Genomic DNA, 72,089 nt, shown 5'->3' with positions numbered 1-72,089 from the left:
CTGCCCTCTTATTTGATACTTGTCTTGGAGTTCAAAGTTGAATTTCCCTGACAAAAACAATTCAATATTTTAGCTATGTTCCTAAGTTCCAGTCAAAACTTGAGTAGCACATCACTGCAAACTTATGAGAGTCCAAAGGTCTGTAGATTGCTTCTGGAATTATTATTGTAAAACTGCGACTAGTGCATTTCACTTCCTATTTTTTCTCTGTGTAGTTCTAGTTTGCACTTGTGCAGCACGCATATAGAAAGTATGGGATTTGTCTGAGGTTTTCCATGACATCTGGACTTATTGTTCTGAATATTTTAGCTAAACCCCAACTTGCACGACTCCAAGGACGTTCCACGATATGATATCGCTTCCTGTAGTCGAAGTCATCCCGAGTTAAGCCCACAACAACAGTGACATATAAAAAAGGTCGCCTGAAGTTCCTTTTTTTCATTTGAAAATATCGGGAAAAGAATAAATGGTAGTGTAGACGATGGTGTGCGTGCTGGTTTTCCCTGTCAGCAATCCATGTATCCTCGGAGTGGGTCAACGCTGCACGGAAGTTTCCGGGCCCGTGGCAAGCTCCCATGCAGTCATTCCCTTCGTCTCTCACGGTGTGAAGCTATGCATAGACGCTGTCAGTTAGGCAAGCGACTGTGCGTGCGCAAGACAAAAGTACCCCTGCATCATGTGCTTGGCTTCCTGCTGCGCTACAGGAAACAGGAAATTGTCCTTGAGCCCACTTAAAGCTGTGCTGAGGGCAGAATGGTAGCTGAGTTTGTCCTATCATCAAGTGAGGGGAATTGAAAGTCTTCCCTGTCACACTTTCAATCTTCTGTTCTTTACTTTACAAATCTAGCTACATGAAAGCAAGCCAAAGTGAACATTGTTGACTTCATCTGTTTATTATGTTGTTGTTTTAGCTTTACCCGGGGCAGCACGGCAATTAAATGTTGCTTTCTCTTACTTTTTAATCTGTCAAATGTATCCCGTTTATTGGACAAACATGTTCATTTGTCAGCGAGAAGCTGATCACAGAATTGTGAGGCAATCCATCACAAAGTTCTGCTCAGCCATTGTGTTTTCCGAAGCAATGGAAAGTATACAAACTATTGATGTTGCACTTCCCCAGGAAGACGAAACATTGTTGATGTTGTCCTTCTCAAAAAGGAAGGCAAAATATCTACAGTGGGGCAAAAAAGTATTTAGTCAACCACCAATTGTGCAAGTTCTCCTGCTTGAAAAGATTAGAGAGGCCTGTAATTGTCAACATAGGTAAACCTCAACCATGAGAGACAGAATGTGGGAAGAAAAAAAAAACAGAAAATCACATTGTTTGATTTTTAAAGAATTTATTTCCAAATTAGAGTGGAAAATAAGTATTTGGTCACCTACAAACAAGCAAGATATCTGACTGTCAAAGAGGTCTAACTTCTTCTAACGTGGTCTAACGAGGCTCCACTCGTTACCTGTATTAATGGCACCTGTTTTAACTCATTATCGGTATAAAAGACACCAGTCCACAATCTCAGTCAGTCACACTCCAAACTCCCATATGGCCAAGACCAAAGAGCTGTCGAAGAACACCAGAGACAAAATTGTAGACCTGCACCAGGCTGGGAAGACTGAATCTACAATAGGTAAAACGCTTGGTGTAAAGAAATCAACTGTGGGAGCAATTATTAGAAAATGGAAGACATACAAGACCACTGATAATCTCCCTCGATCTGGGATTCCATGCAAGATCTCACCCCGTGGCGTCAAAATGATAACAAGAACGGTGAGCAAAAATCCCAAAACCACACGGGGGGACCGAGTGAATGACCTACGAAGAGCTGGGACCACAGTAACAAAGGCTACTATCAGTAACACAATGCGCCGCCAGGGACTCAAATCCTGCACTGCCAGATGTGTCCCCCTGCTGAAGAAAGTACATGTCCAGGCCCGTCTGCAGTTCGCTAGAGAGCATTTGGATGATCCAGAAGAGGACTGGGAGAATGTGTTATGGTCAGATGTTACCAAAATAGAACTTTTTGGTAGAAACACAGGTTCTCGTGTTTGGAGGAGAAAGAATACTGAATTGCATCCGAAGAACACCATACCCACTGTGAAGCATGGGGGTGGAAACATCATGGATTGGGGCTGTTTTTCTGCAAAGGGACCTGGACGACTGATCTGTGTAAAGGAAAGAATGAATGGGGGCATGTATCGAGAGATTTTGAGTGAAAATCTCCTTCCATCAGCAAGGGCATTGAAGATGAGACGTGGCTGGGTCTTTCAGCATGACAGTGATACCAAACACACAGCCAGGGCAACAAAGAAGTGGCTTCGTAAGAAGCATTTCAAGGTCCTTGAGTGGCCTAGCCAGTCTCCAGATATCAACCCCATAGTAAATCTGTGGAGGGAGTTGAAAGTCCGTGTTGCCCAATGACAGCCCCAAAACATTACTGCTCTAGAGATCTGCATGATGGAATGAGCCAAAATACCAGCAACAGTGTGTGAAAAGCTTGTGAAGAGTTACAGAAAATGTTTGGTCTCCATTATTGCCAACAAAGGGTACATAACAAAGTGGTATTGATCAAATACTTATTTTCCACCATGATTTGCAAATAAATTCTTTAAAAATCAAACAATGTGATTTTCTATTTTTTTCCACATTCTGTCTCTCATGGTTGAGGTTTACCCATGTTGACAATTACAGACCTCTCTAGTAATTTTAAGTGGGAGAACTTGCACAATACCAATGCCCTTGCTGATGAAAGGAGATTTTCACTCAAAATCTCTCGATACATGGCCCCATTCATTCTTTCCTTTACACAGATCAGTCGTCCTGGTCCCTTTGCAGAAAAACAGTCCCAAGGCATGATGTTTCCACCCCCATGCTTCACAGTGGGTATGGTGCAATTCAGTATTCTTTTTCCTCCGAACAAGAGAACCAGTGTTTCTACCAAAAAGTTCTATTTTGGTTTTATCTGACCATAACACATTCTCCCAGTCCTCTTCTGGATCATCCAAATGCTCTCTAGTGAACCGCAGATGGGCCTGGATGTGTACTTTCTTAGCAGGGGGACACATCTGGCAGTGCAGGATTTGAGTCCCTGGCGGCGCATTGTGTTACTGATAGTAGTCTCTGTTACTGTGGTCCCAGCACTCTGTAGGTCATTCACTAGGTCCCCCCGTGTGGTTCTGGGATTTTTGCTCCCCGTTCTTGTTATCATTTTGACGCCACGGGGTGAGAAGGGAGTTGAAAGTCCGTGTTGCCCAATGACATCCCCAAAACATCGCTGCTCTAGAGGAGATCTGCATGGTGGAATGGGCCAAAATACCAGCAACAGTGTGTGAAAAGCTTGTGAAGAGTTACAGAAAACGTTTGGCCTCCTTTATTGTTAACAAAGGGTACATAACAAAGTATTGAGATGAACTTTATGTACTGACCAAATACTTATTTTCTTTAAAAATCAAACAATATGATTTTCTGGGTTATTTTTCCACATTCTGTCTCTTATGGTTGAGGTTTACCCATGTTGATAATTAAAGGCCTCTCTAATATTTTCAAGTGGGAGAACTTGCACAAAGAGTGGTTGACTAAATACTTATTTGCCCCACTGTATGTCATGTTAATCGATCGATACCACATACCTCGGAATCGTTATTTGGAGCCCAAAAATGGTATCAGTGCAACACTGCTTGCAACGAATGATATAATTTCGTTGACATTAAAGGCAAAAGATGTCCAATTAATTTTAAATTGGGAGAGATTGGAAGCTAATTTCCTCCAAATCAAAAAATGACTTGGACGTCATTAGCCGTCAATGGCACTGAAGTCAAAATGCATTGGAAGTCTATTAACTGTGGTTCCTTTGAAAACAAAAGTTTCCATTTCCATTACATTAAATTTATCTTTTCTACCATATAACCTGTTGTCAGGGAAGCTTCTTGTCGTGAACTGAAAAAGAATAGCGACACACGAATGTGCACACACACTCAGACATACTAAGTGCAGGAGACAAGTGCACAACCTGGAGAGTAAGATGCGGTGCACCTGTCTTTTCGATTCTGCTCATCCCGCCATGATGCTTTGATCCATTGCCTCTTACTGCCAGTCGGCGACCCCCCTGTGGAACAGCGGCAGTGGCGACCTCGCATTTCGGAGGCCATGTCGCATTTTTGCTTCACTATAGATGTGAACTATGACATTTTCCCGCTTTGGCGTTGACCTCATGTGGCATGGATTTTAATTGTGGGGATGTTTTGGAGAGCAAAGCTCCTCAAGTATAAAATGTGTTTTTTGTCTGTTTGTTTTTTGCACGTCGCACAATCCACATGCTTTGAGCAATTCACACCATTCTGACTTCCAAATGTTCTAGCAATTCACATGAAGCAGTGTTGTTTTAGTCTTAGTCTTGGACTTTTGGACGAAAATACTTATTAGTCTTAGTCATATTTGAGCAGTGTTGTCAGTAACGCGTTAGTTAGTAACGCATTACTGTAATCTGATTACTTTTTTCCGTAATGAGTAATCTAATGCGTTCATTTTTCTTCACCAGTAATCTGATTAAAGTTAGTTTCCTTAGTGTCTCTGCGTTACTATTTTTTCATTGCCTCAAAACGTATGTAGAATGAAGAATATTGTAGTCATGTACGAAGAGCATTTTGAATAGAAAATGCTAAAATAAAAGGTTCCCGGTACGTGTTTCTATGACAACCTCTTAGCTATTTCCTGTTTTGGTCTCGCATCAAGTGTTGTGGGACTGAGGCGGATGGACATTCGCGCCGAGTGGTGAAACGTTGCGAGGGAATGTTGATCTGTGGATATCCATGAATGAAGGTGAGTATTTTTCCTTCATTCTGGAGGGTATCAGCAAAACGTTGGACCCCCTATTTGTGCGCCCGTTTCGTAGCTTTGCCGTAGCAACAACGGGCAGTCGTCGCTCCAAATTGGCAAGCTTTGTGTACATGATATGCGTGTTGCACATTTATGCCGTGAGGTGATGTGTTCGTTTAGCATCTGTGGGATGTCTTGTAAGTCCGATTGAGTGTAAAGTGCTTAGTTGCCGCCACGTTTTGTGGCCAAATTGACCGCGTGTGTGTTGAGAGGAGTACTTCCGGGTTGTTAATGTGCACGGCTGCACACGCATCCGCGCCCGCCACCACCTTTGTGTTTATTGCACTGTACAATCCACTTGTATGTTGTTGATCATTGTGCCATCAGTTTGCATTGTTTTACGTTGGCACTGATATGCTGTTAACCATAACCCGAAATTCAGAAGTTTTGACATTAGGCTTAATCTTAGAGTTAGCGGGGTTTAATTGGTCAGTGGAGTTGATTTCAACAAATTCCAAGCAGTTTGGCAGATATTTGTTAGTTTCAGGGCTCCGGAGTGGCTAAGCTAGCGCGAAATTCTGATATTCCCCTTTAAATTCAATCATCGGAAAGTCAATTACATGTGATGACATTTTTCTGTTGTCATTCTTAAATTGAGGCGGCAAAGGGAGAAAAATGGGTAAAAAGTAACTGATAGATTACTTTTAAAGTAACTTCGTTACTTTGATAATGAAGTAATCAGTAAAGTAACTAGATTGTTTTTTTGAGGTGTAATCAGTAATCAGTAAGTAAATTACTTTTTCAAGTAATCTGTGACAACACTGTATTTGAGTTATTTCAAAATGTGTTCTTCGTCTAGTTTTAATCTACGAAAACCAGAAAAATTTTGTCTAGTTTTTTTCTCAAAATGTTTTCATCTAACATAAATCACTATATATGTGAGTCTACAAGGACATCAACATCTTCATGATGATAATACACACTCAGCAAGAGAAAATAGCACATTAATTGCAATTAAACTCGCTGGACGCCAGGAACTGCATGTAAAAAAGTTTTCCAAGAGTTTAAGAAGACGCTCACCGAGTCACCGTGCTAAATGCTAATGCTAACAGGAATACTATGCTAACGCTACAAGTTAGTTTCGTGTGTGATGATCACTCAGCACAGACCTTTAAAGGCTAAAGCAAAATGGCATAGCCAAGAGAAGAAAACAAAACTTACCAAGCAGCACCTGACGCATGTGTTTCACAAAAGGAGCCCACGCTTAAGCCCGTGTGTGGGGCGGTTGGAGGCTCAGCATCACATGAGTGACACCACCAAACACTGCTAAAATATGTACTAACTACACATACGATAATAAAATATCACACATTGTAAACTTATGAAGGCAACTATGGCAAATTTTTGTCTCCTTCTCATATCGTCAGACAACAACTGGCATCCATCTCGTCATGTTGTAATCTCCGAAGACACATTTTTAGCTCGTCATCAATTTGTTTGTTGAAGAAAATTTTTGTTATCGTCATCGTTGACGAAAACAGCACTGATGTGACGCAGGCTGTCTACCGATTTTATCCCTATTGTTCACAATTGCGCCCCAAAAAATGTGTTTCCAAGATTAAAAAAAAACTTTTCAAAATACTACTTGTTGTACAGTTTTTGTCCAATTTACCTAATTCACACATAAAAACAAAACAGAAAAAATTAAATAAAAACCCAGTTATCAATAAAGTTATCAGTCGGTTATGGGCAAAAGCATACGATTCTGCTGAAATAATATTCCCCAAAAATTCCACTTAAATTCATTTTTATTAACTTCTAGTGATTTTCATCCAACATGGACCTGCAAAAAAAAAATCTCTATTCGGCATCATTATTTTTGAAAAAAAATAACAATTCTCGAATTGCCCCAAAATCAAGGTAAAGTGACCCAAAATGTACTTGAAGTCACCCTGGTATGCTTGAAAATTCCCTGAAAATGATCCAAAATCAATAGAAAGTGATCCAAAATCAACACAAAATGACCTGGAAATGCCTCAAAATCAACAGGAAGTGACCATTGAACGGGAAATGACCCAGAAATATCCTAAAATTAATAGAAAATGTCTCAAGATGTCCAGATTTTGACCTATAATTATCCTAAAATCAACAACAAAGTGACCCAAAATTAACTTGCTGCCTCTCATTGAAAATGACATCCGATTCATTTAAACTTCGACTGGCTGTGAATGTTCATCTTTCAGTACCATTAACGGCATTAGATGTCCAATCCATATTAATCAGTGCCATCAATGGCAGCCAATGAGTTGTAAAATGTCCCAAATTTAATACAGTGACTAAAATTCTACAGGAAATGACCCATGGGAGCACAAAGCATCCCCAGGCAACTTCTCCAGAAATTCATTTTCTAGCTTGAAAGTAAAACCATATTTGTTTTAGATGTCTTTCTTTTAAACTGCATTTAATCCCAGGTGTTTTTTTGTTATTTCTGAAAATACATTCCAGAGTTTGGAAGTAGAGTGCACCAGCTTTAGTTATCATTGAATTAATTCCACTCAGCTCCCAAACTGTCTTCTTCTCCGCGAGATATGTTAAATATCCATTTTACGCCCCAGTAGATTTGTCATTGACTCAACCCTCAGGTGGAGAGTATAAAGAGAAAAGGAATCACAACTTTTGTATTTTCTTCAATAGTGTGTGCTGGAGGAGCACAAGACCCTGTAGTTCACAAATCCAATAATAGCAATCGGCAGAGAACAAACCGGCAGTAAATAAACAAATGAGTCAGTTGTTTGAGTTATCTACCATGAAGGCAGAAACTCAAATATGTGACATTTAACTACAAGATGATGATTATGATTTCTTCATAATTATAATATGGTTGCATCAATATTCCCCTAGTGTTGTTCCATAGCAACCAATACAAAAAGAAATGTTACGATTGTCCTATTTTTTTCACGATTGGCTTCCATTCACCTCAGGGTGTAAACTGCCTCCTACTCAAAGCTGGGATAGGCTCTGGCACCCCTGCAACCTTTGTGAGAATAGAACTCAGAATGAATGAATTATTAATAAGAGTACAGTGGTATGAAAAAGTACCTGAACCTTTTGGAATTTCTCACATTTCTGCATAAAATCACCATCAAATGTGATCTGATCTTTTTCAAAATCACACAGATGAAAAAACAGTGTCTGCTTTAACTAAAACCACTCAAACATTTATCGGTTTTCATGTTTTAATGAGGATAGCGTTCAAACAATGACAGAAGGGGGTGAAAATAAGTAAGTGAACCATCACATATAATATTTTGTGCCCCCCTCCCTTTGGCAGCAATAACTTCAACCAGATGTTTCCTGTAGCTGCAGATAATTCTGACACATCGATCAGGACTAATCTTGGCCCATTCTTTTCTACAAAACTGCTGTAGTTCAGTCAGATTCCTGTGATGTGTGGCATTAATCGCTGTCTTTAGGTCATGCCACAGCATCTCAATGGGGTTCAAGTCTGGACTTTGACTTGGCCACTCCAGACCGTGTATTTTATTCTTCTGAAACCATTCTGAAGTTTTGGATCATTGTTTCGTTGCAGCATCCATCCTCTTTTTACCTTCTACTGTCTGACAGACGGCCTCAGGTTTTCCTGCAAAACTTTTGAATTCATTCTTCCATTAGAGATTGCAAGCTCTCCAGGCCCTAAAGCAGCAAAACAGCACCAAATCATGATGCTAACCTCCAACATGCTTCACAGTGAGATGAGGTGTTGATGTTGGTGAGCTGTTCAATTTTCCCTCCACACATGACGTTGTGTGGTACTCACAAACAATTCAACTTTGTTTTCATCAGACCACAAAATAGTTTGCCAAAACGTCTGTGGAGTGTCCAAGTGCCTTTTTGAGGAATTAAACGAGCAACAATGTTTTTGTTAGACATCAGTGGCTTCGGTGGAGTCCTCCCATGAACACCATTCTTGGCCATAGAGTAGTTAGATATAGTTGATGATGGTATAGTTGATGTGTGCGCAGAGATATTGGACTGTGCCAGTGATTTCTGTAAGTCTTTAGCAGACACGCTAGGGTTCTTTTTTTACCTCTCTGAGTATTCTGCGCTGAACTCTTGCCATCATCTTTGGTGGACGGTCACTCCTTGGGAGAGAAGCAACAGTGCCAAACTCTCTCCATTTGTAGACTTCTCGGACTGTCGATTGATGAACATCCAGACTTTTAGAGATGTTTTTCTATCTTTCCCAGCTTTATGCAAATCAACAATCCTTGATCGCAGATCTTCAGACAGCTCTTTTGACCGAGCCATGATGCACATGAAGACATTTCTTACCAGGTGTGTGTTTTATAGTGGGCAGGACAGCTTTAAACCGCTCATCAGTGATTGGGCACACACCTGACTCAAAAATGTTTGGTAAAAATTGTTTTCAATTGCTCTATAAGTCTCTTTAGGCAGAGGGTTCACTTAGTTATTTTTCCACCATCTGTCATTGTTTGCATGCTGTCCTCATTAAAATATGAAAACCTATAAATGTTTGGGTGGTTTTAGTTAAAGAACACACTGTATTTTCATCTGTGTGATTTTGACAAAGATCAGATCACGTTTGATGGTACTTTTATGCAGAAATGTGAGAAATTCCAAAAGGTTTAGATATTTTTAAATTCCACAGTAGTACTGACACTATATTTTTGTGCTGAAGCTTAAAAAAAAAAAAAAAAAAAAAAGAAATACAAAGTTTATTAAGAGAAACATAATTAGTTTGACTTCTATTCAGGAAAGTTCAAAATCGATATTTTTTCTTCATTAAAAAAAAGAACAGCAGCAACACTTTTGTTTTCCGAAAATGCAGCATTAATAGTTTGTCTTTAAAGTGCAGTGTCAATATTTTTGTACGTTTGTGCAGAATCAGTAGTTTTTTGTGCAGCATTGAAAGTGCATTATTGAAAGTTTGGAAAACTTTCAACTCTCAAGATTTCTTCTTTTTAGATAATAAAGGCTGTAGATATCAGTAAAAGTAGTGGTATAAACATTGAAAAAAAATACTTTCAATCCCAACCGTTTCAATATGAAGTCCCAAAGTCCTTAGATGAAAAAGTAGCAAGTTAGACAATGTTAGCTGAGCCGTACTATCCGGAGTCTCATTGTATATACTCGTTTGATTTAATACCTTCCTCACTGGGCACAAATTGGATTCGGGCTGCCTAAATGGATGGTTGAGCGATTAATGACAATGCGGCCTCACAATATATTGAAGCTCATTTCAGTGTGAAATTCTACGTGTCACTCGTAGGCGCTCCACAAGTTGCGTCGAGTGCTCCAGCGAGCATCTCTGGCTTTTCGCTCCCCATCACGTCAGAAATAAGAGCCCCGAGTTGTGCAGACAGTCGCTCCGGGATTGAATTGCTTAAGCTCAGAAATAACATTGAAATTCCAGTTCAGCGATCATGAAGATTGCTGCTCCCCAAACAAACCCCGAGCAAAGGGGGAAAAATCAGAAGAACTTGTTCTTGGCAGGAAACTAAACAGATAAGTCGAGTACTGTGAGCTTCAGCTGAGTCTTGTGGAGTTTTTGTATTTTTTAGTGCACTGTTTACCCACCTTTATTCTTACCGGGATGTTAAATGTATCCAATATTTGACAATGTTTGGAGGCTCACGCAAGTATTGGTGGATACTAGGGTTGTTCCGATCATGTTTTTTTTGCTCCCGAGTTTGAGTATCTGCCGATCCCGATATTTCCCGATCCGATTGCTTTTTTTGCTCCCGATTCAGTTCCAATCATTCCCGATAATTTTTCCCGATCATATACATTTTGGCAATGCATTAAGAAAAAAATGAATAAAACTCGGACGAATATATACATTCAACATACAGTACAAAAGTACTGTATTTGTTTATTATGACAATAAATCCTCAAGATGGCATTTACATTAATAACATTCTTTCTGTGAGAGGGATCCACGGATAGAAAGAATTGTAATTCTTAAAGGATAAATGTGACTTTGTATATTGTGACTAAATATTGCCATCTAGTGTATTTGTTGAGTTTTCAGTAAATGATACTGTAGCCATTTAACTTCTGCCCAAATGCATGATAGGAAGTGCAACCATGACTGTGCGTCGTGGTACCAATTGATATATCTTCTCTGCGTTGGGAAATACCATAGGGTGTTAAGAAAAAGATCAACTACTACCTTTCTTCCCCACATTGCTTCCCACGATATTTCTAATCGTTGGGAGAGGGACTGTAAGGCATTAGCCATTTAAAAAAAGGCTCCAAAGGCTGCCAAAAGTCACTCTACTCCAGGGGTCGCGTTAACCGAATATTTTCCGTCGTTGACCGTTTTTTTTTTAAAAAACGGTGACGGAAAAAACTGAAGTCCATCCGTCATTTTGACAGGTTGCAATTCACACCCCAGACCACAGGGTGGCGAGTGAGCATATTAATTAGCTATTGTCTCTCTTGATGCATGACGTCGTTGGCCTTACTCTGAAAAATGTCAAGGCAACTGAGTGTCCGAAGTTTCTTCAAAAAGCCCCAAAACGACGATGGTGTTGATAAGAGGTGAAAAAACAGGGACTGCACAAGCGGGCACGCAATTCAAGTCCATGCGCACCAGGAGGAAGGTGTGAAACTACGTTCAAGCCACAGCAGGTGAACTGTTGATTTCATTGTTCCATATGCTACATATGGTAGGCTACCTACCTACTGGGGTCACAGTCAGCTGTTTTTGTCACTGTGGAGAAAAAGTTACATATTCATCTGCTTGATGTGTGATGGCACGGTGTGGATTCTCTGTTAAGCTTGTTCGGACAGAATATTAATTTAAAATGAATGAAAACTAAATACTGTTGAATATGTTAAAGCGGTATGCAATGTTAAGAGTCTTGTTAGCTCGAATTGCTGTGTCCAGCAGCTGTAGCTCTGCTGCTCTCTGTGAACTCTCTATTCGAGCCGGTGTTGTGCCGAAATATAGCCGCCCCGCGTGAAATGTACCCCCTGACGGGAACGCTTATTTATAACACTTTAGTGAGGTGAAAACATCAAATGTTTTCGTGAACGCATTACAGTAATGGATTTACGACTGTTACATCAGTTTTAAATAAATAAATTAGACAAAATACTAGTACTTTATTTTAGTAACAAATCGTGGACTGGGCCAAATAACCATCTTTGAACAGAAATGTATTAGTCTACAGGTTTTCACGACCATATCTCAATGACAATCACACAGGTATGACATTTATTAGTTCAAGCAGAGTAAAATAATACATATATTCACGCTACAAAAAAATCGTTTTCATGGCAATTGATTGGTAAGAAAAAGCTGTACGAGTGACGTGTGGGCGCTCAATAATAAAATAAATAAGCAAATAAATCAAATAAACGCTCAATAAAGCGTTATAAATAAGCGTTCCCGTCAGGGGGGACATTTCACGCGGAGCGGCTATTTTTCGGCACAACACCGGAATGCGCGCGGCTCTTAAGTGTCTCTGTCACGTGACTGTGTCGTAGCCGCTAACGCGCTCGGCCAAATGGACACACAAGTACGGAAGGTGAATTATGCCAAACAAAGGGTCAACACAATGTCATTATCATCATTTTAAAAATTTAAGTGACGGGTAAAAATAAATTATGACCGGATTTTTATGACCCTGTCAGTCAAAATGACAGACAACGAAAAAGTCTAGCGCAACCTCTGCTCTACTCATTTTACGCTGCCATTTAGCTCTGTATACTGTATGGGTAAAACAGCGCCATTATAGATTGAATGCGACAATGCGCGAGTGGGTCGTGCAGCGCATGTGTTAATTGCGTTAAATATTGTAACGTGATGAATTAATATTATGCGATAAATTTGATAACTCTACCTTAAGCTTAAACTAAAGACTGGAAGAGTGTAACACATTATGTCTGTAACGTTAAATACAATTAGAAAACGATTTAATTAAAAGGCATGTCCGATATTTTTTTGCCGATTCCGATACTTTGAAAATGATGTGATCGGCATCCCCATTGATCGGGACATCTCTAGTGGATACATAAAGGAATGGACAGGATGTGCCATGATAGTGGTTTTACTATTCTTAACTCATTCACTCCCAGCTATTTTCACCGGAGCTAGTCCTTCGCTCCCGGCCATTTTACTGGATTTTGACTGATTTTGCAAGGCCTACAGAAAATTCGGTTCTATCCTTAACTCTTTCCTTGCTCTTAAAGATTTGATCTATTTTCTTTTGCATTGCCCTTTTTTAATTTTTTTTTTTTTTTTTTCTGGTTTGGCCATACGCGTTTCCGTGCGGGACACTGGAGGGTGCGGGGGACACAAGCGGCGAGCCTGCGGAGCGGGCTCTGCCGGCGAGCAACACGGTCACAACTACGCTGTACTGGTTGAATCGGGTTGGGGTGGGTCTTACCAAATGCGCTACTGCCCTCCAGTGGCCAGTTTTGTTGCTTTAAAATGGGTTTTGAGCTTTGTGCATTCTATCTAAGATACATGGGAACCTGTTGATGCCGTTTGTGGAAAAAAAAACGCAAAAGACGTATAAATACGTTTTTGGGACACTGAAGCAATTAAAAATTGAACGTATTTATACGTTTTTGGGAGCAAATGAGTTAACTACTTTTGCCACAACTGGACGATCAAGAAAACAGCTTTTGACGGATATAAATGTCAAAAAATGAGTTTGTTACTTGTAAACGTCCAGGGACTACCTGTATATTCAACCCTGAATAGGCATGTATCCATCACAAATTTCAGAATAAAATGGCTTACAAACCCTGGCTGAGCATATATGGAAATAGTCTTATAGCAGGGAGAAGCAAAAAAAAAAAAAAAAAAAAAAAACAGCAGATAGTAAAGCTAACCGAACGACGACGAGGATGAGGGATTTAAACTCACAAGGCCAACGACATGCTCCGAGATAAATCTCCCTTATTGTAATATTACAATAGAGCTGTTGGGGAGAGTTCAGGAGAAAGGTGGCGGTGTGTCTGCAGGAGGGATTTCACTGAGATCAGCTCAATCCCCAAAGTGCCTGTAAATCTGATGACTCCCTCTAAAAGTTAAATCAGTCCACGTTGGTGGGAGACGACCTGATGGGACAACAGGGATGGATGTAAAATCGACTCTGCGGGACAATAAAAGTAGTTTCTGAAAGTTTGGAGACAAGAATGACAAGGTACTGATCTCTCCCAAGATACGTTTACCATCGGATTGACCTCTACCACCTCGTTCTTATAAGAATGCAGATTTACATTGTCTACTTGCTGCAACCATATTAAACGGCACGGCCAAAAAATCCAAACCAAAACAAATACAACCCCCTGCAAAAAATATGGAATCACCAGTCTCGGACGAGCGCTCACTCAGACATTTTATCATGTAGAACAAACTCTGATAAAAAGCTTGCAGAAATAATGAATTAGTTCAAAAGTGCAACTTTTTAGCATTCAGAAATACTAAAAGAAATGAATAAAAAACATAGTGGTGGTCAGTAAATGTTACTTTTATTGAGCAAGTGCAGGGAAATATATATGGAATCACTCCATTCTGAGGAAATAAATATGGAATCATGAGAAACAAAGAAATAACAATCAAAACACATCTCTAGTGTTTAGTAGCACCACCTCTAGCTTTTATGACAGCTTGCAGTCTCTAATGCTGCATTCCAGAGAAGTGGGAAGTCGGATTTACCCCACACGGATGGTACCAGTTCCGACCTCAAAGCGTTCCAAGCGAATGTCAACCGCAAAGATGGCTGATCGCGAAAAGTTGTTTTTTATTATGTTTATCAAAAGGCATCTTGACCTACAGCAAACAAAGGAATATCCTATTTAACATTTTGTACAAATCATCGAATGACTTCATGCAAACAGCAGCATATCTTCACGCAAAGTAAGTAAAAATCCTATTGTGTTACGTGAAGTTGTGTTCAATGACTAAATTTATTTAATTATAAATAGATACAGATTAATATATTTTTATAATCGTGTAAATTATGTTTTACCATTCACGGTCTGTTGTGTTTCCATGGGCATCGACATTTTGTCCAGTGACGTCAGATTGAAAAAACTTGGAAGTCGGGGTAGATGTTTTTTCTCCGACTTCGCGACTTGGACCTCCCTGTTCGAGTGGCGTTCCAATGATATTTTCCTTGTCGGAGGTCGGAAAACTCCGACTTCCCACTTCTCTGGAATGCAGCATTAGAATTGGACTTGATGAGTATCCTTCATCAATTTGGTGCCACCTCTCTTTGATTGCAGTTGCCAGATCATCCTTGCTGTGGATCATTTTTTTCAATTTCCACCACAGGTTTTCAATAGGGTTGAGATCTGGGCTATTTGCAGGCCATGACATTGACTGGATGAGTCTTTCTCCAAGGAATGCTTTAAAAGTTTTAGCTCTGTGGCATGATGCATTGTCATCTTTGAAAATGACAAACATATTTTCAATTGTAGGGATAAGAAAGCATTCTAAAATGAATATGTAAACTTGTGCATTTATTGAAGATTTAACCACAGCTATCTCCCCAGTGTCTTTGCCTGACATGCAGCCCCATATCATCAAGGACTGAGGGAATTTTGATGTTTTCTTCAGGCAGTCATGTTTGTATATCTCACTGGAACAGCACTAAACAAAAGTTCCAGCATCATCACCTTGTCAAGAGTCAAGAATCTGCATTGGGCAAGGTGTCAAGAGTCAAGAATCTGCATTGCACAAGGTGATGATGCTGGAACTTTTGTTTGGTGCTGTTCCAGTGAGATTTACAAAGATGACTGCCTGAAGAAAACACCAAAATTCCCTCAGTCCTTGGCACTGGGGAGATGGCTGTGGTTAAATCTTCAATAAATGCACAAGTTTACATTGAAATTTTAGAAACCTTTTGTTATCCCTTCAATTGAAAATATGTTTGTCATTTTCAAAGATGACAATGCATCATGCCACAGAGCTAAAACTGTGGTAACACTTTACAGTAAGGTTCCCTTAATTAACATTAGTTTACGCATTTTTGGACAATAACTTATTTTTAAGTAACATTACAATAATTAATATAATTGTTTATCTAACATTTATTAATATATTAATTAACATGAGTTAATGCATTGGTTAATGCATTAGTTAATGGATAACCAGACAGTAACTAATGGTTTGGTTAAATTAAAAAAATATATATATAGGCCTATATAGGTTTAGGGTTTTGGGTTTAGGGTTTATTAACTTAGCATTTATAATTTCTTAGTTAAGGGACACATGTGCTACACTTTACAATAAGGGTCCAAAAAACATTCAGTAATGGTTAATTAAGGTTAAGTAATACTCATGAGGTATGTTCACGTGAAATAATACCATACTTAAAGTTACGTTAGCAGCACCCAAGGACTCACAGAGCAATGTTTCTCATTTTAAAACAACATAATCACTTACTGGTACCATTATACATTAATATTTATTAATGCACTAATGTATATGTGAATTAATGTTAAGTAATGTATTATATATATTATATATTATAACCTAACCTTAAGTATGGTATTATTCCATGTGAACGTACCTCATAAGTATTACTTAACCTTAATTAACCATTACTGAATGTTTTTTGGACCCTTATTGTAAAGTGCAGCACACGACGTATCCCTTAACTAAGAAATTATTAATGCTTAAGTTCCCCCCTCTTAACCTTTATTAACCATTACTGAATGCTTTTTGGACCCTCATTGTAAAGTGTAGCACATGTGTCCCTTAACTAAGAAATTTTAAATGCTTAAGTTCCCCTCCCTTAACCTTTATTAGCCATTACTGAATGCTTTTTGGACCCTTATTGTAAAGTGAAGCACATGTGTCCCTTAACTAAGAAATTGTAAATGCTTGTGTTAACAAACCGTAACCCTAAACCCTTACCCTATATAGGCCTATATATATTTTTAATTTTACCAAACTATTAGTTACTGTCTGGTTATGCATTAACTAATGCATTAACTAATGCGTTAACTCATGTTAATTTATATATTCATAAATGTTAGACAAGCAATTATATTAATTCTTGTAATCCTATTTAAAGATTAGTTATTGCCTTAAAATGCATTAACTAATGCATTAACTCATGTTAATTAATATATTATTAAATGTTGGATAAGGGATTAAATGAATTATTGTAATGTTACTTAAGCATGAGTTATTGTCTAAAAATGCATTAACTAATGGTAATTAAGGGACCCTTATTGTAAAGTGTTACCAAAACTGTTAAAGCATTCCTTGGAGAAAGACTCATCCAGGCAATGTCATGGCCTGTAAATAGCCCAGATCTCAACCCTATTGAAAACCTGCGGTGGAAATTGAAAAAAAAATGGTCCACAGCAAGGCTCCGACCTGCTTGGATGATCTAGCAACTGCAATCAAAGAGAGTTGGAACCAAATTGATGAAGGATACTCATCAAGTCCATGCCTCAGAGACTGCAAGCTGTCATAAAATCCAGAGGTGGTGCTACTAAATACGAGAGATGTGTTGTGATTGTTATTTCGTTGTATGTTTCTCATGATTCCATATTCTTTTTTCCTCAGAATGGAGTGATCCCATATATATTTTCCTGCACTTTCTCTATGAAGGTAACATTTACTGACTTTTTTATTCATTTCTTTTAGTGTTTCTGAATGCTAAAGAGTAGGGTTGTTCCGATCATGTGTTTTTGCTCCCGATCCGATCGTTTTAGTTTGAGTATCTGCTGATCCCGATATTTCCCGATCCGATTGGGTTTTTTAGCTCCCGATTCAATTCCAATCATTCCCGATAATTTTTCCCGATCATATACATTTTGGCAATGCATTAAGAAAAAAAATGAATAAAACTCGGACGAATATATACATTCAACATACAGTACATAAGTACTGTATTTGTTTATTATAACAATAAATCCTCAAGATGGCATTTACATTATTAACATTCTTTCTGTGAGAGGGATCCACGGATAGAAAGACTTGTGACTTTGTATATTGTGACTAAATATTGCCATCTTGTGTATTTGTTGAGCTTTCAGTAAATGATACTGCAGCCATTCAACCCAAATGCATGATGGGAAGTGGAACCATGTCTGTGCGTAGTGCTACCAGTTGATATATCTTCTCTGCGATGGGAAATAACAGAAGGTGTTAAGAAAAAGATCAATTGCTACCTTGCTTCCCCACATTGTTTCCCATGATATTTCTAATCGTAGAGAGAGGGATTGTGAGGCTTAGCCTATTAAAAAAAGGCTCCAAAGGCTGCCAAAATTCACTCTACTCATTTTACGCTGCCTTTTATCTCTCTATATAGGTAAGACGGCGCCATTACAGATTGAGCGCGACAATGTGTGAGTGGGTCGCGCAACGCATACATTAATTGCGTTAAATATTTAAACGTGATACATTTTTTTAAAAATTAATTACCACCGTTATCGGGATAAATTTGATAACCCTACCTTAAGCCTAAACTAAAGACTCTGGATGAGTGTAACATATTATGTCTGTAACGTTAAATACAATTAGAAAACGATTTAATTAAAACATATATATACATATATTAAGAGTTGCACTTTTGAACTTATTCATTATTTTTTCAAGCTTTTTATTCGAGTTTGTTCTACATGATAAAATGTCTGAATAAGTGCTCATCCGAGACTGATGATTCCATACTTTTTGCTAGGGGTTGTATAATATCATCTGTCAAGGGTACAAGGTTTTTGTAGATAGGTATTTTCCTTAATGTTTTTCTCCACCATCTGGAAGGGCGGGGGTGGTCTTCTCGAAATTTTCTCTCAAGGTCCAGTTCAACATGTTTGATCCCCACAATACGAGTGCGTATAAAACTTCAGCCGACGGATTCGGGAAAATTCATTCTCTGCGGGCCCCTGTACCCGAACAATACCCCTCTAAGCTCTGATACTTTGTGCTCCTTCAAAGACTCAGAAAGTGGGGCTGCTTTATGACTCCCAAACGAAGTCGGCGGTCGCTTTTTTTTTTTTTTTTCCATTTCCTTTGGCCTCGATGGAACCCCCCCACCCCTCCCAGGAAAGAACAACAGGAACTCTGCAGGCAGAGAAATAAATAAATAAACGAAACACCTGGAAAAGTTTCCCTCACATCCTCTCGCGGTGCGGAGCAGACTAAGTGAATGTGCAGCGTCTTATCATCCTCTGCCACTGCACAGATTAGTGCAATGGGGAAAAAAAGGTGGCGGAGGAATGGAAGGAGGGCGAGGGGGAAAAAAGAAGAAAAGCTGCTCTCTGCTATGAGAACAGACAGTCGCATTAGCTTCCTAATAAGAAGAGACAGAGCAATACTGAGCCCTGGCGAGGCGCGGGAGAACCTGCTGCCGCCGCGGCCCACCCTGAATGCTTTGCTCTCCACCCTCATCCTCCCTTCTACGTCCCCTTCACTTTGCATCAGATATCGACGGCAAGCAGCAGAATCGTGTCACAGGTTGAACTAGCACGCTATCAATTATACTCTGACCTGGCTCAGAGAGATAATCTACTTCTGGTGTACAACCGGAGCCCCTCCCTCCCTTATGTTAACCAAGTGCTTTGTTTCTGATCATGCCATCCAGCTGTGCCCCCTTCCCGTTGATTTATAAGAGGAGATTTGCACAAATATTCCGGACGTGTCTGACAAGGTGAAGAAAAAGTTCCTCCCGGCTTTCCCCTGAACAGAAAGCACTCGGCGCTATTGCGTAAATCAGGCTTTAATTTGACATAAGTGCAGCATACTGTATGGGCTCACTGCTTGCAACGCTGAGTAGTGCTACGCAAAATAATGAGGCCCATCACGAAAGTCAGAAAAATCTGCCTTCATAAAGACAACTATATAATCCGTTGAAAAAAAAAGAAACTAACTGAAAAACCCACTAACCAAGTAAATTCATGTGCTACAGTAACAACTTCACAGGCGAATGAGATAATCATCTAGCCAACCAACTGGCATTCTAATATATGTACTCATCTTGTGCTGTGCACCGCTGATGCTCACAAGGAATTGCTGGAACCTATGCAAACTGTAAGCTAACTATGGGCAGGAGACAGGGTACACCCTCAACTGGTTCACAGACAATCAAAAGGCATACATATATGGCGGAAAACACAAACAAGACTGAAAAAGCAGTTTCTGCTCTTGCACTCCTCTTTAAAATTTACTGCTGTATTTTAAGCCAAAAGAACTGTTGTGTATGATAGAACAATATGTCTATATGCTGCTATAGCAGATTCATGGCGCATTAAGCCTCTGAACTATTTTTAATTTGTCCGTTTCACCCTGGAAACCTCTGTTTACAGACATCGCGCAACCGCTTTTGTTTCAACCCAGCCAAAAAACGAAGGTAATTAATTATATTATTCAAAATGTCTGTCATTTTTAACTTAGAATCATTAATTATTGTCTAACATTTCGTTTAAAAAAAAAAAAAAAAAACGACTTTAAAATATTCACTCGCTACTTTTTCTCCTTGTTTTAAATACTGCGGCTTATAGTCCAGTGCAGCGATTTGTTCATTTATTTGGGTTACTACGTAACACCTTCTTTGACATAAACCTGCCATAAGACCGTCATAATTATGACATGACACTATCATGGGCATTGATGACTTTATGAATTATGTCACCAACTCCATACAGCTCGGATCTTTACATACATTCAAAAGTGAGATAATTTGCCAGACACAAAATGACATCTATGATATGGATTCATTGATGCTCATGACAGTGTCATGTCATAATTATATAATTGTTTTATGACAGTCCTATGGCACCACTGTCAAATAAAGTGTTAGCAAATACCAAATAGCAATTAATGAAACAACTGGAACAGTAATTGAAAAATAATTAGCACTGAACATGAATTTTGATATTTACATATGTAGTGCTGCAATGTATGCTAGGAGGCATGTTGGACTCAATAGTGTTGACAGCAGAGGTTGACTGTCACCCCGAAGGGAGCACCGATAGCCAAATGAGGCTTCTTGAAACAATGAAGCATTGCAGCCAATTGGTTCAAAGCTTCATGGTGTTTCAGTTGGTCTTATGACAGTCTTATGGCGCTACAGAAGAGTAACTGAAGAAATAATTTGCACAGAACATGAATTTTGATTGGTATTTACATCTGTAGCGCTGCAATGCATGTTAGGGGGCATGTTGGACGACAACAGTGTTAACAGCAGGTGGCAGCAGAGGCTGACTGTCTCCCCCAAGGAAGCAGTCATGGCATAATGAAGCAATGAAGCTTTGAACTAATTGGCTGCAAAGCTTCATGGTGCTTCAGTTGGTCTTATGACAGTCTTAGAGCGTTACTGTCAAATTAAGTGTTACCAAATACCATAACTTATAATTAATGAAACAACTGGAACAGTAACTGAAGAAATAGTTAGCATGTAGCATGAATTTTGATTGTTATTTACATCTGTAGCTCTGCAATGCATGTTAGGAGGCATGTTGGATGACAGCAGGTGGCAGCAGAGGTTGACTGTCTTCCTCAATGAAGCAGTGATGGCCAAATGAAGCTTCATGAGGCAATGAAGCTTTGCAGCCAATTGGTTCAAAGCTTCATGGTGGTTCATTTGATCTTATGACAGTCATATGATGCCACTGTCAAATATAGTGCTACAGCTTAATATCTTTTGGTGTAGATATACCATAATACAGTTAGGAAAGCTGCAGCTTATAGTCCAGTGCGACTAACAAATGCCATTTTCATGTCAAATATATTTCTGACGGCTTATAGTCTGAAAATTACGGTATATTATTGCAATAAACAAATGACTCTTTCTTAACTCATTAACTGCCATTGATGACGATAGATGTCCAGTTCATTCTGAGTTGCCATTGACAGTGCTAGACCATCAATTAATTTTAACTGGAAGGCCACCTGGCACTGTCAATGGCAGCCAATGACTTAACGAAACACTATTCGGTTCATTTACTAAGGAGTTACATCTTTGTAAAATGATAAAGTAATCGTTGGCAGGAGCATATTGATAACCATTTGGATTACAAAGCATTGCGATATATCACGGTGTCAATATATTACATCACCCCTGATATAAACTATATTCTGCACCAACAAAATGGTTGATGAAGTGACGTAAATAGAATAATTTTGTCTGTCAGATGTTATTGATGGACATGCTACTGTACCAACACGCATACAATCAGAAATTCCTGTTTTAGTTGCAAAAAATGTGTTATTGCACTGTCAGATTTGGCTCTGCGTGGGAGTTATTTGGCTGAAAAATGTGGAGGACATGTCTGGTTAGGAGCAATTATGTTCAAGTGCCGCAATCTATTATCTTTTTGTTTGTGTTTATTTTTCTCTGCAAGTCCTGGTTGACACCAAGTCTGTCTTTTCAAACCAGGCAATTAAAAGTTTAATTAGGCTCAATGAGAAACTGCTAAGCTTTTCCTATCTACTCGTGTAAGGGCGAGCGTACCTCGCGTTCCATTAGGCTAGCCCGGAACGCATCAAGTATAGATCTGCTGCAAGAATGCTGTCAATACTTTGATTTAGTGCAAGCTACTGTGGAAAACAGGCAGTGTACAAGCTGAACTTCGGCTGGATGAATGAATAGGATGACTGATGCTGTGAATTGTGTAATAAATGTTTTGGGGGCTTGGATGAATTGAATAATGGATGAATTATGGACTGATGGTGGAGGGAGGGATGGATGGTTCAATGGCACATGGATGAATTAGAAGTGGATGGAGCCGCAAGGATAGATTAATGGTGAAATGAGGACAAATGTATGGATCAGAGTTCGTACACCTTTTTTTTATGTCCAAATTCAGAGAGACAGCGAGAACCAAAAGTGGATTTTGCCATATGGCAAAATGGATTTTGCCATATGGCATGTTTTTGCCATGTGGCAAAATCCATTTTGCCATGTGGCATTTTGTGCCATGTGGCAAAATGGATTTTGCCATGTGGCATTTTTTTTAGCCATGTAGCAAAATGTATTTCGCTATATGGCATTTTTTTGCCCATGTGGCTTTTTTTTTGCCATGTGGCAAAATGTATTTTGCCATGTGGCATTTTTTGCCATGCAGCAAAATGGATTTTGCCATGTGACATTTTTATTTTGCCATGTAGCAAAATGGATTTTGCCATATGGCATTTTTCTGCCCATGTGTCTTTTTTTTTTTTTGCCATGTGGCAAGATGGATTTTGCCATGTGACATTTTTTTGCCATGTGGCAAAATGGATTTTTCCATGTGGCATTTTTTGCCGTGTATCAAAATGGATTTTTCCATGTGGCAAAATGGATTTTGCCATGTGGCATTTTTTTGCCTTGTGGCAAAAAATTTTTTTGCCATGTGGAAAAAATGGATTTTGCCATGTGGCAAAAAATGCCACATGGCAAAATTCATGTGGCATTTTTTGTCGTGAGGCGAAAATCTATTTTGCCACATGGCAAAAAAAAATTGCCACATGGCAAAAAAAATGCTACATGGCAAAATCTATTTTGCCACATGGCAAAAAAATGCCACATGGCGACATCCATTTTGCCACATGGCAAAATAAATTGCCAGCATGCAAAAAAAAAATGCCACATGGCAAAATCCTTTTTTCCAAATGGCAAAAAAATGCCACATGGCAAAAAAAAAAGTCACACGGCAAAATAGGTTTTGCCACATGGCAAATACAACTTTTTGGTTCTCGGCCCTGCTGATTCAAGCAATTTTCAAGAACTTTCAGGAGCTGTTTTCCAGTTTTTTCAGTACCTTTCAAACAATATTGTAATTTATTTTTATTTTTTATTTTTTTTAAGATTAGGCGGAAATATAATTACGTTCCTTTTCCTCACAAGTACGCAAATGTTTTCCAAAATGTAGGGTCAAGAAATTAATTTGAAAGGTGCCAATTCTGAAACCACATGGAAGTGTGCGTTCCCGGCGGCATTGAGCGTTTAGTGGCAAACTCTGAACAAGTCCTATAGCAGAGGTGCTTGCATAGTGATGGCATGCTGTTCGGTGAACGGAGACACACATGTCACAGCCAAGGAAAGCAAGTTGGGGACCCTGGAAAAATTGCTCTCATGTCTCCAATGGCTAAGGTACATGATATCTCGATGTACATTTGTGTGGAACTGTAGTTCACAACAACAAAAACAAACTTTTCCTTTCTCGCCAAAACTACTAAAGTTCATTACAAAGCTGTTACAATCTCTCCTACTCCTTGAAAAAAGATTTGCTGCTTGCTTGTTCAAGAACGGGAGTCAATTGAGAGACAGGCAAGTAGGCCGAGTACTAGCGGCGTTGAAGCAGAGCGAAGTGGCTCCCAGCCAAATTAAACGACTGGCAGAGGGGGTGTGGAGGTCGCGGGGAAATATGTGACAAAAAGAGGAACTGGTCATGTGATGATAGTATTTTGCTAAATCCCAGCAAATTTATATGTATGCATTTAAATACTGCTTTATTTGTATAGTGTTCGCTTGATTAAACTACTCACGCACGGGCTCAAATGCACTGCACCTGATGTGACGCGGGACATCTAGAGGAAGCAACTTCACAACGAGCGTGTTGGAGCAATGAAGCAAATTTATTATATTTTCCTTTAATGATATACATTTTTAGAAAGGCTGCTGAGAAATATTGTGTGCCTAACACTTGAAAGCATTTTCAATTACTTTATGCAAAATTCAAGCATTTTTCAAACCTTGAAAACATCCATTCATCATCTACCGCTTAATCCGGGGCTGGGACGCGGGGGCAGCAGTTTTAGCAGGGAAGCCCAGAGTAGACTTTCCTCTTCCCAGTCACTTCAACCAGCATCTCCGGCAGGATCCGAAGGTGTTTCCAGGCCAACTGAGAGACATTGTCTCTTCAGCGTGTCCTGGGTTGTCCCCGGGGCCTCCCGCCGGTGGAACATGCCTGAAACAACTCTAGGGACGTGTCCAGGAGGTGTCCACACCAGATGCCTGAGCCGCCTCAGCTGGCTCCTCTCAAGCAGAGGAGTAGCGGCTCGATCTTGAGTCCCTCCTGGATGACCGAGCTTCTCGCCCCATCTCTAAGAGAGAGCACGGACACCGTGTGGAGGAAACTCATTTCGGCCGATTGCACCCAATCTAGTGCCGCCACGATTAATTGATTAACTTGAGTAATTCAATTAGAAAAAAGCTTTGAATCAAATTCTGCTGCTTCAAGGATTCGTTTAATTAGAGTGGTATCGTAATGGTTTGTTTTGAAAGTGTTTAGATTAATTGATTTGGGTGGATACACTGCCCTCTAGTGGCAACTGTGAATATGACGTAACTCATCTACCATGGCTGGATCCAGTTGCTTCTTGTTAAGACCAACATAAGTTTGTATAGTTTTTGTTTGAGCTAATATGATTGTTTATGTATTCGTAATTTAATTTAGAGGTATATTTAGCAGTTCGTTTGTGGGAATATGTGTTTGAATGATTTGTTATGAGCATTGAAAAAAAATATATCAATCTATCGCATTTAAGCTAGTGGACTTTTGTGTGCAAGTTAGCCAATTGTTCTTTTGTCGTACTTAGATCCTCATTTATTATTATTATTATTTTTAAAATATATATATAACATTTGAGGCGAAGCTCAGGTATTTCAATTTATTTTTAAATGCATTTATTGCTCTTTTGAAATGAAATTACAATCCTGCATAGTTTGAAAAAACACTTGGGAACTTAATTTTGTATTCACATTTAATTCTCTTTTGAAAGTGCTATTTTAGCAAGCCTATGTTTTCAATGTCCTAAAATTATTCTACAATACATTAAACGTTCCTAATCCGATTACTCGATTATTCGAAGTAATTGATGGATTAAAGGTAACAACAGTGGCCGTCAGATACCATTTTTAATATTTTTCAGGTCATTCATTGTCAGACAGAAGCAGCACAATTCCTCGATTATTCGAACTAATTGATAGATTAATCGATCACTTAAATAATCGATAGCTGCAGCCCTAGTAAAATCCAAGCATTTTAAAGGATTTCAAGGACCGTAGGAACCCTGATGGACGGTTTATTAGTGCAGGGAGGGAATAATGATCATTTTGTAGTTTTAGGGTTGGATGAATGGAAGGATCAATAAATGAATGGACAGATGGATTAAAATAATGGATTGTTGGATGACTAAATGTGGCACGAGGAGTGAGTGGATTAAGGTATGAGTGAATGAACGAATGAGAATAGATGAAAGATGGAACAATATATTATCATGATTGGTTGAATGAATGAATAATTGCTGGAAAGAGTTATAATGGCTGCATGGATACATTAATCATTGCTTGGTTCTATATGTAGATGGCTTTATGGATTAAATTGGAAAGGCTGAATATATTTTTTTCTGTTAGATTTGTTGCTGGATAATGCATGAAGAGATGATGAATGAATGGATGTATCCATGGACCAGTGAATAGAATACTTAGATGATGTTTTTTGTTGGATGGATGAACAATTGAATATAAGCGAAGAGAAATATGGTGTTAATGTATTCATTCATGGATGATCGATTGTCGGTTGGCATGATTATTACAGTAATGTCTGGATGAGTGGATGATTAATGCATCAGCCCCAAGCAATAGATGTTTGTGCCAATATTTTTGTTCCTGACTTGCACGTTTCTAGGATTTTAACCGTTTTATTTGGACTTCTTAAAACTCACTCACTACAACTCACTACTCTTGAGCCCCTTTCACACACATATTCCGGTAGATTCCCATGTAAGGTGACGTGGGATTTACTCACGTCAGTGCATTCACCTATGGAGAGATAACCCAGGAATGGTGCGACACTTTCACAGACTTTTCACATGTTGCAGACTTGCCGCTCTCTGTGCAAGGAAGGTTGCTGGTGCGATTTTATAACCCGGACATTACGTCATTTTTGGTCAGCACAGGCTGTCACATTCTGTTGGTCATATCATGTTTTGTTGCTGAGGTTCCCCAGGTTGTAGGAGCGTTCCTGACGTTGTACCTGTAGTAAATTCAAGCTCATTAAAACTTATAAGCCCAGGCAATTGAAGAGAAGGGTGCCGAGATATTAACTTCCTGGGCGCCATTTAATACCTTGTAGTATCGAATTTCGCGCATTTGCTAGCTTGTCTGCTGCCCTTGTTTTGAAATCCCCTATGTTGTGCTGGTATTTGAGTGTATTTGTTTTGTTGACTTATTAGCTCTCTGCCTACCGCTATCACGGACCCATTGGGTTATTCCCCCTTTTACACAATCACGTGTATTTTTGTTTGTATTGAATAAAGCTTTTGTATTGAATAAACCCTTGAACGCATCCCTCCGTTGTTTTCTGATTTGAGGTACAACGTTATTTCCGCAGTTGCAGACGCTAACATCGGCAACAAAATATACCACACTAGGGCTGCAGCTATCGATTATTTTAGAAGGCGATTAATCTATGACCTTGTTAGTTCGAATAATCAAGTAATCGGATTAGGAACATAACAAATTAAAATACCTGAGCTTAGCCTCAAACGGTATAAATCAGACATGTCCAAAGTCTGGCCTGGGGGCCAAATGCGGCCCGTGGTCAAATTCCATCCGGCCCCCACCCTCCCAGCCTCTGTCATGAAATCAATAATGTCTGGCCCACACACAGACCTAATAAATTGGTCAGCAGTACTGCTACCAGCATATGAAATAGCTTACACATTAAATGCTGCTCCTCATTTACACACTAAAAGGCAGCAGCACTTGAAGCAACATTACCCCGCGTGACTCCTTACTCCCAATTTCCTGAAATGGCGACAATCAACACAAAAAAAAGTTGCCTGCGACGGCCGACGCGTAAAGGATTGGTGGAAATTGGACTATTTCTTCATTAAAATACGCAAAACCTGTGTCTGCCTCATTTGCAAAGAGACAGTCGCTGTTTTTAAAGAGTTCAATGTGAGGCGATATTACCAAACAAGACACGCTGACATGTACGACAAGATTACAGGGAAGATACGTAGCGAGAAATTGAAGCAACTGAAAGCTAGTTTAATTGTACAGCAGCAGTATTTCACAAGAGCCCAAGAGATGAAAGAGAACGCCGCAAAGGCTAGTTGCGAGATTGTTGAAATTATTCATTTAAAAAAAATAATAAAGCAAATGTGACATACTGAATGGCTTGCTAAATTTCGCTTAAATATATTGTTCTACGTAAAGGCAAGTCAGCCAAGGTCGGCCCCCCACATTTTTACCACACCAAATCTGGCCCCCTTTGCAAAAAGTTTGGACACCCCTGTGTTAGATGATAAATAATTGATCCAAACAAAGAACAATTGGAAAAAAAAGTTGAAAAGGGTAAATATATGAAAAAGAAAATCTCGACCACTCCTTGATGTCTGCGATTTCTGCATCGCAACCCTTGTTATATTACCATGTTTCACTAATAAAATCCCCCCAAAATCCAGCTGTGGCCATTCACAGCTTTGTCTTGACACTCAGTGATACATCCTACATGGAGTTTTTGAATCGAAACAAGGTAAGTATGCGATAATATCTCATTTAAGTCATGGCTTCTTTAATTCTGCTCTCGCATGCTCTCACCTCCAGATTGGGTTTTGCTGTTAAGATTTTTTTTTTTTTTTTTTCAAAATACCCTCCTGTCCACCTACGTGACCCTCTTTCCCTGGTCAACAGGCCCCCCACATGGTGTCAACCGGAAATACATCTAGCTGACGGTAGCGCCAACATATTAGTAATTGGTCTAGATGTTCAATGTATTTCTTGTAGTAGTTTGTGTTTTTCTTTCTTCTCTTGTGTTTCTTTTCTTCTGTTCTCCCATAACCCCTTCCTGTTCGCTGCTTTGTCATAATAAACGAGGTATGTTGAGTGATCACAATGGGAGTATGTCAGACTCTAAATGTGAAATATTAAAACTGTTCAGACTATCCGGGCACTTAGACTTCCATTCTCCGTGTCAAACAGCTGAACAGGACAGGTTTTAAAAAAAAAAAATAATAATAATAATAAAAAAATTAAATGCCCTCCTGTTCAAATTGTTTCTTCCCCCAGAAAATTGAGATTTTAAGCTTTCGAATGATGTATCACACATGCATATCGGACAATTTTGAAAGCCAAATATGGGGTCTCAGAGTGGAACTTCAAGTCACCACTCAGGAGAGCACGCGAGAGCAGAATCAAAGACGCCATGATTTTAATGAGATATTATCGCGTACTTACCTTGTTTCGATCCAAAAGCTCCATATTGCATGTATCATCGAGTGTCAAGACACAGATGTGAATGGCCACAGCTGGATTTTGGGGGGGATTTTATGGGTGAAACATGGTAATATAACAAGGGTCGCGATGCAGAAATCGCAGACGTCAAGGAGTGGTCGAGATTTTCTTTTTCATATATTTACCCTTTTAAACTTTTTTTTTTTGGATCGGTTATTTATCGTCTAAAATATTGGGGAAAATGTGACACTAACGAAAAAAATACAATTAAGTGATAGTTATGAGGTAAATATCCGTGACTTTTTTACAGACGACAATTTTTTTCATTGTGACGTAATTTGTTTAAAACTTTAAAATATGCGGGTAAATAATTTTTTTAAGTCTTTTTTTTTTTTTTATCGAAATATTAGACATCAATTAATGATTCTAAGCTAAAAATGACACATTTTGAAAAATAAATATAATTAATTACCTTCTTTTTATGGCTGCGTTGAAACAAAAGCGGTTGTGTGACGTCTGTAAACGGGGGTTTTCAGGGTAAAATGGACAAATTAAAAATAGTTCGGGGACTTCATGCGCCATGAATCTGCTATGGCAGCATATAGACATATTGTTCTATCAGACACAACAGTTGTTTTGGCTTAAAATACAGCAGTTTATTTTATAGAGGGGTGCGAGAACAGAAATTGCTTTTTCAGCCTTGTCTGTGTTTTCCGTCATATTATATATATATATATATATATATATATATATATATATATATATATATATATATATATATATATATATATATATATATATATATATATATATATATATATATATATATATATATATATATAGGGCTGTCAAAATTATCGCGTTAACGGGCGTTAATTAATTTTTTTAAATTAATCACGTTAAAATATTTGACGCAATTAACGCAGATGTCCCGCTCAGAACGATTTAAATGACAGTACAGTGAAATGCTTACTAGTTGTTATGGAGTTTTGCCGCTGTTTTTCTGCTGTGAACTTGAATGAGATCATCAGTAGTAGACGTTCAATCCATTTGAACTGGGAGGGAGGCAGCGAACATTCGTTCAAATGTAAAAAGGGAACAAAAGACCATTTTTGAAATACTATGTTTGAAAAACTACAATTTTCCATTGAACATTCTTGTTTCTGTTATTAAGTGCTGCAGCAGAGGCCATGCTTTTGATGATCCAGCCACCTTCAGATAAAGGAATTTAAGAGAAACTAGTACTCCTCTTTGTTGTTTTTTTCTTCTTGCCCGCTTGCTTTTAAAGGAGAGTCTAATGCAAAGCAATTATCTACATGGATGTGTCTGCTTTTAACTCCGCACCGGCTTGAATACTGATGTGTGCCTTTAAATTTACATTTCCTAGGACTGACGTGATTCGCTCACTATTCCGTCTGTTTGTACGTGCATGGTGTGCGTGATAGGTTCAAGGACCGTGCCCAACGTTGCGCAGCCTCAAAGCTGACTCTTTTGTGTGTGTTTTAGAGGGGAGTGATAATGTGCTTTCTAGTCAAATGCGCTCACTCTCCAGCCTCTCTCGGGTGAAGGGAGGAGAAGAGGTTTACCTACCTGTCTGCGTTCGTCAGCACTATCATTTGGTTAACAATGGTACCGAATAGGCAGACTAATTTTGTGTGAGGAGTCGATCGATAGTCAGGCCTCACACGTGAAGGACGGCGTAGGCAGGCGGTGGCGGGGGCTCGTTCCCTCAGCTTCATTTTACAAGCCAGGCGACGACTCCGCGCTTAGTTTGCCGCAGCAATCTGCTCTGTCGAGCGAAAAACTCGGCTCAAAAAGTCACTTTTAGACAAATGCGTGACGCCTGCAGTGGTAATGAAATAGCCGGGATGAGAAATGTTCTTATTACAGTGAGGGGTAGTTGCAGTGTCATCCTGACCTGATACAAGGGATGATTGCAATGGGAATTGTTTTTTTTTTTTTTTTTTTTTTTTCCTTAGGAGTGATCTGATCAGATGGATTCATGAATTTTTGGTCTGATGAATGGTAGAGGGAGTGTGTTCGAATTATGAATGAATGAAAGAATGAATGAATAAATGTATGCATACATACAGTGGGGCAAATAAGTATTTAGTCAACCACCAATTGTGCAAGTTCTCCTACTTGAAAATATTAGAGAGGCCTGTAATTGTCAACATGGGTGAACCTCAACCATGAGAAACAGAATGTGGAGAAAAAAAACCCAGAAAATCACATTGTTTGATTTTTAGAGAATTTATTTCCAAATTAGAGTGGAAAATAAGTATTTGGTGACCTACAAACAAGCGAGATTTCTGGCTGTCAAAGAGGTCTAACTTCTTCTAACGAGGCTCCACTCGTTACCTGTATTAATAGCACCTGTTTTAACTCATTATCGGTATAAAAGACCTGTCCACAACCTCAGTCAGTCACACTCCAACTCTGCGGTTCGCTAGAGAGCATTTGGATGATCCAGAAGAGGACTGGGAGAATGTGTCATGGTCAAATGCAGAGGCGTAGCAAGGGTCCCCGGGGGCCCCAGGCAACAGGCAACATGGGGCCCTTTGAGCATGTGCAAGTAAGGGGGACAGTTGGACTTGGAGCAATAGCATATTTAATAAAAGTCTAATAACGCCTCGCTCTCATAGAGCACTTTTTAGGACACTCAAAGTGCCCGGCTTCTACTACATTAGGACATAAAACTACAGTAACATAGTACACTCACCGCTGTCTTGCTTCCTTTTCTCCTCTTCTGCTTTTTTTTCTTTTTTCATTTCCAGACGGATAACTTCTCTTCATTTTGCCAATTAAAAAAAGGCCCGATCGCCACCCACTCTCACTCTGAGTCACGTGACACACATACATATTTGCGCAGTAAAATGAACACGAAGGTGGGGGGGTTCGAGTGCGTGCTGCGTGTGGTCATCTTGGCCATAAAAGTGGCAAAAACTAAGCACTTTACACTCATATGGATGTACAACATCATTTTAAGATGCTAAACTAACACCTTCCCTCTTAGAGCAAATGTGCAATGTGAATATAATGTAAAGAACGCTCTCGTCGACGCAGCGAGAACGAGTGGGATCAACCAGCCGACGTAACAGGAAAAACACGAAACGGTCGCGCTGATAACGGCTCTAACTTATCATAAGAACTTTATGGCATGAAGAGGAAATACTTACATTTGTTCATGGACGCACAGATTAATCCTCTAACAGGTGGGGTGGCCGTCCTCTGCTCGAAATGCACACCTTACGCTTACGCCTATTCTCGTTCTCAGAATATGCAGTGCTTGTGACGTAGGACAATAACAGGACTGGTTGCTATGGGAACGTACACAGCGGCATACTGCATACTCAAGGAACCTTGCTAAAAGGAGTATTAAAATTGCTAATAACATCATTTAGGATTATTTTAGATGCATATATGTTATATTTTTCTTATAGAGTATTCAACGAGGAATACGATAGACCCATTAATAGACTTTATTGGAAAAATCACCATTTCTTTAAGTAGTCACATGAATAATGAGGTGGCCTGTGAAAACCAACATTAATATTACCCAAGGACTTTTTATAAAATTCTTGGTGAATCACTCTTTGCACATACATGCAGTGTTGAAACTGGTTGGACTTGCTTAAACATGTATGCTAATTGGGACTGAGAACACAATTGTTAGATAATCTATCAAATGATTCCATGGTATTGAATCACTCCCAATACTTGTATCAACAACAGTGCAATGAAGCTGAGTGTGCCAAATCTTTGAGTGCCAAATATGTTGGCCCTCTGGGGCCCCCTGCTGGCTGGGGGCCCTAGGCAATTGCCTGCGTATGCCTATTGGATGCTACGCCTCTGATCAGATAAAACCAAAATAAAATGTTAAAATTAGGGCTGGCAAACGATTAAATTTTTAATCAAGTTAATTACAGCATAAAAATCGTAATTCATCGTAATTAATTGCAATTCATACCATCAATAAAATATACCATATTTTTCTGTAAATTATCGTTGGAATGGAAAGATAAGACACAGGATGGATATATACATTCAACATACGGTACATATGTACTGTATTTGTTTATTATAACAATAAATCAACAAGATGGCATTAACTTTATTAACATTCTGTTAAAGCGATCCATGGATAGAAGGACTTGTAGTTCTTAAAAGATAAATGTTAGTACAAGTTATAGAAATTTTATATTAAAACCCCTCTTAATTTTTTTGTTTTAAGAAAATTTGTAAAATTTTCAATCAAAAAATAAACTAGTAGCCTGCCATTGTTGATGTCAATAATTACACAATGCTCATGGGTGCTTAAGCCCATAAAATCAGTCGCACCCAAGCGCCAGCAGAGGGCGACAAAACTCCAAAAAACACAAGTAACAAGTTGGCATCGCACTGTGCTGTCATTTTAATCTGTTTGAGCGGGGCATGTGCGTTAATTGCGTCAAATATTTTAACGTGATTAATTTAAAAATTAATTACCGCCCGTTAACGCGATAATTTTGACAGCCCTAGTTAAAATAGAACAAATCAAACCCCCGACATAAAAAAATTAAAACTTTTGAAATTTGCGGCATCTGGGGAACAAACAGCCAGGATGAATCGGGAAAGTCCCACAGCATGGGCATTTGTGTTTTGTTTTCAGCACCATTTTCTGCGTATGGTCCGGGACCTGTGCCCGTGTCATCATCCCTGCGCTGTCATATGTACTTTGCATTCCAGCACCTTATAATTTACAAATTAAGCACTGCCCAGGACCTATTTTTGTGCACCTCCCATCGAATTACTATGCCTGCCACCTTGACGAGTCTCATCGCCTCACTCCAACTCGAATACCCCGAGCGGAAAGCTCCACACCCCTTGTGGCGGTCCACTTGCCCTCTGCCTTGGTTCTAGCATCAGTCATGCTTTTTTCCTGATTTCTAATAAATACATAATTTTGCTCACTCCAACCTCGTGCTTGCCTGCTCAGGGATCCCGTCTATTTCGCGTACCCTAGAAAGATACAAAGTAAACAAAACCTAAACACAAAGCGGACTGTGGCCAGTCTCATGAGAGGTTCAAATCATCACATGAAATCAGTCCAGTGTATTACCTATGACAATATAATATTCATGGACATTGTCAATGATTCTGTCTGCATTCATGTTTGTGCTCTCTCACTCACAACGATTCCATTTTATGCCAGGCATCTGCTGAATTGACAGGATACTGTCGTCGTAAAATAAAACGGGCTGCTATTGTTTAAGTCGTGCCAAGCTGAGTCAGTCCTCCCACCACCGCCATCTTCTTTTATGAGTTTTTTTTTGTAGATTAAAAAGCCTCCCACACGCATTACGAGGCCTGCGAGTGAGTGCTTTATTTTTCAATGGCCAGACGTCCCTCTGCGAATCATTGGAGCCCACGCGAGAGGTTAATGCTTGATTGGGTGTTTAGGATCACTGTGGAGAACCATGCTGGTGTTTGTGCCTTGGCAGAGGAAATCATGAGGGGTTTCAAGCCAGGGTTAGTGTTGTTAGTTAATATTTTAGTAGGGCAAATTAGGGTTTTAACCCAGTAATACGGTTCAGTTCGGTATTAAGGTTTAGAGGTCAACCAATATGGGATTTTCAAAGGCCGATGCCAAAATCGATATCTAAAAAAAAAATTTAGCAATCAGCCGATTGACGATATCAGAAGCAAATATTTTAAACCCACCAGAACGTAACTATGAGATGCAAACAAGTGAGTGAGAATTTAAGAGGATGCTTGCCATGCTAGAGCTAATGCTAAGGCAAATGCTACACCAACGCTACATTTAGATTGGTGTGAGGATCACTCAGTAAACACCTTAAAAAGATAAAGCAACATTGCATATTCTCTCATGCAAGATGAAAATATATACAGTATATATATATCAGGGGTCGCGTTAACCGACTATTTTCCGTCGTTGACCGGTTTTTTAAAACGGTGACGGAAAAAAACTGAAGTCCATCCGTCATTTTGACAGGTTGCAATTCACACCCCAGACCACAGGGTGGCGAGTGAGCATATTAATTAGCTATTGTCTCTCTTGATGCATGACGTCGTTGGCCTTACTCGGAAAAATGTCAAGGCAACTGAGTGTTTGCCTGGAACGGCCAGACTGTTCTCCCTGTATTTTTCAAACACTGAGAGAAAAGTCTGGGACCCAGCCTCTCGAGTAGGTACAAAATCAATTGACAAATCAGATTTGTTTATTTGCGTGATGTGTTCTTCACGAGCAACATCACTCTTGCGCGCCGAAAGTCGTCTCTACAACAACACGGATGGCGGGAGAGCCGAGAATATCCGCGGTAAATTCAGTTTTAAATGAGCTAAAACACATCGACACGAGACATTGACAACAGTCTGTCTCGCGCTAGCCATGTTGAATAAACTCCGTTCTCCTCGTATGTTTACTTCGGCGCGCAAGTCCCTCGTCCTGCCCTCGTCGCTTTGCACGTCTGCCCGTCGCTGATTGGTGCACTCCGCTGTCTGTTTGCCTCTTGTTAAGCTTGTTCGGACAGAATATTAATTAAAAATGAATGAAAACTAAATACTATTGAATATGTCATTATTATCATTTTAAAAATGTAAGTGACGGGTAAAAATAGATTATGACCGGATTTTTATGACACTGTCAGTCAAAATGACAGACAACGAAAAAGTCTAGCGCAACTTCTGATATATATATATATTTTAAAAAAAACATGCAAGCCTGAAGCTTACCTGTAGCCATCAAGCTAAGGTTGCCAACTATCTGAAAAAAAATGACGGCCACCTCATTGGTTGAGAACTGTCACCCTTTAATTATTCTTTTTTTTTTTTTTTTTTTTTTTGGTATGTCTCCATACGAATTTTAATTCGCTCCAGGACCTGGTTTGCATGCCGAACAAGATTTTCCAATGAGAATACATTAATATTTGAATAATTTGTTCCACGGCCCAAAAACCTAAAATCCTTAAAGGGGCAGTTCAGAATTTTTTTTACATTAGACTTAATCTTCCAGTTTGTGGGGGTTTAATTGGTCGGTGGAGTTGATTTCAACAAATTCCGTGTAGTTTGTCAGTTATTTTTTAATTTCAGGGCTCCGAAGTAGTTAAGCTAGAGCGAGTCAATGGTGTCTGCTTAGCATGCCAATGAAAAAAAAAAGTTTAATAAATTCAAACTGCAAATCATTGTTCAAAATACCCATGCGGCCAAAACAATGTCACGCCAAAATGCCGTAATTCATTGCATTCTAAAGCAGGACTATTTTTTATAGATGCGTAGTGTGACCACAATAGAGTGCTCAGTCTCCAGTGAAAAAATACCACTCAAATGTTGCTGTTCATACTATAAGTATTGACATGCAATGGTGAGTTGTAATAACTTTATCCTGAAAACATAGCCAACACTATTGATTGCATGGGTCATCGGTGATTCTCATAGGTTGTTTTTTATTTGTATGCTAAGCAGGCACCATTCACTCACGCTAGCTTAGCCACTCCTGAGCCCTGAAACTGACAAATAACTAACAAACTGCTCAGAATTCGTTGAAATCAACTCCACCGATTACAGTATTTTTCGGGCTATAAGTCGCAGTTTTTTTGTTTTTTTTTTTCATAGTTTGGCCGGGGGTGCGACTGATACTCTGGAGTGACTTATGTGTGAAATTATGAACACATTATTGTATCATTTCACTTGTTATTTTGGTGTTTTGGAGTGACACTGATGGTTTGGTAAACTTGTTAGCATGTTCTTTATGCTATAGTTATCTGAATAACTCTTAATAGCTATGTTACGTTAACATACCGGCCACGTTCGCATTTCATTGTTCATGCTTCATGTAACATTATCATCCTTTACACTTATTCAGCATGTTGTTCTTTATTGCATTTTTATTTCAAAATTGCCTTTCAAGATGACATATCTGTTCTATGTGTTGGATATTATCAAGTAAATTTCCCCCAAAAATGCGACATATGCCCCTTTCCCACTGAAACTAGTGGGTCAACGCGCGTTTTTTCCAAGCCGATGCAACCCACTAGCAATTGGCATTTGGCACCTTTCCCATTGACAAATAAAAAGCCGTGTCTTTTTTTTTTTTCACCCGTCTAACCCCCCATCCCTCCTCAGCCGTGCGTAAGGTTACGTGACGTCACCACGCTGAAATGTGCGTCGACAAGTGCGACCGAATTCATTCAGTTCAAGGAAGTAAACAATGCAGAGCAACATGGAAGCCTCCTTTCCATTTTTGTTCTCTGTTTTCATGCTTTTTATTGCCCTCAAAATGATCGAAATTCAGCAAAGGATCAACACTCTGCTTGTGCTGAGGCAACGTAGGTGACGTGAATTCTTCTTCCTCTACTAGCTTTGTTATTAGCATCGACGTAACTACGATTGTGGGGTGTGTTAAATGGGAGGCGACTGGCAGTCTGGCACATTATGACGCATCACGTAAGAGCCTACGTCACCACGTAGATTAGATTGACACGGGTCGAGGCGGGTCGCTGCACCTTTCCCACTGCCACCAAAAGCCGATTGTTAGTGGGTTGACATGGGTTTTTTGACCAGTAGGAAAGGGGTAATATACTCCGGTGCGACTTATATTTGTGTTTTTCCTCTTCGTTGGGCATTTTATGGCTGGTGCGACTTATACTCGGGTGCGTCTTATAGTCTGAAAAATACGGTAATTAAACCCCCGCGAACTCGAAGATTTAGCTTTGTGTAAAAAAAATCTGAATTTCCCCTTTAATAAATACTGCAGGTACATAGAAATAGCAATTACACATAGCAAAACAAATAAATTATGAATACAAATCGTAATAATACTAATAACGGAATGAATTGGTTCTAATGTGGCTGTTGTGTTTTGCATGCTGCTCCTGAAGTGTGACTGTCAAGAGAGAGAGAGGTGCAGCAGAAACTTTACTTTTTTTTACTTTACTTTTCTGGTTTTGTTGGCGTTGACTACAGCGAACGGTATCAGTGTTGCGTTGCACAAGTTTTGATGAACCAATGTTACAATGATAATAATAATAATAATAATAATGAGAGTCATCCTCAAGACACATATTTCAGCCGGATTGTCCAGTTCACTGACGTGCACACCACGCTCATATATTCTATCATTTCATCATTTGCTTCTTAATTTCAATGGTAAGCATCACCTTTTTTTTTCACCACCTGCACTAACCTTCTTGACACCCATGTTGATTTCGCTGACATTTCTCTCTCTGTGGTAAAACATTGAAATTGCGATGCTGTCATAAATCATTGTATTTCAAGCATGTCATCATATGTCGAGACAAATGACGAGTCAAATTTTACGTCGGATGCCGGAACGGTCATATGTCGATCAGTATCGAATCGTATCGGGAGCAAACAAATAGTATCGGTGCAACACAAGGGTTTCAAAGAGGTTTTTTTTTAAGTTCAGATTAGAGGCCTAAATTCAAACCTAAATTTCAAAATTGGGAGCCAAATGTTTGTAACTAGTTGTCCTCCTAGCTGCCTAAATGTCTGTCCAATGACGTGAAATCAGATCATCTGGTGGCGAATTACTGTGACAGTTTTTTTAAATCACTGGTCCAGTCCCTGTCTATGTCCCTTGTTCAGTTCAACGCAGCATGTTTGTCTGAAGGCTGACACCAAACACCAAACTGTCGTCAAGACCGATTCGCCCCACACTCGGCAATCTGCCCCGCCATCCTCCATGACTTTGATTGAGTCGCACGAGAAACAAAAAGCCCAGAGAGCTGCTTTCCCGTCGCCGCCAACGTCGGGCGGCGCGTCAAGTCGGCAAAGCTTTTATTGCTGAAGCCGGAGCTTTTTGTTCGCCGCCATACATCTGCGTCTCCCGTGCAAGAGGGGAATATGTGGGAATGGGCTGTCAAGCTCACTGAGGCAGAATGATGCCTGTGTGTTTCCAGCAGTCATAGCAGAGGCTTTGTAATTGGGAACGGCGCGGGATGTGGCCGCCGTGAATTGCGGGTGAACTGTGGGCAGTGCAATGTATTTTGTGCTTAGTATGCACAAATTATGACAGTTATTTTACCTTTAAGGGCATTCATAGAACTGTTTGGCTACCATTGACAGCGTTAAACGTCCACTATATTTTGACTGGGAGGGTCGATGGATGTCTAGCGCCATCAATGGCACTGAGATATGAGTAATCGTGCCCAGTCTTCCCAGTTTAACTCATTCACTCCCAGGCATTTTCACCGGTGCAACCCCCTTCGCTCCCAGCCGTTTTACTGGATTTTGACTGATTTTGCAAGGCCCACAGAAAATTCTGTTCTATTGCTATATAAACATAGAATCCACCAAAAGAAAGATTAGACTCTCTTCTTTCAGCTGGAAAAAAAGTTAGTTCCATTCTCAATAGAAAATAGCTTAATTTGAGCAATTTTCCTATTTCTGATGAAAAAACAGAAATTGAGCTTTTTGTGAAAGCATACATTTCAAACATAACTTTGACTTTAATACAGCAATTTTTTGTTGTTGTTGTTGCTTTAGTTACATCCCAAACATATGAATAATGTTTTTCTTTACAAAATAACATAAACAACAAGACAAATAGAGCTTTTGATTGCAAAGTAACAATTTATTTACACATAACTGAGAGATGACGCTGTTGTGGCCGGGGCAACAGCCGGGGTAAACTTTTCCCTGATCGCCGCCTGTCTCATAAAGATAGATTTTTTTTTAGTCTTTCTTTTGTGATGACCACTGCCTCGTGGCAGAGAGGGAACTGGTTTGGCCGTGCGCGTTTCCGGCTGAGTCGCAGGACACTGGAGGGTGTGGGGGCTGCTCGGCGAGCAGCACGGACTCAACGGTATCGTCCGCTGCACTGGTGGTCCCAGTCGTTCTGCCCGGTCGTCCAGCGCCTGGCATCACAGGCGTCCTCCCGGTTGTTCTGTTCGGTCGTCCGCCGCCTACCATCCTGGACGTCCATTCGGTCATCATCCGCCGGCGCCCCAGCCGTGCGGCCCGGCCGTTCGTTCCATTCAATCGGGTTGCGGGTCTTACCAAGTGCGCTACTGCCCTCCAGTGGCCAGTTTTATTGCTTTTAAATGGATTTTCAGCATTGTGCTTTGGAGCTAAGTTGTATCAGAACCTAGAGATGTCTCTTGTGAAAAAAAACGTAAAAGACATATAAATACATCTTTGGGACATTGAAACAATTAAAAATAGAACGTATTTATACGTTTTTGGGAGCAAATGAGTTAACTGAATTGGACGTCACTCATTGTCAATGGCAGGCAAGGAGTTAAATACTATGGGGAAAAAAACTACTTTAGAATGTTTATTGGGACGTTACCAGAGTGTATTTTTATTTTGATCCATTTTAATTTAAGCAATTTATAAGCATATGTACAGAATAAAAAAATAATTGCCAAAATACTCACTTTTTGTGAAAAAGGGTTAGGTGGTGATCTTGAAAGCACTCCCCAGCTCATCCATCGATTAACCGGTTAAAGGCAAGGCATAGGCCGGTGCCTGTTACCGACATCACGCTTCTGTCTGCGGTATCGGTCAGTGGGTGTTGTTCTTCGTCCAGGATCAGGACTCATTACTTTTTACCACTAGGTTTTTAACATTCGTATTGTTGTAATTAGAGATGTCTCGATCGATCGGCATCCCGATCGATCGGGTCCGATCACGTCATTTTCAAAGTATCGGAATCGGCAAAAAAATATCGGCTATGCCTTTTTTTAATGTGTATATATATATATATTTTTTTTTTTTCATTAAAAAATGTGTCACGTTAAAATACTTAACGCAATTAATGTATGCGCTGCACGACCCTCTAACTCAGTGCTTCTCAATTATTTTCGGTTACGCCCCCCCAAGGAAGACGTAAATGTTTCGCGCCCCCCCAACTCTCTGCCGCCACTGTAAATAGTATCATTTGTCCATAATATTACTATTATAAGTACACCTCAGCCTAACATTGTGTCCTTTTTTTCTATTAAAGAAAAAAAGTAAATTAGATCAACTTATAATAAAGTATAACTTTATTAACATTGTTTTGTTTGTAACAGAAAAGACAACGCGCATCAATTTGCCTGAATTTAAAACAAAAAGAAAAAAAAGTCACATCCAAACGAAAAATACACTCAAGGTACATTTTCGACCATTAGATACTGAAAAATAAAATGTAATAAAATCAGTAAATAATAACAAATTCAAATTGATTAGAAATATTTACTCTTGAGGACAACATGCCAAAAAATTTGACCGAAAAAACAAAACTGAATAGAAGGGGGGGGGGGGGTCTTTGGACAGAAGGAAAGTTTTTATTTTCGCTGCATGCTGCATGAATCAACACAGTATCACCACTGTGTTGATTCACCACAGTGCTCACTGGTTTACTGATATAGCACTGACAAAGCGGGACGATTGTGACAATTGGCAATATTCGGCACGTTTTCGCTGAAAAACAATCAAGTGGCTTATCAATGAGATTGAGGTCTAATGTCTTTAAGTGGCGTCTTAATTGATTTGGCTTCAGACTCTCCGCTATAATCATTTTTAGATACAGTAAACCAGTGGTCTTTCCTCGTCTACCGCTGTATTAAATGTCAAAGCCAAAAGGCAAACGACCCGAAAAAAGCGCATTCTCGGCGGCCGAGAGAGAACCATAGGTGAGGGCGGTGGTCGTGACGATCCCAAGCCGAAGACGGCACTTCTTGGGCGGACACGTGAGAACCGGAGAAGACAGTGGGTCGCTGCGCGAGTCCAGCCGGAAAACGGCTTTCGAAAACGGCGCACAGCTCTCCAGCTCTTCATGAGTCTCTTCCGTGTGCTCTTGCTTACTTCAAAAATACTGCGCGCACTTTGAAAATGAGAGCGCCATTGCCACCCACGGAGTGGATGTGCAAGTACACTTTATTCTAGTACGGCGAAAAAAAAAAAAAAAGCATGTTCCCCGAGGTCACACGCGCCACCCCTGGCATCGCTCTGCGCCCCCCTGGGGGGGCGCGCCCCACTATTTGAGAAGTACTGCTCTAACTCATTGTCGCGCTCAATCTGTAATGACGCCGTTTTACCTATATAGAGAGGTAAAAGGCAGCGCTAAATGAGTAGAGTGAATTTTGGCAGCCTTTGGAGCCTTTCTTCAATTGGCTAAAGCCTTGCAATCCCTCTCCCTATGATTAGAAATATCATGGGAAGCAATGTGGGGAAGCAAGGTGGCAATTGATCTTCGTCTTAACAACTTAAGTTATTTCCCAAAGCAGAGAAGATACATTGGTAGCACGACGAACAATCATGGTTGCACTTCCCATGATGGTTCCACTTCCCATCATGCATTGGGGCATGGCTGCAGTATCATTTACTGAAAGCTAAACAAACACTACACTAGATGGCAATATTTTGTCACAATATACAAAGTCACAAGTCTTTCTATCCATGGATCCCTCTCACAGAAAGAATGTCAATAATGTAAATGCCATCTTGAGGATTTATTGTCATAATAAACAAATACAGTACTTATGTACTGTATGTTGAATGTATATATTCGTCCGAGTTGTATTCATTTTTTTCTTAATGCATTGCCAAAATGTATATGATCGGGAAAAATTATTGGGAATGATTGGAATTGAATCCGGAGCAAAAAAAAGCAATCGGATCGGGAAATATCGGGATCGGCAGACACTCAAACTAAAACGATCGGATCGGGAGCAAAAAAATATGATCGGAACAACCCTAGTTGTAATAATTAGTATTTGTTGTCAAGCTTGTTCCAAGTCCATTTTTTGATGTTCTTCTATTTTAAAGTTTGTTTTTAAAGTCTGGTTTTAATTATACTGTCATTTCGTCATACCCTCCCTTTGGTTAAGCTTAGTGGGGCGCTACGAGTTATTGTTTCATGAATGTCAATTTCTCCTTGAGAATAGGGCCTACCTTCCGAATTCTTAAACAAAAATCCTAATCAGTAGGGCTTAGAAGCGTGCCTCCAGCAGTTATGATTAGAGTAGTGCCCCCTACTGGCTAGGTTCAGGTACAGCTCGGAACCCGTTGAGTTTAGGGCCTCCTTTCTAAATTCCCAACCAGAACCTGAATCATTTGGCATTAGAAGTGTATCTCTAACGGGTGTGATTAGAGCAGCGCCCCCTGCTAGCTAGGTTTAGGCATTACTCGGAACACTCCGGGTTTAGGGCCCACGCTTCGAATTCATATAAAAGAACTCCAAGCGGTTAGGATTAGAAGTGTACTTCCAACTGATTTGGTTTTAGAAGTGTATCAGTCGACATTATGTTTAGAGCAGCACCCCCTACTGGCTATGTTTAGAACTAATTGACTCAGCGTCTTGCGCGTGCGTCCGTATGTCCGCACGTGACTTACAGGTGTTCAGTAGTTACAGGCTTAGTATGGGACTTAGGATAGTTACATCAGACCATTTTAGGGTAGTATGGAGCTAGCTCGCTCCCACTTACTCACATTCGCGCTCTGATTTTATTTTTTGGAGGGGATCCGAACAGTCATTTTAGTCATTCGGGTAAGTGTCTGTCATGTTTGTGTGCGCTCACTTCCTTTTTTTTATTCAGCACCTGACTGAGCCGGATGGGCGGGGCCATGTAACACACCTGTGCCGCATTAGCAACGCTGAATATTTAAGGACGCCTGTCACCATCTGCAAGTGTCTGAATATCACTTGCTTACTTACCGCTGTGTGCGTCATCTTGAAATCTCTTGCCTACCTACGCTTGTAATCTTTGTTATCACATTGTTGTCGTGCTGGTATTTTTGTTGGACTTTGCTATTTTGTTTTTGCCTTTTCTGGCCATTGTTGCCCTCCACTTGATTTTCTCGCCGAGTCCATTCATGCTATGTTTGTTTATATTTTTCTCGTGTGTTCTGGCATGCTACCTTAAATCTCGTTTTGTAATAATAAATGCTACAAACTTCCACATCTGTGTTTGGATCCATATTTAACGGCTCGCCATTTCATAACTGTGTCAACCTTTGGATACCTGTTTACTATAGTGTTGCACCAATACTTATCTAGTATCAGCACCGCTACTGCACTAAAATGACGTCATCGGTGCTGATGCTGTACTATGTACTCATCTAGATCTAGTTTATGACTGCTAGTCACCCTCCCCAAGATGGCTGACAGCTACGCACGCCACCTTTTCCAAGATAAATATAGATGTGGTGTCCATTCATCCCTCTGCTGTGAATTGAAATTGGTTTATTACTAGTAGACATCCAAGTTAAAGGTCTTAAAGGTCGTTTCAAACTAGCAGCAGCCTAGTGTGAAGGGTTCAGCGGCAACCTATTCATTGTGTATGTGGGAGCAGACTTCTTGGCGAAAGTGAGTGAAAGACGGCCATCTTGGCAAGTCTGAATGAATTATTTTCACAGCGCTACTGCACTTGCGTCAACAACACATCCAATAGCAGAGGGGCAGGCATACTTATATCTGTGCTATCAGGCTTTTTCGGCAGACCGATATACGCAAATCACGGCTGACGAAACTGTCATCAATGCCTTTTTTTAAAACTTTCGCGAGCTCTGGGACACTCGAAAAATGACTCCCATTCCTCTACTTGCTAAGCTTAATGGTACCTCAAGGTGTGTTTGTGTGGAAATGTAGTTCACGCACACAAAAAAAAAACTATTCACCTTTTCACTGAAACTAGTAAAACTCTTTAGTTGTACTGAGTTCATTTTGTCTACACTAATAGATTAGTTGATTTTTTTCTTTTATCCAACACATTTGTTTTAGGTTGTTTTCATTACCTGACATGTTTCGGCGAACAAGTCCGTCTTCATCAGAGAATCGCTGGTGTTGGTGTGACGCCTCTTTTTCAGCTAATGGATAAAGGCATGACTCACCTGTCAGATTGACAGGCGAGTCACACCCTCAGCTGACCATTCACTCTTCCAGGATGCTGGTCCAGGTAGAGAAAGCATGTATGCCCTCTCGTCCCTGTTGATGGTCCTCGGGCCCCACTTGCAGATCTCAATGGCCTCCCTTACAAGAAAAACAGAACACAAGAAGGAGTGTGAGGAGGAGACAAAAATAAGACAAACAAGGGCAATAAAAGAACAAGCACAACAGGAACATCACAAGTCAGCCATCACCGACCACTGCAAAAGGGAAAACCACATTATGGAATTGGAAAGGGCCAGAGTCATCCGCACCGAAGAAAACAAACTTCAGCACTGGATCAGGGAGGCCATTGAGTTCCGCAAGGTTCTCTGAAAGGGTTAATAGTTAATAGTTCAATTGTAACTAGGCGATTTTATCAATTTCTTACTCAGTCAAATCCACACGTACCTAATTTGGGGATGGAAATAAGGGTTTTAAACTAGGGTTGGGGTTTCAAGCCAGGATAAGTATTCAAATTAGTGTTGCAAGAGTGTATGAGGGTTTCAAAGAAGTAATTATCATATCTCGGAAACCCTGGCCCCCATTGAAAGCGCCATAAAAAGATTCATTACTTGACTTATTTCATCATCTCCCTCCGTCTTCACTATGAATAATTCTTCTGACAGATTCTTGCTGATTATTTTGTGTTTTGGTTTCACCTCCACTGCCTCCATCACCCAAATTCAGCACAAACCACTAGCTTTGAATTTAGCAACACCTTTTAACTGTCATGCATCATTAGCATATTGTCAACACTTCCCCTAATGACAACGACAGACTGTAGTCTTGCGTGACTCCAGCGTGCTTTGGATTATTATGCTTCTTTGCCACCGCCAAGACACTCTGCTTGTCTCGAAATGACAAAATAAATGAGCCGATCCGTCGTCTTCATATCATCTCCAATGTGCGTTGACGTACTTTTGCGGTGTGGTGCGCCGTGTGTCAAGGTGATGAAAGCTGCGAATAACTAGGAATGGGTGCCACCTCTTTAATTGCACAATGTGTGAGCTTGTTGTACCGGTACTTGCTTGGCAGGTGATGATTTCGAGTCGTTTTTGCTAGCGTTAAACCGATGACGATCGATATTGGTACATATATGTCACTAAAATGACATCAACGGTAGAGTACTAACAATGAATGTGCCGGTGCTGTGCAATATGCACTGTTCATTTCAGTTTATAAAATTTAGATTTTAATTAAATTGTATTAGTTGTAACTAGGGCTGTAGAACGATTAAAATTTTTAATCGAGTTAATCACAGCTTAAAAATTAATTAATCGTAATTAATCGCAATTCAAACCATCTCTAAGATATGCCATATTTTTCTGTAAATTATTGTTAGAATGGAAAGATAAGACACAAGACGAATATATACATTCAACATACTGTACATATGTACTGTATTTGTTTATTATAACAATAAATTAACAAGATGGCATTAACATTAACATTCTGTTAAAGCGATCCATGGATAGAAAGACTTGTAGTTCTTAAAAGATGCTAGTACAAGTTATATAAATTTATATTAAAACCCCTCTTAATGTTTTCGTTTTAATAGAATTTGTAAAATTTTCAATCAAAAAATAAACTAGTAGCTCATCATTGTTGATGTCAATAATTACACAATGGTCATGGTGCTTGAACCCATAAAATCAGTCGCACCAAAGCGCCAGCAGAGGGAGACAAAAAACACAAGTAACAAGTGGACATTACACTGTGCTGTCATTTTAATCTGTTAGAGCGGGGCATGTGCGTTAATTGCGTCAAATATTTTAACGTGATTAATTTAAAAAATTAATTACCGCCCGTTAACGCGATAATTTTGACAGCCCTAGTTGGAATACATTGTGATAAATAATTGCGAATGCTGTAATTTTCGGAAAATAAACCGCTACTTTTTTCCCCTCATTTTCAATCCTGTGTCTTATTGTCCAGATCATCTTATTTGTTGATTTATTTGATAACGACATCATGAGACTGTCATAAGACTGTCATAATTATGACATGACACTATCATGGGTATTAATGAATGCTTGTGACAGATGTCATTAAGTGTCATCTGTCAAATTTTGTCAATATCTCCATGTCCATCTCGGATCTTTTACATCCATTCAAAAGTGATGCTGGATGACACTAAATAACATCAGTCATAAGCAGTCATTACTACTCATGAAAGTGTCATGTCATAATAATGACCATCTGCACACCCATCAAACGGCCTTCAGGGATGGCAAGAGGGGACGCACCACAATGTACAGTGGGCAAATAAGTATTTATTTAACCACCAATTGTGCAAGTTCTCCTACTTGAAAGGATTAGAGAGGCCTGTAATTGTCAACATGGGTAAACCTCAACGATGAGAGACAATGCGGAAAAAAAAAAAAAAAACAGAAAACCACATTGTTTGATTTTTAAAGAATTTATTTCCAAATTAGAGTGGTATTTAAGTATTTGGTCACCCTCAAACAAGCAAGATTTCTGGCTGTCAAAGAGGTCTAACTTCTAATGAGGCTCTACGAGGTTTTAACTCATTATCGGTATAAAAGACACCTGTCCACAACAGGCCCGGATCTAGGTTTACCCACCAGAGTGGGCACTAAGAAATCTTGAGGGGGCACCCCCAATGCAGGCTTGTCTTTTTACCCTCTGGATTTCTTTAATTTTTCTTAAATCTAGTCGAATAATTTTCTCCATCTTGTTCTGAGTGTTAACGGCTGGTTAACAGATGAATGCATCAGATTCTTCCACTTACTTCAAGTAAATATTACTATTGCTACAGTATTTGTTCTTATTAAGGCCATACAACTACAAGTTGGTCATTTTTCACCTAAATCAAGAGAAAAATGCTTTCAAATAATGTTCTTGAATTTAAAAACATTTCTGACAAGTTTTTTAAGCTTATTTTCAGCTAGGTATTTTTCTTATTTCAAGAAATCTAAGTGAGTAAATTTAATTGAAGCACTCGCAGATAATTTCACTTATTTCTAGTATATTTACACTGAAAACAAGGGAAGCGTTTCTTTTTTTTTTGGTTTGGGTTTTGCAGTGCATATGTAATGGTTTCATTGGTACACCGTTTGATTAAACCTTTGTTTTTAAAAACTACTTAAGAAACATTTTGAAAACTTCCAGAATAAGTGTCTGGATTTTATAAGCAAATTTAAATTGCAATATTTAAACGCAGAGGTGGGTAGAGCAGCCAACATTTTTACTCAACTAAGAGTAGTGTTACTTCAAACTAATATTACTCAAGTAAGAGTAAAAGTAGTCATCCAAAAAATGTACTCAAGTACAAATAAAGTATGCAGTGAAAAGAATACTCAATTAAGAGTGACATTTTGAGTAACTGCTTATTTTTATTTAATTTTTTTTTTGTGGTATATGAATCGTGTTTAGAATGATACTGGACAATAACACATTACATAACCGCATAAAGCCAAAGAAATACAATAAAAATGTATTCCAATGAGAGAAAAAAAAACATAAACGAGGCATTCTTCGTCCAAAGAGCATGAGTGCCCTCTGATGGAAAAAATAGTTCCTAGTTTGAATAGTGAAGAGTTTCTTCATTATTACTATTTAGAAATTAAAAGGAGCATATATCCGGTTATCCTTGGTCAATCAATGCCAAATAAAAACTGGTATAGAGGTTGAAATCCGCACTTTTGAGTCCTGTTGAGAGCAGCGCTCAATATAAAATACTTCATTTTTTTACGGTACTAAAGACCACATGATTGAGCAGGCTGGTGTGACGACGGCAAGCTTGCGTCTGATTTGTATAATGGAGTCATGTGATTATTTTTGCGACGTCTCATTGGTGAAATTGGTAGAGCTACTTGGTACTACTACAGCTTTTACAGCTACACGGCATCGCTGGCAAAAACACTTTTTTATGTTCTGTCGGGAGGAAAACGGCTGCCCACCCAATAATATGGTATTGGTACAGATATTGTGATATCTTTTTACTTTCTTTGACCGAATATTTAGTGTAACGACCCCACAGTATAGGGAATGGGACGTACTACGTCATTGTTTGGACGCGCCTCCATGCTGGCAATATGATTCACTTCCGGGTCGGCAGACTCAATGCGGATTGTAACGTGTGGTCGTGCTAAGCTAACTCTTTCGGTGTTTTAGAAAGAAATTATGGGTGTGTATTGTTGTGTTACCGGGTGCAACAGCTTCTCCTACGACTAAAAAAAGGGCGAGGAAAACTGGACTCACTTTTCACCGTTTTCCTGCATGGAGGACCAAATATCAGATCACGAAGGCACGACTGATGGCTGGATTGCAGCGGTTCATCGGAAAAGCATTTCTTATGATCATATTTCTGCTGGAATGAGAGTATTCCCCTCATCTCTACTCTTGTAAGTTGAACGATTTATCCGTTTTGGTTTCAATACGGTTTTTTTGGGGTTTTTTTTTTTACTGTTGTGTAAATCTGCCTCGGTAGCAATGCTAACCTACTCCTCCTCCTCACCTACCTGTTGTGTTACTAGGAAAACCTGCATATGAAATGCTGACAACACATCCCGATTGGTCACCATATCTCTTCTTGGGTTATTCTGAGGTCAAGCGCACCACATCGGAGCGTTATGAGAGGTTGGAAAGGCGAAGAGTGCACGCTGAAACTTCAGTTTGCTCTGCTCTTACAAACACGATCCCAAGTGTTGTTGTGAAAAGTCAATAAAATATGAATACCAAAACATGACTTGAACAACTTCTTGACAAACTGTAACTGCTTGTTGTTTACTTCAGGTCTTCATAATAAACAGGTGTAATAATTACAAAGTCAGGTGACTTAATTTTGTTATTCTATTTGGAATATGCATTGACAATTTTTGGACAGTGTTGTAGACAAGAACTGGGACTGATAAGTTGCAATAGATTTATTTCAAGTAATGCAATTTCTCCAATACGATATTTTAATTGACAGTTTAAAATCTTTAAATTAGTGCAAACAAGGCCCACCCTCTGATGGTGGCAGCAAATATTATATAATTATAAGTAATACACAAATACAAGATCACAATAAACGTGTCTTTGTCAAAGCAGTTTAAAACACTATTTACTGGCCTTGGGTAAATTGCCAGACAGGATAAATATGTGCTTTAAAGTTCTTGCATTTCCATTTTAAGTATTGCAAGTACTAGTCTCCAACACAGTATTTGAACTGACAGTTTAAAATCCTTTTAGTACAAAATGGCCCACACTCTGGCAGGGGACAGCAAATATTATAATACATAATACATTATAAAAAGCTATATACTATATAAATACAAGATCACAACAAAACCTGTATTTTTTCAAAGCAGTTAAAAAACATCCAGTGGCCTTAGGTAAATAAAGGTGTAAAAATATGTACTTTACAGTTCTTGAATTTCTATTTTAGGTATTGCAACTTTTCCAACACTATTTGAATTGACAGTCTAAAGTCTCCATAAGTGCAAATAAGAATATTATAATTTTAAAATAATAATAGAATATATAAATTCAACATTACAATGAAACGTGTCTTTGTCAAAGTGGTTTAAAAAAAAATAATAATAATAATAATACGTCACTGGCCATAGTTAAATAGCCAGGCAGAATAAATATGTGCATTACAGTTCTTGCATTTTCACAAGTTAAAAGCCCGCAGTTCATCGACGAGAAGGGCAGACCCAGATGGCGTCTGCAGCAGGGGCTTGTTTGAGTCCGACACAGGACAAATGGAACCACTCCATTGAACAAATTTTCTTTGTCAAATGATCCAAGAAGAGAGATGGTGACAAATCGGGATGTGTTGTCAGCAGGTTTACCTAGGAACACAACAGGTAGGTGAGTCGTAGTAGGCGAGCATTGCTACCGAGGCAGATTTACACAACGGTGTAAAAAAAGAAAAAAGTATTGAAACCAAAAGTGGATAAATCGTTCAACTTACAAGAGTAGAGATGACAGGAACACACTCTCATTCCAGCAGAAATATGATCATAAGAAATGCTTTTCCGACGAACCGCTGCAATCCAGCCATCCGTCGTACCTTCGTGATCTGATATTTGGTCCTCCATGCAGGAAAACGGTGAAAAGTGAGTCCATTTTTCCTAACCCCTTTTTTTGTCGTAGGAGATGCTGTTGCACCCGGTAACGCAACAATAAGCACCCATATTTTCTTTCTAAAACACCGAAAGAGTTAGCTTAGCACTACCACACGTTACAATCTGCATTGACTCTGCCGAACCGGAAGTAAATCATATTGCCAGCATGGAGGCGCGTCCAAACAGTGACGTAGTACGTCCCATTCCCTATTATTGCTGTTCTATCAGCTTCCTACCGTCAGCGAACGCCTCTGGTACGGATGGGTGTGTGTGGTTGCATGAGTAGGAGTGGAGCGGAGGGTGCGTGTGTGTATGTGCCTGGAGGAGAGAGAGGAAGCGCGCGGATAACAAACGAGGTTGGAAAAACAGCTTGTTTAGGTGATTGCTTGTTCGGCGTTGTTGCGGCCAACAGTAACCGTTAATCCTGCTATAAAAAAGTAGGTGAGACCAACTCTCCGTGCGTTCTCTATATCCAGTGCGACGCTACAATAGATATTCCCGACATTTTGATTGGGTGGGCACGACTCAAGTCTGGGTGGGCCGTGCCCACCCCGGCCCACCCATACATCCGGCCCCGGTCCACAATCTCAGTCAGTCACACTCCAAACTCCACTATGGCCAAGACCAAAGAGCGGTCGAAGGACACCAGAGACAACATTGTAGACCTTCACCAGGCTGGGAAGACTAAATCTGTAATAGGTAAAATTCTTGGTGTAAAGGTTAGGATTCAGAATTTTTCGTCTTCGCCGACACCATATGCACGCGAGGCGAGTCTGCAACTCAGTCATTGCGTCTTTGTGTCGCAGAGTCGCCACGTATACTGCCCCTTAGTTTATCACTAGTAGACGTCAAACATAGACATTAAAATAGTTTTTGTATATTTCTCTTTTTGCAATGCGGCTGGTAAGATGAATAAACAGCAGGGGAGACAATATTTCATATTCCTATGCATGATGAAACATAGATTGAATTTTTTTGAATGCAAGGCATTTCTATTTGTCTTGTTGATTTCTATTGAGTGAGGTGGTTTTTGTCACAAATAACCAGCGAGTGGTGCGATTGCATCAATTCTCGCCTAAGTGCGAAAGACCCCCGTGAAGTCACAGTTCACAAATTTACAAGGCGCTGGTAGGAATCGACGCCCCATCTTGAAGCCTTACTGTCTGCTTATTTCCCATGACAACACACTCGTAACACCTCCTCCCTCCAGAGACTAATGCTAAAGATCGCAATGAACTAATGAGGAGGTGTATTTACACAACATTTTTACGTGTCCTCATGACATGTACACTTAAAGCAAATCAAGGCCACTTACTGTTTATAAATAGGGTGAAGACGCATCCCTAATGCAAGAGCGGCGCATTCAGATTAATGTTGTGTTTAACAACGCAGTCGCTCGATCACTGCGCGAGCAGATTACAAAACACTTGCTGTTAATATTCAATTAATCTAACGACATAGTATTGTTTGTTTGGAGGCCAGGAGAATTCATGCAGATGTGATTTCCATTCCCCATGTGCAAACCCGGCGAGCTAAGATAAGGCTATGCGGGGTACAAAGGCAGAAGAAATTTCGATTAAAACCAAAATGAAAAGAAAGATAATTTGAAAATGGTGTTGCAACGATACCATTTTTTGGCTCCTAATACCGATGATGCCACCTGAAACCAATAAAATACTAAATCCATGCCAAGTGAGTTGACCGTAAAGCAGTGCTTACGCCAATCTCCCGACCCCAGGAAGATGTAAACGCCCCACCCTAATTCTCTGCCGCCACTGTAAATAGTACCATTTGTCTATAAAATTATTATAAGTACACCTCTGCAAAATATTGTGTCCTTTTTAATATTGATAAAAAAAAGTAAAATTGATCAACCTACAACAAAGTATAACTTTATCAACTCATTTGCTCCCAAAAACGTATAAATACGTTCTATTTTGAATTGTTTCAGTGTACCAAATGCGTACAGTGCCCTCCATAATTATTGGCACCCCCGAAAAAGATGTTTTTTAGCTTCTAATGTATATTTTTTTAATTCAAATAATATGGGACCTTAATGGAAAAAAAGAGAAAAACCCAACCTTCAATACAAGTGCATTCATTTAGTGGGGGGAAAAAAACCCACATAAGGAAAAAATTATTTGACATCAAATAATGTGTGTCACAATTATTAGCACCCATGGTGTTAATACTTTGTACAACCCCCTTTTGCCAACAAAACAAGGTCTGGGGACTGAGATGGCCATGGGAGGAGCTTGATTTTGTGTCCAGTGAACCATTTTTGTGTAGATTTGGCCATATGTTTAGGGTCATTGTCTTGCTGAAAGACCCAGTGACGACCCATCTTCAGCTTTTGGGCAGAGGGCAACAGATTTTGATTTAAAATGTCCTGGTATTTCAAAGCAGTCATGATGCCATGCACCCCAACAAGGTTCCCAGGGCCTTTGGAAGCGAAACAGCCCCACAGCATCACTGACCCACCCCCATACTTCACAGTGGGTATGAGGTGCTTTTCAGCATTAAATCATTTAAATCAAAATCTGTTTACTTCATCTCTATTTATTTCATCTGCTGTTTCTGACTGTGTATCATATTGCCTCTGCAAAGCCCTTTGAGACAACCTTGTTGTGATTTAGGGCTATACAAATAAAATTGAATTGAATTGAATTGAATTGCCCTCTGCCCGAAAGCTGAAGATGGGTCGTCACTGGGTCTTTCAGCAAGACAATGACCCTAAACATATGGCCAAATCTACACAGAAATGGTTCACCAGACACAAAATCAAGCTCCTTATATTTATATATTTTTATATATTTTGAAGATCGCGCAAACATTGACTTTTTTTTTAATCATAAGGAAATGAATAAGTCGCATAACATAAATGAACAAATAGAAGTCCAAAGTGTACATTGACAGCTAAGATGTTCCGAACCTCCCCATCAGAGCAAATAAAACTAAATATGGTAAATAAGCCTCCTCAGCTATTTCGTTGCGCTTAAAGATTGGATCCATTTTATGTTGCATTGCCCTTATTTTGTTGCATCAATTCAACAAGCTTTTTTTTTTTTTTTTTTTGCTGTTCCAGAAAACATGCACATTTGAACCAATCAGAGCTAACCATCTCTGCTGATCACATGTCAGTATGTCGGCCAATTGAACGGATAAATGAGTCCAGGCGTTCTGCTTTGCTGCGTGCATTCACACATTGATGTGACTCATCGTCAGACTCAGATAACTGCAGCAGCTGGGGAAACCTCTATGCCGTCCGTGGAATAAAATCAATAGTACATATTGGTGGAAACGAATTACGCTGCACAAACACTTTATTATGTTTGTTGTTAACACTTATGTAAATCTGATGTTGGTAGATTGTTTTCTTCTTGGGGCTGAAATGCATGTGTGGCAGCTTAACATTTTTTTTTTTTTTTTTTTTTTTACATAGCGTTTTGACAGACAGCACCGTGTACCGGAACAGCATTCCGGCTCTGAATCTTATTCCGGAACAGCATTCCGGCCCTGAATCTTATACCGGAACTGCGTTCCTGACTGTTCTGGCCCACTTTCACCCCTGCTGATACCAATGATAGTATTTTAGTGCCGTATCTCTAATGATCCAATCTTGGTATTGGTGAAACACTATTTGAAACCTACCAAAAAAAAAAAAAAACACTCTAATGTGTGTAGTTGGTGATCACAAAAAAGTGGTGATGAAAGCCATCGCATTTATTTTTTGGCATACTAGGGGTTGTCACTCATTTTTGTTGCGGGCCTCATCTTTAGAACAGTTTCCCTCAGAGGCCATCATGATTGTGAACCAATATGATTGCCTCAAATTACGTATGCAACAAATTGACTGACGCCTTTTGAACCCTTTTGAAGGTCAAAACTACTCCCATTTCTTTCAAAAAAGGGAGTCTGATAACAAAGAATGCTTGCAGTATCTTAGCATTTTTCTCTGCCATTCTTGTATTTTAGCAAAAAACGTGAAGTCAATGCATATTATTTCCCTTTTATTTCTGTAAGGTGGCTGTTATCAGAAATAAACGGCGAGGAATGATAACAGGCTTCACTCTCAATCCTCAAAGAGTGGTGCAGGTGAAGCACGGCAAGCAGACGTCTGTCAATTAGGCTGCAAAGGCTGTAGAACATTCCGGACCCACCTAAACCTCTCAGTTGAGCCCATCCATCACAGTGGCCCTCCATCCCGCTGACGCTGAAGAGAAATATTTGCAGATGGCCTTGGGCTGCCTATTAATTAAACAGCCTCATTTACACTTGATTGATAAACTGCTCCAAGTCGCCCAAGCGCTCTCACAATTTCAAGGTGGTGAGGAGGGACAGGGGGTGTGGGGGTCTTGAAGAGATGCGAAGGCGTCACGTTAAACACATAACCTGCTAATAACCTTCATCTGATACATCTCGTTTGAATAATTATTGAAGACGCTTTAGATTTGGTAGCACTTTAACAATGAATACCTAGTTCGTCAAATTTACATTGGTACCTCTGCAGACTGATTTAATTTTTTCCAGGACCTTGTTTGTAAATCGAAATGGTCGTATGTCGAGCGGGATTCCCATAAGAATACATTTGATTAATTCATTACACAGCCCAAAAACCTATGCTAAATCCTTAATAAATACTGCTGGTACAATTACATACAGTGGGGCAAATAAGTATTTAGTCAACCACTAATTGTGCAAGTTCTCCCACTTGAAAATATTAGAGGCCTGTAATTGTCAACATGGGTAAACCTCAACCATGAGAGACAGAATGTGAAAAAAAAAAAAAAAACAGAAAATCACATTGTTTGAATTTTAATAAATTTATTTGCAAATCATGGTGGAAAATAGTATTTGGTCAATACCAAAAGTTCATCTCATTACTTTGTTATGTACCCTTTGTTGGCAATAACAGAGGCCAAACGTTTTCTGTAACTCTTCACAAGCTTTTCACACACTGTTGCTGGTATTTTGGCTCATTCCTCCATGCAGATCTCCCCTAGAGCAGTGATGTTTTGGGACTGTCGTTGGGAAACACGGACTTTCAACTCCCTCCACAGATGTTCTATGGGGTTGAGATCTAGAGACTGGCTAGGCCACTCCAGGACCTTGAAATGCTTCTTACGAAGCCACTCCTTTGTTGCCCTGGGTGTGTCTTTGGGATCATTGTCATGCTGAAAGACCCAGCCACATCTCATCTTCAATGCCCTTGCTGATGGAAGGAGATTTTCACTCAAACTCCTCCGATATATGGCCTCATTCATTCTTTCCTTTACACAGATCAGTCGTCCTGGTCCCTCTGCAGAAAACCAGCCCCAAAGCATGATGTTTCAACCCCAATGCTTCACAGTCGGTATGGTGTTCTTCGGATGTAATTCAGTATTCTTTCTCCTCCAAACACGAGAACCTGTGTTTCTACCAAAACGTTCTATTTTAGTTTCATCTGACCATAACACATTCTCCCAGTCCTCTTCTGGATCATCCAAATGCTCTCTAGCGGACCGCAGACGGGCCTGGACATGTACTTTCTTCAGCAGGGGGACACGTCTGGCAGCGCAGGATTTGAGTCCCCGGCGGCGCATTGTGTTACTGATAGTAGCCTTTGTTACTGTGGTCCCAGCTCTCTGTAGGTCATTCACTAGGTCCCCCCGTGTGGTTGTGGGATTTTATCAGTGGGAGGTAATCAGTGGTCTTGTATGTCTTCCATTTTCTAATAATTGCTCCGACAATTGATTTCTTCACACCAAGCATTTTACCTGTTGCAGATTCAGTCTTCCCAGCCTGGTGCAGGTCTACAATTTTGTCTCTGGTGTCTTTCAACAGCTCTTTGGTCTTGGCCATAGTGGAGTTTGGAGTGTCACTGACTGAGGTTGTGGACAGGTCTTTTATACCGATAATGAGTTAAAACAGGTGCTATTAATACAGGTAACGAGTGGAGCCTTGTTAGAAGAAGTTAGACCTCTTTGACAGCCAGAAATCTTGCTTGTTTGTAGGTGACCAAATACTTATTTTCCACTCTTAGTTGGAAATAAATTCTTTAAAAATCAAACAACGTGTTTTTCTGGGTTTTTTTTCACATTCTGTCTCTCATGGTGGAGGTTTACTCATGTTGACAATTACAGGCCTCTCTAATCTTTTCAAGTCGGAGAACTTGCTCAATTGGTGGTTGCCTAAATACTTATTTGCCCCACTGTATGTATCTATTTCTTTTGTTATTGTTTTTGATGATGTGCAGATGCTAACTGATACATGCTAATCGTTTGTTATTGATGTATCAGGAGCTACTTGTAAGTTCAAATTTGAATTGCTGTTATTGTATATGAGACTGATTTAATTTCATTTTATTTAAGTTTCATTTTGCAAGTGTTGATGTCATGAGCAGCTGAATTAAGTCAGCAAACCACACGGATGTCTGACATCGTCATTTCGAAGCTTAACTCGCTGTCTAGCTAGGACTTAGCTCCAACGTCATGGCGAGGACAGTACAATGACATATAATACATGTTTTGGGATACTTTTTTTCTAGGGTGTTTTGAGGTATTTAAAGGGTGAATTCCAATTTATGTGGAAATAACGGTTACACCACCAGTGCAGGAACAGAACTAGTTTGTAAACTAGGGGTGTCAAACGATTAAAATTTTTAATCGAGTTAACTACAGTTTAAAGATTAATTAATCCTAATCAATCGCAATTCAAACCATTTATAAAATATGACATATTTTTCTGTAAATTATTGTTGGAATGGAAAGATAAGACATAAGACGGATATATACGTTCAACATACTGTACATAAGTACTGTATTTATTATTACAATAAATCAACAAGATGGCATTAACATTATTAACAATCTGTTAAAGCGATCCATGGATAGAAAGACTTGTAATTCTTAAAAGATAAATGTTAGTACAAGTTATATAAATTTTATATTAAAACCCCTCTTAATGTTTTTGTTTTAATAAAATTTGTAAAAATTTGTAATCAAAAAATAAACTAGTAGCTCGCCAGTGTTGATGTCAATAATTACACAATGCTCATGGTGCTAAAACCGATGAAAATCAGTCGCACTCAAGCGCCAGGAGAGGGCAACAAAACACCAAAAAACACAAGTAACAAGTGGACATGACACTGTGCTGTCATTTTAATCTGTTTGAGCGGGGCATGTGGGTTAAATGCGTCAAATATTTTAAAAGTGATTTTTAAAAAAATAATTTCTGCCCGTTAACGCGATAATCTTGACAGCCCTAATATATATGTTTATATATATATTTATTTTGTGATTGTTATTGATGATGTGCAGATGCTAACTGATACATGCTAATCGTTTGTTATTGCTGTATCAGGAGCTACTTGTAAACACAAATTTGAATTGCTGTTATTGAAGATGAGACTGATTTAATTTAATTTTATTTAAGTTTCATTTTGCAAGTGTTGATGTCATGAGCAGCTGGATTAAGTCAGCAAACCACACGGATGTCTAACATCGTCATTTCGAAGCTTAGCTCGCTGTCTAGCTAGGACTTAGCTCCAACGTCTTGGCGAGGACAGTGCAATGACGTATAATACATGTTTTTGGATGTTTTCTTTTTTAAATTTAGAGGGTGTTCAAAGGTATTTAAAGGGTGAATTCCGACTTATGTGGAAATAATGGTTTCATCGCCAGCGCAGGAACAGAACTAGTTTGTAAACCAGTGACTACCTGTACTGTAACATGTTTGTATCTTTTTTTCAAATAAAACCAAAAACCAAAAAAAAACGCCACACTATTTTTTCAGTATCGGATCGGGACTCGGCATCGGCATATTCTCAAAATCAGGTGACTTGGACTAGGGTGCAAAAAAAGTGATCGGGACATCTCTGGTAAATATATTTACTCATGTAAATGTAATATATCTAGCTATTTAAAAAAAATACATATGGTACATAAAAAAATTAATAGCACTGTAAAACAACATTCACGCACATGCTTTCATACAATAGTAAATGAATTGTTTTGCTATTTAAAAAGTGTGTTGAAGTATTGTAATAATGTCCTTTAATCCAGTTGCGTGATTTTTCCTTGCCTGGTTACATATGCGCCCTTGCTGTGGTATTGATTAGCTCCGATCAATCAAAAATGAATCACATGCCCGAAAAGCTCGCTCGGGGATTCAAACTGCCTTCACAGCAGCCTGACGACTTTCAACTTCCAGTTGTTGCTTTAAAGCCTGCAGCGCGAGCGCAATTACAGCCGCGTGGGCATAATGTATGGAATGCCCTCACCGATACCTCTCCCCACGTCCTCCACCGCCACACAGGCCTTTTCATCAAGCACACGCTTTAAAGGTTATCTCTTTTTCCTAACCACAAACGCTGCTACTGCGCTGAAAGTCAAGTTGCCCTTTTGTCTCGCCAACGTCACTGACTCCCAAAGTCGTCTTGAGAATTCTTGATAAATAATGAAACAATAACTATCAATCTTAACCCCTTCATGCCTATGGTCACGAATTACTGGCATTCCATGTCAAAGCAGCGTTGCAGTCAATGCTTTTTACCATAGATGCTTGTTATTTTAGATGCTAATTTTCATCATTATTAAAATTATTGATTACTATTTTATTATGTTTTTTCATTTATTGACCGTTTTCGTCTTACTGCGAAGTAAGGCATGTGCCGGTATGAGATTCTGATGGTATGATAACTAGGGTTGTTCCGATCATGTTTTTTTGCTACCGATCCGATCCCCATCGTTTTAGTTTGAGTATCTGCCGATCCCGATATTTCCCGATCCGATTGCTTTTTTTTTTTTTTTTGCTCCCGATTCAATTCCAGTCATTCCCGATAATTTTTCCCAATCATATACATTTTGGCAATGCATTAAGAAAAAAATGAATAAAACTCAGACGAATAAACATTCAACATGCAGTACATAAGTACTGTATTTGTTTATTATGACAATAAATCCTCAAGATGGCATTTACATTATTAACATTCTTTCTGTGAGAGGGATCCACGGATAGAAAGACTTGTAATTCTTAAAGGATAAATGTGACTTTGTATATTGTGACTAAATATTGCCATCTAGTGTATTTGTTGAGCTTTCAGTAAATTATACTGTAGCCATTTAACTTCTGCCCAAATGCATGATGGGAAGTGCAACCATGACTGTGCGTCGTGGTACCAATTGATATATCTTCTCTGCGTTGGGAAATAACATAAGGTGTTAAGAAAAAGATCAACTACTACCTTTCTTCCCCACATTGCTTCCCACGATTATTCTAATCATTGGGAGAGGGATTGTAAGACATTTAAAAAAAGGCTCCAAAGGCTGCCAAAATTCACTCTACTCATTTAACGCTTCCTTTTAGCTCTATATTCTGTATAGGTAAAATGGCGCCTTTATAAATTGAATGCGACAATGCGTGAGTGGGTCGTGCAGCGCATGCGTTAATTGCGTTAAATATTGTAACGTGATAAATGTAAAAAATATTAATTATCGGTCGATCGGGTCCGATCACGTCATTTTCAAAGTATCGGAATCGGCAAAAAAATATCGGACATGCCTTTTTTTAATATATATACTGTATATTTTTTAATTAAATCGTTTACTAATTGTATTTAGCGTTACAGACATAATGTGTTACACTCTTCCAGAGTCTTTAGTTTAAGCTTAAGGTAGGGTTATCAAATTTATCGCGCTAACGGCGAGAATTAATATTTTTCACATTTATCACGTTAAAATATTTAACGCAATTAATGCATGCGCTGCACGACCCACTCACGCATTGTCGCGTTCAATCTATAATGGCGCCGTTTTACCCATACAGAATATAGAGCGAAAAGGCAGCGTTAAATGAGTAGAGTGAATTTTGGCAGCCTTTGGAGCCTTTTTTTTAAATGGCTAAAGCCTTACAATCCCTCTCCCAACGATTAGAATAATCGTGGGAAGCAATGTGGGGAAAAAAGGTAGGAGTTGATCTTTTTCTTAACACCTTATGTTATTTCCCAACGCAGAGAAGATATATCAATTGGTACCACGACGCACAGTCATGGTTGCACTTCCTATCATGCATTTGGGCAGAAGTTAAATGGCTACAGTATCATTTACTGAAAACTCAACAAATACACTAGATGGCAATATTTAGTCACAATATAGAAAGTCACATTTATCCTTTAAGAATTCCAAGTCTTTCTATCCGTGGATCCCTCACACAGAAAGAATGTTAATAATGTAAATGCTATCTTGAGGATTTATTGTCATAATAAACAAATACAGTACTTATGTACCGTATGTTGAATGTATATATTCGTCCGAGTTTTATTCATTTTTTTCTTAATGCATTGCCAAAATGTATATAATCGGGAAAAATTATTGAGAATGATTGGAATTGAATCGGGAGCAAAAAAAAAAAAAAAAGCCATAGGATCGGGAAATATCGGGATCGGCAGATACTCAAACTAAAACGATCGGGAGCAAAAAAACATGATCGGAACAACCCTAATTATAACTCATTGACAGGCATTGTCAGGGGCGAGCAGTCCATAATCCTTCAGAACGACATGTGACGAGAGCCAATACTCTGTTAAGGTTTCTAATCTACTACTTTTTCAATTACGTTACAGAAGCTGCTGTAAAAAGTCGGAAAGTAGTGCATTTGTGTCAAAGTTGTATCAAATGTTAAAGTGATATACGTATACTCTTATAGTATTAATGGGATTAATGGGAACTGAAAAACTTGGTTTAGCTTGGGTTGTTTTGGGGGAAAACTCCTTGCCACTTTGCATGATAGTAAGATTAAAAAAAAGAAAAATGTATTTGATTACATCTTGGAGTGTATTTTCATGTTTATAGTACTTGGAGTTACATTTTTTTGAGGTAGTATTCAGTGGAAAAAAAGAGTTTGAGAACCGCTGTACTATAATAACAATAATGATAATACTCATTTTTGGGTGGTATTTACTAAAAAAAAAAGCTTCACGGTTTCTATTCCAAAGCTGAAATAGCTCCAGGGGAAGATCCAATTTGGTCCAAGAAGAGAACCAAAACGGCACAAAAGGGACAAACCAAGCGGAATGGAACTCTGTGGACCATTACACAAAAGACGAAGAGGCACATGGGAGTAGCAGGGGAAACGCACGCCGTGCTGCTAATAACGTGGGAATTAGACTGGTGCCTGCGAGTGACTAAATGGGGGAAAGCTAATTAAATGCAGGATTTGTAAAAGAATCCACGCGCGGGATTACAAAAAGGCTCAACCGGGTTAATTCCGCAGAGGCGTGTGCCTTGCGTAACAAGTCATCGTAACCACCTCTGCTTGCTGCAAAGGGGTCGCCATGCTTGTTAGGTTAAATTAGCGGGGACAAAAGTGATTCACAAAGTCGAAAATTTAACTAAGGCTCTTGCCAAACCTTAACGATAACCACATTGCACAATAGAAAAACAATTAAGATATAAATCACATACTTTACTCTAAAATTCTAGAGGACATCTTAGATTCAAACTAACTTGGATGAAATAGCGTTGGTTAGGATTCGAACGAACACCCTTTATAGGGAAGTGACTATTTTTGGTTAAAAAAAACAACAACAACAAAATAAACTAAATATTGACAGTTTATTATTTTAATGAAATCATGAATAAATATAGTACTTTCTTATAAATTACTTCTATATAATTACTGCAAAATTAATATCATGTTAATAAAAGCTAAAATGAATGATGTTAAAATGACTATGATCAGAAATACAGTGTGGTTACGGCCCAAAGCAACACTCTAAAGCAAGGGTGTCCATTATGTCGATCGCGATCGACCAGTCGATCACAGCGCTAGTGTGGATAGTAGAGCCGAGCGGTTTACCGAAAATTTACCGTTACTGAGATGGTTCACGATGACCGACGTAATTTTGACCATGATGGTAAATTTGTTTTTTTAGTTGAATCTTTTTAATGGTTTTATCATAACAAAGCAACATACAATAGCATGTATACGAACAAACAATAACAGAATATTAATGCTATCCAAAGATTGACATTGTGGCAGCCGTCAGTGCACACACTCACTGACAAAAAAGAAAAAGAAAAAAACAACAACAACAACAACATGGACACAGCATTCACAAGTACATTTTTTAAAAGGAAACAAGGATAGACTTGTAGTTCCTAAAAGATAAATGTTATTGTGTGTTCAAAAATTTTGATATAAAAACTAGGGCTGTCAAAATTATCGCATTAACGGGCGGTAAATATTAGTTAAAATAGTTAAAATATTTGACGCAATTAACGCACATGCCCCGCTCAAACATATTAAAATGACAGAACAGTGCAATGTACACTTGTTACTTGTGTTATTTGGAGTTTTGTCACCCTCTGCTGGCGCTTGGGTGCGACTGATTTTATGGGCTTCAGGACCCATGAGAATTGTGTAAATATTGACATCAACAATGGCGAGCTACTAGTTTATTTTTTGATTGAAAATTTTACAAATTTTATTAAAACAAAAACATTAAGAGGGGTTTTAATATAAAATTTCTATAACTTGTACTAACATTTATCTTTTAAGAACTACAAGTCTTTCTATCCATGGATCACTTTAACAGAATGCTAATAATGTTAATGCCATCTTGTGGATTTATTGTAATTATAAACAAATAAAGTACTTATGTACAGTATGTTGAATGTATATATCCATCTTGTGTCTTATCTTTCCATTCCAACAATAATTTACAGAAAAATATGGCATATTTTATAGATGGTTTGAATTGCGATTAATTACGATTAATTAATTTTTAAGCTGTGATTAACTCGATTAAAAATCTTAATCATTTGATAGCCCTAATTTTTTGTTTTAAACATATTCTATGGCTCTCACAGAATTACATTTTTAAAAAATGTGGCGCTCATGGCCCTCAGCCAAAAACGTTCGCGACCACTGCTCTAAAGTTTAAAGTATATATTTTTTATAGTGTTTAACTCATGCCACTGACAGCGCTAGACGTCAAATTCATTTAAACTTTAAGGACTGGCTGTGAATGCTCATCTTTCAGCCTTTCCAGTCAAAATTTGCCCCTCTCAGTCAAAATGGATTGGACGTCTAGCGCCGTTAATGACAGCCAACGAGTTAAATGAGTGCCCTGTAATGGTACCATTAACCCTGATGGACATCCAACATGTCAGCCCTCCCAATCAAAATAGAAAGGACATCTATTGCCATCAAAGACAATGAATGAACTCATATACCAAGGCACCACTGTGTAAACATTAAGCCTGAACGATATATCGTTTAAACATCGCCATCGCAATGTGCGCATGCGCGATAGTCCCATCGCAAGGACGTGCGATAGTTTTTTGGGTTTTTTTTGTCCCAATCCCCAAACCTTTGTTCTGCTTCATTCACTCGTACAGCCTCTCTCACCCCCTTTCCCAGCTCTCAGTCACTGTGGCACTTGCTTATTAAAGTTAATGATGGCTTTGATCTGGCCAAAGAAGCCAGGCAGCAATCTGTCAATCATCGTTTAACTTGTTAAACAGTTTTTGCAAGGAAGCGCAGGCTGGAATGAATGTGTGTGTCTGTGGTGGGAGAATGTGGAGACGTTCGAGACATAAAAAATATACGCCAGAAGTGATTATGAGGAGTTTGAAATTTGTACATGTCACTCCAAGAGGCACAGCCATGTTAGGTAAACAGAAGCATTTAATAAAGCCAAGCATTTTTCTACTACAGTACTTTTTTCTTGTTTAAAAATGATTCAGTGGACAGTTATATTTAAAACTGATCATAATTATTACATTTGAAGTGCTTAAAAAGCATTTATTAAAATACATATCATTTTTTTAAATCATACTTTGGCGGGAAAAAAGTGAGAAAAAGGCATGTCTTATATGTATCTCTTTCCAGTGCTAGATCTGAATAAATACATTGAGCACACACACACACAAAATTGCAGCAATAGTTTTTTCCAATATCGTTCAGGCCTAGTAAACATTAATATACTGTATATATATTAGGGCTGTCAAAATTATCGCGTTAACGGATAGTAATTATTTTTTTTTATTAATCACATGAATATATTTGACGTATTTAACGCACATGCCCTGGTCAAACAGATTAAAATGACACCACAGTGTCATATCCACTTGTTACTTGTGTTTTTTGGTTTTTTGGTTTTTTTGTCGCCCTCTGCTGGCCATTGGGTGCGACTGATTTTATGGGTTTCAGCACCACGAGTATTGTGTCATTGACATCAACAATGGCGAGCTACTAGTTTATTTTTTGTTTGAAAATTTTACACATTTTGTTAAAACGAAAACATTAAGAGGGGTTTAAGAGTTAAGAGTTTAATATAAAATTTCTATAACTTGTACTAACATTTATCTTTTAAGAACTACAAGTCTTTCTATCCATGGATCGCTTTAACAGAATGTTAATAATGTTAATGCCATCTTGTTGATTTATTGTTATCATAAACAAATACAGTACTTATGTACAGTATGTTGAATGTATATATCCGTTTTGTTCTTATCTTTCCATTCCAACAATAATTTACAGAAAAATATGGCATATTTTATAGATGATTTGAATTGCGATTAATTACAATTTTTAAGCTGTGATTAACTCGATTCAAAACTTTAATCATTTGACAGCCCTAATATATATATATATATATATATATATATATATATATATATATATATATATATATATATATATATATATATATATATATATATATATATATATATGTATATGATCCTAAATTATTATATTTATCTCGTACGTTTGGCTCAGCCTCAAGAAGCAATGCTCAATAAAGTGCCAGAGACGAGCAGTGTATCCACTCTTGACTTCAAAGCTGATCACACAAACGCAAATTCACAAGCCTTCCCGCGCGCATACATAGATTCACAGGCTCACTCCTCAAAGTGTATATTTTTATTCTGCATTAACACGGGCGCTGGAGCCTAAACTCATTTCGAAATGCCTTTGTACTCTGCAATCTGCTAGTGGTGCAAGAAGGCTTATTGAATGACCCTCGCAAGCATGTGACCAGACTGCCATGCGTTCAACACTAAAATAGTGATTTCAAATGTATAAATAATAGCATCTGGTCTGTCTTTTTTATGGAATTGATTCGACAATTTACTTCAACTGCGAGTGGTATTAACTAGCGTTGCAGTATCTGGTATCGGTATGAATTTAAATGGATTGGACTGCTAGTGCCGTCAATGGCAGCCAGTGAGTAAATAGTGGATGAAATGACATTGATAAATATTCTTTAAAATCTTTGAGAAATAAGCTAATTAGCCACAAAATGTCATTGTTTCAGTCTCTCTATGCCAATATTTTTACAGCATATTCTTTTTATCGAATTATTTTACCCCAAATGCTAAATAAATGTTCATGACAAATAACAGTCTTGTGCAAAATGGAATATGAAATATTACAAATGCATTTATTCCGTACGACATGGCAAAATTACTCCATAATAGTCAAAACTGTCCACTTCTTGCACCTCCCAAACTATATTTTATCCCACCGGAGTTAGTTCGGCTTTTGTCATTTCCCTGCCCCGGCTTCGGAGAGCGTAAACAAACCAGGAGGTGTGACAGCTAGCCGACATGCTAACCTGAACCTAGTGATGTTTCAAAGTGTATTCTTGACTTTCGAAGCAAAAAATCATTCAAAAATACCCGGGATTATGTCACACGTCGGCGGGGTTGTCCATTGTCTTCACTGGCGGCGAGCAAGTTACAGCTCGTCGGATTTGTTCACCTGCTGCGGGCAGGAGAGCTTTCCCGGGGAAGCAGCTGGAAAATGACTGCCGGACAAACAGGCCGACGTCAGAGGAGCGCGTAGCTGCCACATGGTCAACACGAATATGGCGTAAATTAATGCTTAAAAACACGGCGAAGACATCAACAGTGAGAAAGTGGCATGCAGTTGTTGTGTTCAGCTAACAAGGCAGGATGTGTCTGAGGAGAACTTTTCTACATGTCCGTCAATGATCACACGTAAGTAAATATTCCTTTATCTATATAAAGATTGAAGTGTTTACTTTGTAATCGCTTTATTCGTGGCCATTTTTAACAAAAAGTTGCAATTTCTGATGGGGTGGAAAATTTGACAGAACACCGGGCACACGACGGGGGCGGGGTTGACAAGCCACTGGTGGTCGGCCGAGTGGTATTCTCGGTGGACAAGGAGTATGTCAGCCACAAAATGCCAGCCACTTCCATATTAAAACGTGTGCCATGATCCCAGTATTTGACATAATACAAACACGATGTTTACTCACTTCCTGGTAAGTCCACTGGTTGCACAGTTGCCGCACACTTGTTTTGGCCGACCTCAGGGTGAACGGGAACTTTCTGAAAACCAAAAAGGCTCACACGCCTCTCTCTGGTGCAGCTACAAAAGACTGCAGCCGTTTGGCTGGCGTGATGCGAAAAACAAAAAAATTTAATCCGCAAAATCAGCTGAATCCGCAGTCCATCTGCATGCTATAAAGCAATGCTCTATTATGAGATACTGACCCGAGTGACATCACATTCGCATTCGTCCTTAACCCGAGACTGGAGCAGAAAATCACTCATTTTCATGGCGCGGGATTCAAAAATTGAATATATAAAACGATCGCCTACAAACACATCCAAGTGGTCCATGTCATTCAGGTGCATAAAACCCCACGTTAAATATGAAATAAACATGCTTCTTGGTGTCATACGCACTTTAATTTTAATGTCAATGCATTGATTTTGATGGCAACGTCGTCCCTACCAGTATGACGATGAAAGGTCTTTTCATGCTTCTGCCGTGAATTCAAATGAGTTTATTACTAGTAGACCTGAAACCCATTTGAAGTGAGAGGGTGTAAACGAATGAATACTCGTTCATTTGCTGCCGGCCAGCCCACTTCGAAATGGATTGGACGTCTAGCGGCGTCAATTTTTCAGCAGCATCTGACCGAGCCGTGATAACAGTTACTTTATATTCAACTGAGAATGCAGTAATTTTGTATTAAAAGACAAAAAACATGGTATCAGTTCAGTATCAGCATCGTTGGATGCCGGAATCGGTATCCGGAGCCAAAAAACTGTACTAAATATTGCAACACTTCATTTGCTGCATCGACCAAGATGTCCATTCCTTGCTATATATATTTTTTCTATTGTTAAACCTTCAACAGATGCCAAAAAAAAATTAGGAATCTACAAGAGACGTTTCTTTTGGTGAAAGCAGATGTAGGAATTTCTCCTATTCGCATTGAGGGACTCTCATCGCAAATAAAAGCGCTTTTCGGCTCCAGCAGGGGGCTTTAAAGTCCGAAATAGAGTCGTCTCTTATCGCTTCTTCGCTCCCATGCGCTTGCACACCCGCTTGACAGTCGTCATGAGAGAATAATTCGGTGAGTTTACAGACGACACACTGAGCACATCCTCTGGAGTGTAATACAGCGTGTCGCAGCATTAGGACGCCATTCAAACAATAACTCCGCTGGAGATTCTTGCTTGAGTACTGCTATGAAGGCTGTAATTTGGTAGCTCATTTTGCCATTTGCACAGCGTTGGGTGGACTGATTTGTTCAGAATACAGTGGTGCCTTGAATTGCTACTTTCTGTGAGTAAGTCCCTTTTACTTCAAATCAATTTTCCACAGGGAAATTACTTAAAGCATCACCCGTAAAAATGATAATAATATATACAGTACTCTCTATATTTAATGTACTGTATATAGACCCTACCCACGTGACGTCACAACTCCGCTCTCCTGACTGGTGCCGCCCACTTGTCCGTCAACACATCGTGTTGACCTGTTACGGCTACGTACATTCCTCCTATTTACGGCGTGTTTTTCTGCTCGTTAACATTAATAATCAAAATGGTGAAGGCGTGTGTGGCGGTCGGTTGCAATAACAGAGAAGATAGACGGAGAGACTTGAAGTTCTACCGGATTCCGAGAGACACGGAGAGGAGAGAGCGAGATGGGCTGCTGCAATTCGACGAGAAAACTGGGCTCCAAACGATTACCACAGATTATGTAGCAGTCATTTTATATCTGGTAAGATGCATTTAATATATATTTAGAGGGTTTTGGGCTGACAACCACAATTAAGATCATTGCTAGGCTAATCGCCGACAACATACACGTATGTATGTAGTGAGAGTGCTATCGCTAAACAATATAAACATTAAAAGCCCTAGCTCCATTGACAAATGACATGAAATACATTAGACTTGACAGTGGATGTTAGCAAGAACAAAAGATTTTGAATTGAAAATTTCGTAACTCACCTTTCCAAGCACAAGATAGATTCCTGCCGAATTTTCGTGGACGAGGACCTGTTTCACCCAACCAGCAACGAAGTATTTATAAGCCTCCAAGCTCTTAAAGTTTTTCAAACTTTCGTGAAAATAGGCTGATTTTGTGTGGACAAGATAGCAGGATAGGATCAGCGTAGCAGATGTCAGGCAGACAGGGCGAAGACAGTGGGTCGAAAAACATCGATTTGGGCATCAAATATGGATCTGGCGACTGTATAGAACGAAGCTTTTCCACATAACGCCTTTTATGCAACGCATCAAGTGAGTTTACGGCATCCGAAAGCACCGGGTCTTCCATGAAATGCATTTTAAATTCCTCGATCAATTGAAACCAATGCTAATACAGAGACAAAATGACGGACAAGGGGGCGGAACCATACAGCGAGCACGTGGTTTTGTGACGTCGGTGGGTAGGGTCTATATGCAGTATACAGTGTATCACAAAAGTGAGTACACCCCTCGCATTTCTGCAGATATTTAAGTATATCTTTTCATGGGACAACACTGACAAAATGACACTTTGACACAATGAAAAGTAGTCTGTGTGCAGCTTATATAATAGAGTTAATTTATTTCCCCCTCGAAATAACTCAATATATAGCCATTAATATCTAAACTCCTGGCAAACAAAAGTGAGTAGACCACTTAGAAACTACGTACATCCCTAAATGTCCAAATAGAGTACTGCTTGTCATTTTCCCTCCAAAATGTCATGTGACTCGTTACAGAAGCGATGTCAGCATTGCTGCAGAGATTGAAGAGGTGGGGGGGTCAGCCTGTTAGTGCTCAGACCATATGCCGCACTCCACATCAAATTGGTTTACATGACTGTCACCACAGGAGGAAGCCTCTTCTGAAGACGGTACACAAGAAAGCCGCCCGTCTCATCGTTTGTTGACATGTCTTCAGCAAACTGTTTGCGGGCTTTGTTGTGTACCGTCTTCAGAATATTATATATATATATATATATATTTTTTTTAACAAAACAAAATGAATATAACTGAACTGATATATTCAGGAAAATATGTCGGCTTAATCCTTGAAAACAATTTGTTTTTAAACATTGAAGTGGATACAATTTTATTTCATGTTTATGTGCAATGCATTTTATATAATGTATAATTGATTCAGCACTAAAATGGCGTCATTGGGGAGAACCAACATGCCAACGGTCCACAACATGTACTTTTCGAGCTCAAGTTTCCAACCACTGGTCGCTCCACACAAGATGGCCGTCAACTTTGCACGCTCGCGTAAAAAAAATGAGCCATATTCTGGCTCATTGACTCCCATTATAAATCATAATTTTTGATATGCTGTAAACCTGATGTGTTATAATGCATTTATATACATACAGCACAGTTAGTTTTGCTATTAGAATAATACTGATATTAATGTCCATAGGGGGCACTAAAAAAAAAAATAAATAAATAAAACCTATATATGTGTAGATTGGTCTAATACCAATGAACATTTTTGAGTGGTTGAAAGTGAAAAAATATTCATAAATGACTTAGTCATCACACTTCAAAGGAAAAGCCATACTTTGGACAAAATCACAAGAATTTACTTTGATTCCGAAAACTGCCATTGTGTAAAAACGGCATGCATAAAAAATTCTGTTGTTATGACTTATGGACTCTGGACAAGCCTCTAACTATGTTATATGAAATATTCCAATTGGACTTTTATTATATATATATATACGTATATGTATATTAGGGCTGTCAGAATTATCGCGTTAACGGGCGTTATTAATTTTTTAAATCAATCACATTAAAATATTTGACGCAATTAACGCACACGACCCGCTCAAACAGATTAAAATGACAGCAGTGTAATGTCCGCTTGTTACTTGTTTTTGGTGTTTGGCGCCCTCTGCTGGCGCTTGGGTCCAAAAGATTTTATGGGTTTAAACACAATGAGTGAGCATGGTGTAATTATTGACATCAACAATGGCGAGCTACTAGTTTATTTTTTGATTGAAAATTTGACAAATTTTAATAAAACGAAAACATTAAAAGGGGTTTTAATATAAAATTTCTATAACTTGTACTAACATTTATCTTTTAAGAACTACAGGTCTTTCTATCCATGGATCGCTTTAACAGAATGCTAATAATGTTATTGCCATCTTATTGATTTATTGTTATAATAAACAAATACAGTACTTATGTACCATATGTTTAATGTATATATCCGTCTTGTGTCTTATCTTTCCATTCCAACAATAATTTACAGAAAAATTTGGCATATTTTATAGATGGTTTGAATTGCAATTACGATTAATTAATTTTTAAGCTGTAATTATATATATATATATATATATATATATATATATATATATATATATATATATATATATATATATATATATATATATATATATATATATATATTTATATATATATATATATATATATATATATATATATATAATACTGCTATTAATGTCCATAGGGGGCATTAAAAAAAATAATAATAAAACCTATATACTTTATGTGTAGATAGGTCTAATGCCAATGAACATTTTTGAGTGGTTGAAAGTGAAAAAATATTCATAAATGACTTAGTTAGCACACTTCAAAGGAAAAGCCATACTTTGGACAAAATCACAAGAATTTTGTCAAAATAAATTATCGCCCACGGGTAATATGGGTGGAGTATGTCTTTGAGAATTCTCCTTAAGTTAAAAAGTTAAAAAATAATAATAACCATACTGTGAAACCTGTTAAACTGTAAGACAATAAATCTATAATAACAGAATGTACACAAAAAAATCTCAAGGACCCATACTAGGATCCTTACGAGAAGTTGAACGCTTTGCTTTGAGGTAGCCATTTACTTGCAGTTTTGGAAAGTCTTGCA

This window comes from Corythoichthys intestinalis, chromosome 11 (genome assembly GCF_030265065.1).
Source record: "Corythoichthys intestinalis isolate RoL2023-P3 chromosome 11, ASM3026506v1, whole genome shotgun sequence".
NCBI lineage: Eukaryota > Metazoa > Chordata > Actinopteri > Syngnathiformes > Syngnathidae > Corythoichthys > Corythoichthys intestinalis.
This window is presented reverse-complemented; position numbering follows the sequence as displayed.